We start from the raw sequence: 61560 nt of genomic DNA, 5'->3' as shown, positions 1-61560 counted from the left end.
CCTAAATACTCAGAGCCTGGACTAAGAATAAAACCTAGTCATGGCTGGGCGTGGTGGCTCACACCTGTATTCGTAGCACTTTGGGAGACCAAGGTAAGGGGTTCACTTGAGGCCAGGAGTTCAAGACCAGCCTAGGCAACATAGCGAAACCCTGTCTCTGCAAAAAACAAAAATTCAAAAATTAGCCTGGCATGGCAGTGCATAACTGAAGTCTCAGCTGTTTGGGAGGCTGAGGTGGGAGGATTTCTTGAGCCCAGGAGGTCAAGGTTGCAGTGAATCATAATAGCTCCACTGCACTCCAGCCTGGGCAACAGAGCGAGACCCTGTCTCTAAAAAAACAAAATAGTCCGGACGTGGTGGCTCATGCCTGTAATCCCAGCACTTTGGGAGCTCAAGGCAGGTGGATCACAAGGTCAGGAGTTCAAGACGAGCCTGGCCAACATAGTGAAATCCCGTCTCTACTAAAAATACAAAAATTAGCTGGGCATAGTGGTGGCATCTGTAATCCCAGCTACTCGAGAGGCTGAGGCAGGGGAATCGTTTGAACCCAGGAGGCGGAGGTTATAGAGGGCCCAGATCGCACCATTGTACTCCAGCCTGGGCAACAAAGTGAGACTCCGTCTCTAAAAAATAAATAAATAAATCTCAGTCATTCCAAAGAAAATATCTTTCCTCTATTTCCACATTCACAAATCCCTCCCAGCTGAGAAGAAGGAGCCACCCTGTCAGTCGTCTTCCCTCTCAGTCTCTCTTCCTTCCCTCAGCTGACCCCGTCCTCCCATTCTTCCTCCGTCCATCTCCCTATCTGGACCCCTTATTCCTCAGCTGCAATCAGCTCCCAAGTGTTCGGCCTCCACTTCCTGAGCATCCACCTGGCACTGTTAAGCTTTCAAACCCACAGCCTTTGGTCTGAGTTTCAGGTCAGGAGTGTCCCTTTCTCCTGCCCTTTGGGGGAGCTCGGATTTCTACACATTCACTTCTTTTAAAATATCTCTTCCCTCCACTCGGTTTGGGCATGAGAATAACATCTGGGGACAGATGTCTCTGAGTCATCCTGACTTGGGGCTCAGATTCCCCCTCTGTGCAGTGGAGAGTGGACTCTGCCCTCTCTCTAAGGATGACCCCCTCCCTCAGAACACCCTGTCCTGAGTATGAGCTTTTTCTAGGACGGCTGGTTATTTGCAGCTGTAGGCTTTCAGCCACACTCACTTTACTTCTTTCTGCTGCCGTGAAAGATTTTCCATGCCACTAGGGAGTATAAATGCTCCTCACATGCATTTTTGAAAGACCTTGGAAACCTCTGCATAAATCAGTAGAAGTTCATTTATGGTTTCAGAATATTCTGGCTAATTTATCTGCTGTCACAGATCTGGAGCCTGAGGCTTCACTTTCCAAGCTGGGCCTTGTAGGACTCCACTGCATTTCCCTTGCATGTTTGTTTTGGCTGACCCTGAAATTCGAGCTGGCCACAAGGAGACCTTTATCATTATTCCAAAGAGATCTTCCCCTTCCCAATGACACACTCTTTGGAGGTTTGACTCCGAGCCAGTGCTTCTTCCCCTTTTAAAAAACCAACAGCAAAGATAGAGTTCTTCCTTCCAAGCCGTCAGGTCGTGGCTCTCAGATTTCAGCCTTGCCCTGATGTCCTTCCTGTGAGTTTGAACTCCGCTGTGCCAGCATGGAGGCCCTCCTAATGCCCTCCTGCTGGCTTTATGCTGGCCAGGGCAGGCAGTGTACAGAAACAGGGATGCACTGATGACGATGCAATGAAAAAATGACCTGGCAGTCTGCAGGTTGCATGTTTGAGCTTTCTGGAGCTGTCTTACCAGAAATCACTGTAGAAACACGTGGCTGACATCGTTAGCAATTAGGCCAGTGTCCAGCCCCAGAGGTGTTTTTACATCCTTCCGGGCTATGGTTTGAGATTTCGTTGTTTGATGCTCCCTGCATTTTGCTCTTTCAGTATTTCCTCTACCCTGAATCATGTGGTCAAGCCTTAAACTCCTGTCCTTTGAGGACAATCAGAATGACACCGTTGGCGTTTGTGCCTTATTTTATTGCTTCACGATCTTGTGCCCTTTGGAGTTCAAAGGTCACATCAGGCAGCAGGCCGGGAGGTTTTTGATGTGACCTTTGAACCCGAGAAAACAAAAGAATGGAGGACCTCAGAGACCATCCATCTAAAAAACGATCCTATAAAGAATGCATCTCAATCAGCCCAGAGCATGCAAATCACATAACATTTTTATAAAGCACCCTGCTAAATCCAAACCTACAGCCAGAAGAAGGGACACAAACCCCATGATCCCAATACATAAATCAAAGTTTGAGAAAAGCAAACACCTGAGTTTACAGTGGGCTAAGAATAGAAGGATTTGCAAGATGTGATTTATACAATTGTTTCCTCCCCTCCTCCCCCACCCTCCGTCTACACACAAACACACGCTCACACACACGCTGGTCAATACCACAGCACCGTAGGGAAATCCAGCATTTTCCTTTACAAGGTTTGTCCTGTGCTAAGCCTACCATGGACAGACATGGGAGAGCAACTGAAAGCCAAGAGCTTTCTTTGTGGCCACCAGAACTATCCTCAGACAGGCAGAAAGTCCATAGGGCAGGCAGCAGGTAAGGAAGATGAGGACTTGCCATATAGGTAAAAGGCTGGCCCCACAAAGAAGGTCACATTCTGTAGAACAGATGTCACCCTCCCATGACACAGATTGTCCCTCAACAGTCCTTAATACCTGGCACACATGTCCCCAGGGCAAAGGTCAGACTAATTTCTGAATTGATGAGAAATGCTGTTCAAATAGTTAGAGAGCTGAGCAGGAGGGGCTCCTGTTTTTCATGGCTATTAAAGTTTTGGGTTTTTTAAAAAGAAATATTTAAGTCTGTTTCTAGATATCTAGATACCATGCTGGGCTGGAAGAGATCTTGAGAAATCTGCCAAGTGCATCTGTAGTAGCAAATGTTCAGAGACCAGAACCATGGAGAGTGAAAAAGAGATCCCCTTTTAAATGAAGATTGGGTTTGCAATTAAAATGTGTGTCTTCCAGTGTGGGGATTCCTCAAGGACCTAGAAATAGAAATTCCATTTGACCCAGCAATCCCATTACTGGGTATATATCCAAAGGATTATAAATCATTCTACTATAAGGACACATGCACACGAATGTTCATTGCAGCACTGTTTACAATAGCAAAGACCTGGAACCAACCCAAATGCCCATCGATGACAGACTGGACAGGGAAAATGTGGCACATATACCCCATGGAATATTATGCAGCCATCAAAAATGATGAGTTTGTGTCCTTTGTAGGGACATGGATGAACCTGGAAACCATCATTCTCAGCAAACTGACATAAGAACAGAAAATCAAACACCGCATGTTCTCACTCATAGGTGGGTGTTGAACAATGAGAACACATGGACTCAGGGAGGGGATTATCACACACTGGGGTCTGTCGGGGGGAAATAGGGGAGGGACAGCAGGGGGTGGGGAGATGGGGAGAGATAGCATGGGGGGAAATGCCAGATATAGGTGATGGGGAGGAAGGCAGCAAATCACACTGCCATGTGTGTACCTATGCAACAATCTTGCATGTCCTTCACATGTACCCCAACACCTAAAATGCAATAAAAATAATTATTTTTAAAAAAATTAAAAATAAAAATAAAAATGTGTGTCTTCTTTCTTTTCTTTTCCTTTTTTTTTTCGGAGACAGAGTCTTGCTCTGTTGCCCAGGCTGGAGTGCAGTGGTGCAATCTCAGCTCACTGCAACCTCCGCTTCCCAGGTTCAAGCAATTTTCCTGCCTCAGCCTCCTAAGTAGCTAGCACTACACGCACACACCACCACGCCTGGCTAATTTTTTATATTTTAGTAGAGACAGGATTTCACTGTGTTGCCCAGGCTGGTCTCAAACTCCTGAGCTCAGGCAATCCTCCTGCCTTGACCTCCCAAACTGCTAGGATTATAGTAAAGGCGTGACTCACCACGCCTGGCTTTTTTTTTAAGACAAGATGATCTAGCTGTGTAGCTCAGGCTGGAGTGTAGTGGGCACAATCACAGCTCACTACAGCCCCAACCTCCTGGGCTCAAGCGGTCCTCCTGCCTCAGCCTCCCAAGTAGCTGCGACCACAGGTGCATGCCACCACGTCCAGCCATTTTTAAAAAATTTTTTGTAGAAATGAGGTCTTACTTTGTTGCCCAGGCTGGTCTCGAACTCCTGGGCTGAAGTGACCCTCTTGCCTCAGCCTCCCAAAGTGCTGGGATTACAGGCGTGAGCCACTGTGCCCGGCCTTTGTGTCTTCTACAGTGAAACTGAAAACTTGTGTAGGTGCATCTAGATCTTCATCGTGGAGGTTACACCTGGAAGAATCTCTGCTCTATCTCATGCAGGCTGCTCCTTTCTTTTTAACTTTGCACTAGATTATAATGTCACTAGGAGCTGTGAATATATTTTTAACTCTGTCTGAACAGTAGCATGACTGTGTCTAATAAAAATGTGTCCTGAACAGTGGCACCCCAAAGCAATTTCAGATGAAATAAGAATCCTAGAAAGGACCCTGGAAAGAAAAAATCCTGGCCTTAGATTTGGAAGACCAACTCTGTGTAACTTTGGTCAAGTCACTTCACTTCTTTGAGCTTCCATTTCTGTAAGTTGAATGGTCCTGGTGCTTTCTGAGGGCCTGCTCTGTACAGGCCCTGCCCAGGTGCCGGGATAACCTCCATCCTGTCGGATTTAACACTGCGTGACTTCTCTGTTTCCAAGGGGTCTTATTTAGATACAAGAAAATGAACTAAACAGCTCCTTCTTTATCCCTGTTCCTTAACTCGGGGATTTCACAACCTGTTTCCTTCTCAGAAAGGCAAATGCAACCCAGTGGATGAAGCCCCATTTTCCAAATGATTCGTAAGCAGCAAGCATGATGCTGAAATGCTCTGCAAAATTCTCCATGCAATTTTGGAAGCCCAGTCTAAGGAATATACATGACTGCTGCTTAAGGTGCTCAAAAATAAGATTAACCAGGGTCTTAGAGTCTTTCTGACCCAAGACTATGGTGGCTGGAAAGGCTAGGAAATTATCCTGGCTAATCTCAATCTCTTTATGCATTCCCCATGTGCTCTGGATGGAGGCTGAGGGACACTCACCAGAGGTCACAGGGCTAGTTGGGCACAGTCAGGACCAAAGCCCAGCCTCCTCCAGCACCAGCCCACACTAATGGCTACTCCAGTGCATGGTCACTGGCTTTTTACCTGTCATCTTGGTTTATCTTTACAACAAAGCTGTGGGTAGATGTTACTATCACATGTCAGAGATGAGGCGCTAGAGTCCGGCAGGTTCAGTTACTTGCTCAAATCTCACAGCTGATACATGGGGGAACCGGGATTGGGCTTGGCTCTCTCAGATTCCAGGCCTGTACTTATAAGCACCCACCTCAGTCCTGAGACCCCATCTCTGTGCTCTAATCACAGCGTGGAGCCTCACACGTAGGAGACGCTGAGCCCACAGAACCTGAGCAGTGTGGGAACAGTCTCAGGGGAAGGCAAGGGGGCATGCAGTGAGTTTAATGGCGCTCTCCGAAGAGATCCTAACACATCCTAACCCCCACAACATCTGACTAAGACCTGTTTTAGAGAAGGCAACTTTGCAGATGTAATTAGTTTTAAGTATATCTTGAAGAGATCATCTGGATTATCCAGGTGAGCCCCAACCCAAATGACAAGCATCCTTACAAGAAACAGAAGAGGAGCCAGGCAGAGTGGCTCACACCTGTAATTCCAGCTACTCGGGAGGCTAGGGAGAGAAGAGCGCTTGAGCCCAGGAGTGCAAGGTTGCAGTGAGCTATGATTTAAAAAAAAAAAAAAGAATCAGAAGAGGAGAGGACACAGACACAGGAGAGAAGGCCAGGTGGAGATGGAGGCAGAGATGGAGCCACGCAGCCACTAGCCAAAGTATGCCTGGAGCCACAAGAATCTGGAAGACCCAAGGAAGGTTCTTCCTTAGCCCTGCTGACTCCTTGGCTTTAGGCTTTCTGGGCTCCAGCGTGGTGAGAGAAAAAATATCTCTTGTTCAAGCTTTGTAGGTCGGCATAAAATGAGAGTAGTCGAGTACTTAGGCTTCTGAAGCCAAGGCATTAGGTTCTGCGGAACTGAAATCTCCACGCTTTGGTAAGAATGGGTGCTGAATGGCCCCCTGGTAAGTCAGCCCCAGCCCCAGCTGTGCTCTTTACCATTGGAAGTCCTTTTGCCCAATGGAACCTAGTTCCTTACTCAGTAAGATTCGGCAATTGAGTCAAGACATATTCTAGCCTGAGTCAATATCTAGATTGATCAATTGGCCAAGTCAGGAGAGTGTTGGGAAAAGATTCTTTTGCCTCAGTGAAGGTTTCCTATAGATCCTAACCCTCCCAAATATAGGTTAAATGCAATTAGATTTTAAAAACTTCCATGATATGGTTAGGCTTTGGTCCCTATCCAAATCTCATCTTGACTTGTAATCCCCATAATCCCCACAGTCCCCATGTGTCAAAGGAGAGACCAGGTGGAGGTAATTGGATAATGAGGGCAGTTTCCCCCATACTGTCCTCATGATAGCCAATGAGTTCTCACGAGATCTGATGGTTTCAAAAGGGGCTCTTCCCCCTTCACTCGGCACTTCTCCTTCCTGCCATCTTGTGAAGAAGGTGCCTTGCTGCCCCTTCATCTTCTGTCATGATTGTAAGTTTCCCGAGATCTCCCCAACCATCCTGAACTGCGAGTCAATTAAACTTCTTTCCTTTGTAAATTACCCAGTTTCAAGCAGTTCTTTATAGCAGTATGAAAACAGACTAATGCATTCTATTTCCATGGACATTTTCAGAAACACATCTCTATGTAAAGCAAGTTCCATAGTACAGACTGCCTGCTTGTTCCCAATGGGTCCTTGGGTTATAAGACTACAAAGGCAGAGGTGGCTGGGCTTCCTTATTGAAACTTGCTGGCTCTGAGACAGAACATTCCAGCAGGCAGACAGGACAGGAGGATGCTTCATCACTCCAGCACTGATGGACTAAATACTTCTTCCCTGGATCATTGTATACTAGAATCCCGGTATGAGGATGTAAATAGCAATATCTACCCACAGCTTTGTTGTAAAGATGAATGGAAATTATGTGTAAAAAGCCAGTGCTCTGGACAGGCATGATCATGCATGAAAGTAGCCATTACTACAGGCTGGGAATGGAGGAATGTGGGCTTCAGTCTTGACTGTTCCTAACTAGCCACGTGTACCTACTTTTTTCATCTATAAACTGGAATGAGCATCTGCCCTAACTAAGGGGCAGATTTAAAAAAGAAGGAATGGCATGCTAGTCTAAGCAGAGATTAAAAAAAAAAAAAAGAATGGCACAGACTACTTCTCAGGCTGTGAACTGGGGGAATGAGTGTGTTTCATTGTCATCCTTGACACTTGACTCAGTGTTTTCAAGTGCTTGCCCGGTACAACAGGGGTCAGATCCTCCTTTGCTCATGCTGCTCTCAGGAGCCCAGACAGCAGCTGTTCTGGTGGTCGAGATGACCCTGCTTGGGAGCTCAGGCCACCTCAGGCCACACTGGCCACATTCCAGGCTGAAGAAACTGATAAGTTGCAAGCACACCGAGGAAGCTGCCCAAGCACGAGAGTCAGGCGCTCTGCCTTACATATGTCATGTTTTTTATCTGATCAATATTTAATAAACCCAATTTTTAAAAAAAGTTATTGAGTCTCAATCCTCAGAAGCAAATCTTGGAAATATAGAAATATTTGAAGATGCCTCGAAAGCAGATAAAAGGCAAATAGAGGTTTTAAAAAATAGTAGCTTATACTAAGATTTTTGATAAAATGAAATCCCCATAATATAAAATCCTCTGAGACACTGCTCCCGCTGATGAATCATGCCAAGAAATAATGACTTCTCCTTAGGTGTTGAAAAATCCTTGTGAATATATAATTTGGAAGAAATACAAAAGCCCTGCTTTCCTCTGATTTCAGAATAAATCCTTTTCCTCCATCCTCTGATGCCCCCAAACTTCAGGTGCGTGCTTGCGCGTACACACACACACACACACACACACACACACACACACACACACAATGAACCAAGAAAGGAAGGAAAAGAGATCAAGAATGAGAGAGCCCACTAATGGATTGGCTTAACTATAGAACAACATCGCATCACTGTTCTAGAAAATAATCAATCGAGCACTTAATTTTAAACATAAAAGTAAGCTGCCAGAAGACTGTTAATAGATAACAAAATAAATTAACAGTTGTAGGTGGGATTTGAAACCAGGTCAGATTTTCCACCAAGCTCCAGGCCCCATGCATACAAAGGGCCTCACTAGCTCAGGCACTTGATCTCACACCGTTTCAAAGTGGGAGATCTCCTTTTAGCCAAAACCCCTTCTCAGCGGGCTTGTCACTTCAGGGGTTTGTTCTTTGTGCGTCTTCCATACATTTTATAACACCACTACTTTAAAATATTGATGGGCAACTTGGCCTTGGCCCAGGCCCACAGTGGGTTAGCATGGACATGAAAATCTTCAGGAGGGTGGAAACAGGAAGAACACATTCCCTGCTGCCTTTTCCTAAGGGACAATTGTGTAAGTGTGGTGGTTACCTGAGCTGGAGGCCTGCCCAGCTTTGATGGACAGCTTTGCCCTCTGGGAGCCTGCTGAGAGCTGTCTGGGGACAAGAGGGCTCTCGGGACACACATAGGCAAAGCTGAGGTACCTGTAGGCCCAGAAAGGGTAAGTAAAATCCACACATAATCCCCAAATTTTTCTAACCTGACTCAACTTTCTTAACATTCAGACTCTTTGCAAAGTTATTAATAAGAATGGTACCCCAAAACCTAAAATGCAATAAAAAAAAAAAAAAGAATGAACAGCTTTGTCATCTGTCTCTTCTTCCTATGCCCATAACCCTATCAAGGCAAGTGACCAAAAGTAAATGGTAACAAGGAACAGAAAGAGCAGGACAGGCAGGGTGCGGTGGCTTACATTTGTAATCTGAGCACTTTGGGAAGCTGAGGTGAGAGAATCTCTTGAGCCCAGAAGTTTGAGTCCAGCCTGGGCAACACAGGGAGATGCCCTCTCTACACACACACACACACACACACACACACAGAATTAGCTGGCCATGGTGGTGTACGTGTAGTCTCAGTGATACGGTTTGGATCATGTTCCTACCCAAATCTCATGTGGAATTGGAGGAGGGGCCTGGTGGAAGATAATCGGATCATGAGGGCAGATTGAACCTTGCTGTTCTCATAATAGTGAGTCCTCATGAGATCTGATGGTTTAAAAGTGTGTGGCACTTCCCCCTCGTTCTCTCTCTCTCCTGCCATCATGTGAAGAAGGTCCTTGCTTCCCCTTTGCCTTCTGCCGTGATTGTAAGCTTCCTGAGGCCTCCCAGTCATGCTTTCTGTTAAGCCTGCAGAAACTACAAGTCAATTAAACCTCTTTTCTTCATAAATTAGCCAGTCTCAGGTAGTTCTTTATAGCAGTGTGAGAACAGACTAATACACCCAGTTATGTGGGAAGCTGAGGCAAGGAGGATCACTTGAGCCCAGAAGGTTAAGGCTGCAGTGAGCCAGGATTGTGCCGCTGCATTCCAGCCTGAGTGACAGTGAGACCCTGTCTCAAAAAAAAAAAAAAAAAAGATGAGAGAATTGATCCCCTAGATTCCTGCCACCACACTCTCTTCATAATAACCCCAGAAAAAAACAAAAACACTGTAACATTCCACCTCCTAGAATAAAGCCACCAGGAAGAACAATACTGCAATAGTGTGCTGACCAAATTAATACAAGTTAATCATCACTGCAATTTGTTGGGTCTTTAACACACATACACACACTCATGCACACACACATATCTCAGGCACTGCACTGTACTGAACACATTACATGGGTGATCTCATTTCATCCTTTAAAAAACATCTGCAAGAATATCCTTTGACTCAGACAATCCACTTCCAAGAACTTTTTCTATGGAAATGTCAAGGATATGTCCAAAGATTTTGTCTATAAGGATATTTGTCAAAATTATTGTTTAGTAATATGTCATGACAAATAAAACACATCCATGAGATATTAAGTGAACAATACAGCGCACAGAAGAGAAGGAACATGAGTACTTTTATAATTTTAAAGTATGAATAAAATATGTGGAGTTAGTTTCATCAAAGTGTTACAGGATCATGGGTAATTTCCCCCTTTTTATGTATATTTCTAAATTTTAAAATTTTTTGTAAGAAAAATATTTTTCAAAATTATGACCTAGGTACTATGTCCAAATATTCATAGATGTTAATGAATAATAGCCCATTACAGATACAAAGCCCTTTCTAGTCCACTCTGTAGTTTTACATGTTGTCTCAGGTGATTCTCACACCCTCTTTTCAGGTGGGGAGAGGAGATGTCTTATAATGCTAAAGATTTTCAAACATACAAAAAATAATTAAAAGGTTGGGTGCAGTGGCTCATACCTGTAATCCCAGCAGTTTGGGAGACAGAGACAGGAGGATCACTTGAGGCCAGGAGTTTGAGACCAGCCTGGGTAATATAGCAAGACCCCATCTCTACAAAAAAAAAAGAAAATTTAAAAATTAGCCTGGTGTGGTGGCAGGCAGCTGTAGTCCTAGCAACTCAGGAAACTGAAGCATTAGAAGCCCAAGTGTTAAAGGCTGCCGTGAGTTATGATGGCGCCACTGCACTCCAGCCTAGGCAGCAAAAAGAGACCCCATCTCTAAAGAGAGAAAGCAAGAAATACAATGAACCAAGAGCCTCTCCCTGTGACTCACAGGCAGGCACACTCAGGCTTCTCTGAAGAGAGACGGCCCTTGGCCGTGGTCCACAGGGTATCTGCTCCAGGCTCCCAATGTCCATTGTGGGGGTGCTCCAAGTGCCGTGAAAATAATCTGTCTTATTAACTCCTTTGGCTCCCCATGCCCCTTTAACTTCTTAAGTTCTGTTGGATTCCACTCGGTTCAGGAAAGGAAGCGAGCAGTGTGGGGGAACATTCCAGAATACATAGTGAGTGAGACCTCTGACAAGGAATAGAGTCAGCAGCATACAGGAGCTGGCTCCTGCTGACTCATGAAAGCCAATCTTTAACGATTCTTCCCAACTCCATGATCAGTAACGTCACGTTGGTAGCTTGGCGCCAGCAGCAGTGGTGGTATTTACACCATGGAAATCACAAATGCTACAAATCAGAGTCTTTTTTCTCCCAGAGAGCCTGTTGTTAAACATTTATCAGCACACCACTGGTTGCGGTCTCAGAAAGAAAAAATCTGTATATTCAAATAAAAGTCAACCCCTCCAGACCCCTGCTTTAATGAAGCAGGAATACAGCTGCACAGACTAAGCAGGCTGTGTTGTTTTAAAATAACATATTATTCAGAAAACTGTTTATGTATTTACAAAGCTTGCCAGTCTGCCCACTCTCCACTCCTCCTTGAGATCACTTAAGTGTGTTTCCTCTTGCTGTGACTTCTCTCTCTTTGACTTCTCCAGAGTCAAAGCCCACCTAGTACACTTCTTTTGTTTCTAAACTTGATGGACCCAAACAATGGTTGAAACAGACAACCCAGCTCTGAGCAGGCAGAGAAGAATGTCCTGCTCCCCACTGCAGTACCCACATCTGTGTCAGACAACCCAGTGTTGCCCAGAAGTCAGACTTCCCTGAGTTGAAGGGTTTAGTAACTTGTTTGCCCTCGTCCTCCGGCTTCCCAGTCGGTGGGCCACCTTCACTGGTGCTTCGTGAACAATCTCTATTCTGCACTTGAGGACGACTCAGCTGGGAGTGAAACACAATCAGGAGATAATTTGGCCCAGATGGCTCTAATGCAGACAGAAAACACCAGGCAGGAGCATTTGGCTGTGCGTATCCTTAGTCTGGGGAAACCCATTTAAATTTTTTTGAGAAGGGAATGTAACCAAGCAGCCGCATACCCTCAAAATGCTACCTCATGTTCTACAGCGGCAATGAAGTGCCTGATCATGCTCCTGGAGAGACATTCAGCTCTCAGGAAGGAAAAGCCAGGCTAGCCTTCGCTGTTGGATACCACCACGGCTCAGCTCGGTACTTGGCCTTTGGGAGATTCAGAAGGGATCAGGCATAAAACCTTGAAGATCGTCCTAGCTTCTGAGGATCAAGGGATTGCAGCAAAGGATAATACCACAACTGGAAACAGAAGAAAGCATCGCAGAAACACAGAGTGAAATAGGAGTTCAGAAGAGGGGCCCAGGGAGAGGTCTGGGGGACACCAAAAGGTGAAGTGGCTGCATAGAGTAGCTGTCTTTTTTTGTGTGTGTCAAGTTTTGAGGTGTACGAAGGGGTTCGAATTCACTATTTAACACAGTTTTTCATTTCTGTCATGCAATTGACAGGAGAAAGATACAAATAAAAGAAGCTGCTTGTCTGCAGAGTGTAGCTTCGGGAAAAGATTGCTTTGCTTCAGGAAAAATAGGACCCGTGCAACCCAAAGCTCTAGGGTATGATAGGGACACATTGGTGAGAGGCTCTCACCGGTGTTAGTGAAAAGGTAGGCTGCCTTCAGGATTCAGCTGGAGCGCTACAGCTCTGGACACAGGGTTCCATCTCATTACAGCGTAGTCACGGACACTGTAAAGTGTAGCCCTCCCAGAGGAACGGATGAGAAGAGACCACTTTGTTCCCCACTGCCTAACCTTGAGAATGAGCAATTCATGCTCCCCTGAAGTGGGTGCTTACCCACTGCTGCGTGTGGTCTTCCCCTGTGACAAGTTTCCAGGGCCAGATGAGATGAGAAGTAGAACAAAACATACTTTTTTTTTTTGAGGCGAAGTCTGTTGCCCAGGCTGGAGTGTAATTATGCAATCTCCACTTGCTGCAACCTCTGCCTACTGGGTTCAAGAGATTCTCTTGCCTCAGCCTCCCGAGTAGTTGGAATTACAGGTGCCCACCACCACGCCCAGCTAATTTTTGTACTTTTAGTAGAGACGGAGTTTCTCCATGTTGGTCAGGCTGGTCTCGAACTCCTGACCTCATGATCTGCCCGCCTCGGCCTCCCAAAGTGCTGGGATTACAGATATGAGTCACCACACCCGACCGAAATGTACTTTTCATTGGAAAGTTTTTGTCCCTTTTAGCCCTCTGGCTGGAACTGTTGATTGGGAATCACTTTCCATGGATTCTGTTAGTACTACAGCCCATGGGTTTTCGGTGGAGACAAATGGAAGCCTACTAAAAAGACTAATAATACCCCTAGTCACTGTGGGGTAGCTTTCACTCCAAATAGGCAGTGATTATAGAGAGAGCTGTCTCTCTATGTCATGAATGTGGAGAACAATAGAAGTATGCAATCCACAGGTATCATTTCCATCATCCCAGGAGAGTTCCCTTTTAGGCAGCAGTGTGCTGGTAAATGGTGACTAACCAGCAACCTGTAAAAACAATCTATGCATACGTGTATGTATGAGTATGTTTACTGATCTAAAAGATGTGGAACACACAATTTACAAATACAAAAATTACACAATACACTTTCCTATAAATTCCATATAGCCAATTCATTCTCAGAGAATGCTTTTGTTGATTTTTACCAAGCTCTTGTATCTGCAGCCAACCTATGGTTGCAATTAATCAAGTATAGTTCAGACATATTGACATTTTGTTTACATTAATGAGCAATGCAAATATGAAACAATTTCTTTGTGTGTCAATACTTCACTTGGATAAATTGAATAATAGTTTTCAAATACTGGAAGAGTATTTCCTGAAGTGTTTGTGCTATTCACGATGTGATGGCCACAGATACGACTTTTGTATTGTGTTATTAACGTTCTTCCCATCACTTTCTTAAGTCTAATCAACAGCAAAAAACACAGGGTGAAATAATTAGAAAGTGATGAATTTTGAATGTTACCTTTGTTTTTAATATAACAATTTGAAAGTTATGATTTTCATGATTGTTAACTTGAAATTTTAACAATTGGTTCACAAGCAAACCTGCCACGTGCCTGTGCAATCAATTCCATGCCATATATACACTTTTCTTTTAATGAGGAAGAGGTAAAAATACAGAATACTCCATGGATTCTGAAGGTTAAATCTATTCTCTCTTTACATGACAGGAAAGTAAAGCTTTGACCCACAGGGGAGACTGGAGCGGAGAAGCTGGCCTGTCTGTTCCCATTTCAGGAACAGGCTAAGAGTGTGTTTCTGGAAACAAAACTGTCAGAGTGAAGGCTCACAAGAAATCAGAAACAGGACCCAGATCTCTGCCCAAGGGCTTATAACAAAAGCTTAAAGCAGACTTTTTTCCAAAAATGTTTTTAATTCCAACATCCATCTTAATGGCCTACTGTAGCCTAATTTAGCCAATAGCTGTTATTCTAAAAATGGAAGCTAATGATTCCAGCTAAAAACAACTAAGCCGGTACTATCACAGTATATTGTAAGAAACTGATTATCATGGGGCGCATTTGTTTTTCACTTCCTTTTCCTTGAAGAAAGGCTTAATAAGAGTCCCACATCAAAAGCAAAAGCATTTCTTTCTCTCATGGGACCCTAGAATATTAGGAATGTGTTCTCTAGAGGCAACAACCTCCCAGAACTCCTCTTTGTCAAGATGCATCACATGCACGGAGCGATGGTCTGGCTGAAGGGCACCACTGCTATTGCTCATCATACTTGTGCCATTCAACAAATATTAGCAGCATCAATTTACTTCTCTGGAGCACCCGCAGATACCCACCACGTGGCTCAGTGCTCTATAGCTCTGCACACTTTATATTTTGTAAAATACATGCATATGGTAAAGAAGCACAACTTTTAAGGCAAAGGTCAGTTAATAGCCATATTGCACAAGTGTCTAGCTGGAGAAAATTGGCAAAAAAAAAAAAAAAAAGGTTTGTAAAATGATCAAAGTTTTAGATATGCAGGATAAATATGTTCTGGGCATGTAACACACAGCATGGTGAATATAGTTAATAATACTTTCAAGGGCTGTATACAGTTGTCCCTCGGGCTGTATACAGTTGTCCCTCTATATTGGTGGGGGATTGGTTCCAGGATCCCCCACAGATACCAAAATCTATGTATGCTCAAGTCTCCATTTTGCTATTAACAACTGAGAAGCTGAATAATCTCAATTTAGGGCATTGGTTTCCAGGTGAGCTCAGAATTTTCTTATTCCAGCTTGTGACATCTCAACAAATTTCCTATTTCCACCTAACGTCGGGAGCCATGTTCCTGGGCCACTTTCAGGATTCTGGCAGAAGGTGTTTCAGGTGAAGGAAGAAGGTTAGAGGTGAATCAGAGGCTCCTGGCTGATGCACCTGCGCCTTCACATGCCCCCGGGCACACACACAGACATTCGCTTTCTTACAGCTGCCAGCTTTAAATTCTGCCCTCCAACTGTCGCTATGCGAGGTGGTCCTTTGCCGCATCGAGAGGAGCTCACATAGCAAGCAGAGCCCCCAGGAATGCAAGTGCCTCGGTCATCTACACTCTGAGCACAGGCAGGTCTTGCTGCTCACTCCACTTGGGGTATGGCTGCAGCCTAATCTCTCACCCTTTGTGAGTAATAATATACCTTGGATAAACACAATGGCTTCAGATTGAGCAAAGGATCTCTTTCACATGCCTTAAGTTATGCTTTCTCGAATTAAGTACCCAATTTATAAGAAAGATTAGCTTACCTCTTGCATCAGCATGATCTGGATGTGGGACATGGAGTCAAAGGAGATTATTCTGGAGCTTTAAGATTTAATGAGTGCCCTGCTGGGTTTCAGACTTGCACAGGGGAGTGCAGTGGTGCATGGGACCTGTAGCCCCCGTGTTTTGGCCAATTTCTCCCATTTGGAATGAGAACATTTACCCAATGTCTGTATTCTCATTGTATCTTGGAAGTAACTAACTTGCTTTTAATTTTACAGGTTCACAGGCAGAAGGGATTTGCCTTGTCTCAGATGAGACTTCAGACTTGGACCTTTGGGTTAATGTGGAATGAGTTCAGACTTTGGGGGCCTTTTGGGTTAATGGTGGAATGAGTTCAGACTTTGGGGGCCTTTTGGGTTAACGGTGGAATGAGTTCAGACTTTGGGGGCCTTTTGGGTTAATGTGGAATGAGTTCAGACTTTGGGGGACTGTTGAGAAGGCGTGATTAGTTTTGAAATGTGACAAGGATGTGAGATTTGGGAGGGGCAGGGCTGGAATGATTTGTGATTGGTTCTGTGTCCCCACCCAAATCTCATCTCAAATTGTAATCCCCATAATCCCTACGTGTTGAAAGAGGGACCAGGTAGGAGGGGATTGGAACATGGAGACAGTTCCCCCTATGCTGTTCATGCAATAGTGAGTTCTCACAAGATCTGAAGTTTTATAAGGGGCTCTTCTCCACTTTGCTTGCTCTCACCCACTGCCATGTAAGACATGACTGCTTCCCCTTCTGCTATGATTGTAAATTTCCTGAGGCCTCCCCCGACATGCTGAACCGAATCAATTAAAGCTTTTTCCTTTATAAATGACCCAATCTCCAATATTTCTTTTTTCTTTTTACAGGCTGGAGTGCAGGGGTGCAAGCACACCTCACTGCAACCTCAAACTGCTGGGCTCAAGCAATCCTACCACCTCAGCCTCCCAAGTAGCTAGAACTACAGGCACATGCCACAACACCCAGCTAATTTTTACTTTGTTTTTGTAGAGTCAGGGTCTCTCTAAGTTACCCAGGCTGGTCTTGAACTCCTGGACTCAAGCAATCCTCCAACCTCAGCCACCCAAAGTATTGGGATTACACATGTAAGGCACTGCAAGCAGCCGCACATTTAAAGGGCTTTTAATAATGAGTTCAGGGCCAAGTGCAGAGGCTCATCCCTGTAATCCGCACACTTTAGGAGACTGAGGCAGGAGGATCCCTTGAGCCCAGGAGTTCAAGACCAGCCTGAACAACATGGCAAAACCCCATCTCTACAAAAAAATACAAAAAAGTAGCCAGGCATGATGATGCACTCCTGTAGTCCCAGCACTTGAGAGGCTGAGGTGGGAGAATCATTTAAGCCCAGGAGGTGCAGGTAGCAGTGAGCTGAGATTGCACCACTGCACTCCAGCCTGGGTGACATATCAAGATTCCATCCAAAAAACAACAACAAACCCAAACCACAATGAGTTCATTTCTCCTGATATGAGGCAAATTTTGAGTGCAAAAATTGATTCTGATTTTTTAAAAGTTAAGTAGTTTAAGAATGCATACTCTTTAGAAGAGCACTATACATGCAGAGGCCTGGGCCTTGTCATCACCCTGGCAAGCTAAACTGCCTCATCAACACCGTTCCTGCAGTTTCTGTAGAAGTTGATTCATCAATTAAAAGCCAGATCTGTGCATACACAGCATGAAGAAACTGCCAGCAGTTCATTGCTAATTACCAGGGCAAACATTTGTATATCAAAGTTGACCAACAGGATGACAATTCTCAAAGCTCTAAAAATATTTTGTCCTACTAAATGCTAGCCTAGCGTATTACCATTACCCATCCATGGTTACTAGCAATCAAAGGTAACACTGCTTAGAGCAACAAATGCCACAGGCAGCGGTCTCAATAAATCCCTCTTTGTCTGTCACTAGAAAAGCTGGTCTGGTCCCAATTCAGTATCAAGAATATTATTCCAGACAGCCCAGTATTATCAATTCAGAAGTTTCCTTAGCAAATAAGTGCTTCGGATATACTTGCAAGGGCTCCTGAATTGGAGTTTTCTTCATCATCTCCATAAAAACACTGTTTCGCCTTTAAAGTCATTGAAGAATTGAAGCAGACCCTTGGAAAGTTTCCTAAAGGAGTGAGAGTGGCTCCAAAAATAACCTGCCTTCTAGCACCAGACCACTAACCCAGAGAATTCACTTCATGGTGAGATAGTCACTCAAAGTCTGCTATGAACCTAACCCCCAAAAAGGTGATGGAAAAGGCTAGAGGAAAATCCTAAACAATTGCCTATGCCTTGTATCTTTCTCTAGAAACCCAATCAACTAACAGAAAAGCCAACTGGAAATTTTAAAATGTAGATGCTACTCATGAGGGCTGTCATCGACGTAGGAAAACTATTAACTCCAGTGGATGCCATGCTTCTTTCTCTGTATTAAAAAAGTTCCTCACATTTAATAATTTTGGTTAATTTAGATCAGTTTTGATAGACAGCATGAATCAAATTTAGTTAAAACCTTAATGTAATATTTATTAACATAGCCAATTCTCAATATAAAAGATTTCTGAATAGCCTAATACTTCTACTTTATAAACTTGCTTTACAAAAAAAAAATTAAAGAAATGCTCTTTTGAAGAACAAAGTTTCAGGGCTTAGAGGAAAGAGACAGTGATCATTACAAATTCTTCATAGAACCACCAGGAATCTTTTAATCCATTTAAATACAAATATAGAAGATCAGATTCTGATCTGACATTATTTCTGTATTTTTAGAAACACTTTTCACTCACAAATCCAAGGTTTCAATGGCATTAAAAATATCTACCGGAAAGGACTGGCATGAAATACAATATTATGATAATAGTTATTGCATTAAAGTGGTTACTTTTCTGTATTCTTTACATGTCCCACTGTATGGCTATATAATTTTTACAATAAAAAATCATAAATTAAGGAAGAATTCAAGGTTACAAAGCATTGTTGACTTTATAAAAGAATTCTTAAAACAAATGTGCAGAAAGAAGGCATTTGACTAAGATAGAGAAGCCGCCAGGTGGAAAGGCTTGCGAGGTCCCGGGAGGAGCTCCAGGGGGAAGCTCATCATTGGCCTTTCCAGCAGCGCTGTCCCTGGACACCGGAAGCAGTGGGAGCCCCTTCCCTGTGGCATCCTGGACTCCCACTAAGGCACGTATGACGGACACTGTACTTCTACACATTTATTAGCCTTGGGTATACGGGGACTCTCAGAGCACTTCTGAAATGCATACTTGATTCCTTTTTACATCGAGGAAAGTAAGATTCACACACAAACACCAAGATGACCAAGGAATGGTGGCCTCGCTGGCGAAAGCAGCCATAGCAGGTAACCACATTGCCCCCTTAGCTTTCTGTAAACCATGGGATTAGGGAAAGGTTAAGCAACATTTCTTTTTCAAATTCATTTCAAACACTCAACTATGTTCATCTAAAAAACAGCAACTATATGCACAAGACTGTAAACAGATCTCATTCACACTGACAGCCCACAAAGGGGGCTCTCTGTACCCTTTCAGGAGGGTTTGGGGCAATAAAGCCAAAATCTGTATTTAAAATAGGTGTGTCTCATAAGATAAATTTTTAACTTACTTATTAAAGGTCCTATTGGACATTCCAAACTAGTAACTTACACCTAGAGAGACAAAACACAAATGCTTACTGTATAGTTATATAAAAATAGAAATCTATCAATAGAGTCCAATCCTCAAGAAATCACACAGTTTGTGCCCAAAGGCTGTATATATATCGAGGAAGGGTGACTTCCTTCCTTGATCTCTAAACAACATCCTCTCCACGTCGGGGGTAGCCAGAGGTTGGGCATTTGCCTAATGCCACAGGGTCCACTGGCGGGGGTCACAGCTGCTGGTTGGTGAAGAAGGATTTAGTCTCCCTGCAGACAGGATTGATGCAGAGTGGACAGCTCAGCGTCAGCTGCTTGGAGCACAGCTCATTTGACTGGATGTGTGAATGCACCAAGTCGGCCAGGGCCTGGAAGACAGACAAGAGGCAAGGAGGCGTCAGAAGCACAGGGTCTGTTCATCTGCCATGCCCCCTCCTCCATCTGCCCAGGTCAGCGCTCTGGCTTGAGGTTTCTTTTCACCTGAGTGGTGAGCATTTTGGATCAAATTCTACAATATCTTCCTTTCCTGAGAATCCTCAGCTTAGAGAAAGTTAAAACAGAGATTTCAGGAAATGAAATCCTCTTACCCCACCCACTAGACCTTTTCTCTGGAAAGCAGGTTTGAAATTAGACATAGTTATAGGTGGGTAGAAATCAGAAAATTGGGGCTATCTGAAGGAAGACTGAGCAGATAAGGATAAAATTCGATTTTATTTTTCTAATTAATTGGAACTCCAAATGTTCTAATATGTGAGAAAAACCAATATTCCGCAAGAGTTTCTCAGAGGATTACTCTCTGGTATGTTCTACTAAAATGGTTGTAACACTGTAGATACCTTAGAGAACAATGGATTTCCATTAAGAGACTCTGCTCTTCTGATGTTTTCAACTCCACACTGAATCAAATGAGAAAAGGGAAGAAAAACACAGACATATTTTATTTTCCTTTTTTTTTTTTCAAAGAAACCGCTACAAAAAAAAAAATACACACAGACACACACACACCCAATTCAAAGTCTGACTTCAAGTGTTCTCAGACTTGCTCATGAATGAAAAACAGTCACAGGGCAGGGCTGCACGTTGATTCTGTCATCATAAATTATTCCTCAATTCCTATGTCCTTCCCCTTCCCGTTACCTTCCCACAGGTGATTTGTTTTCGAATCCTTTTTGTGGCTACACTTGATGAAATTCTCAATTGAAATCTGCTTACCATTCTTTTTTTATTCTATTTTCTAATGCATAATTTTACAGACTCTCCCTAAGTACAATGTTGCTTTAAATATAGTTTCATAATTGTTTTCATCCCAAGTGTGAAAATGAAGTAAATTAACTTACTGACTATAAAATGTATATTGGACCCAATTCAGAGTTGGGTTTTAAAATATATTACGTTTTTTTTTTTTTTTTTTGAGATGGAGTCTTGCTCTGTCGCCCAGGCTGGAGTGCAGTGGTGCTATCTCTGCTCACTGCAACCTCCACCTCATGGGTTCAAGGGATCCTCCTGCCTCAGCCTCCTGAGTAGCTGGGATTACAGGCACCCACCACCATGCCCAGCTAATTTTTGTATTTTTGGTAGAGGCAGGGTTTCACCATGTTGGCCAGGCTGGTCTTGAACTCCTGACCTCAAATGACCCACCCGCCTCAGCCTCCCAAAGTGCAGGGATTACAGGTGTGAGCTACCAAGTCTGGCCTAAAATATATTCTTACGGAGAAAAAGGTAAAGGAAAACATGGGAGGATTGTTTCAGTACCAACCCTATTCCCAGTTCTAAAAATATTCACTGCTTAATAACTGAAATTGGTCTAATAATGATTTACTCAGATAGTTACGATTCTTCTATTTCCCTTTTCTTCTGGTAGCTTTTCCATTAGTTGCTCATTTGTTTGCTTGTTTGTTTATTTATGTATTTATTTATTTATTGAGACAGAGTCTTGATCTGTTGCCCAGGCTGGAGTGCAACGGCACAATCTCAGCTCACCACAACCTTCACTTCCCAGATTCAAGTGATTCTCCTGCCTCAGCCTCCCAAGTAGCTGGGATTACAGGCATGCGCCACCATGCTCGGCTAAATTTTGTATTTTAGTACAGAGGGGGTTTTGCCACATTGGCCAGGCTGGTTTCAAGCTCCTGACCTCAGGTGATCCACCCACCTCGGCCTCCCGAAGTGCTGGGATTACAGGTGTGAGCCACCACGCTGGCCTCAGTTACTTGATCTTTTAGATTAGCATTTACATCAGGAGACTGGCATGAGAAAAACACCGAGATTCAGCAAACATGGATCTCAACTTAAGAGGCTGTATTCTCAAACTTCATATAAAAGTCAGTTACAACAGAATAACAATGTTGGCAAAGGGCATTCTCCAACAATGTTGGTGGGAGAGTCAGCGATACACTGACTAGAAAAATATGTAGCAACACTGAAATTCCATGTGCACCTGTAGTCCCAGCTACTCAGGTAGCTGAGGAGAGAGGATCGCCTGAGCCCAGGATTTTGAGGCTGCAGGGAGCTATGACTGTGCCACTGCACTCCAGCCTGGCTGACAGAGCCAGATTTCATCTCTAAACAAATTTATAAAATCACAAAAAAGTTAAAATAAAAAAATTGTTTTCCAAACATATTGGTATTAAACTATTTTCACTGAAGTTTTAGCAAGTTCACAATTAGCCAAGCTCATGGTGAGCTACAGAAGGCATCTTCAAATGAAATCCATAGACAATGCTGCAACCACTTCTTAGCCAATTACAGCTTGCCTGCAAATCCTTTATCACAACACTGACAAGAAACTTTGGTGCTCCCTAGCTTCACCCATGTCTGATTGATGTCCAGCATGGAAATTCAAAATCCATGGGGGCCGGGTATTGGCTCAAGTTCTGCCCCCACCCACTCTCTGCCCTGCCCTGCACCTGCTGCCCAGTCCCAGAGAGGGTGAAGTCTCCTGCAGGCCTCCGTCTATCACACACGGGGTGACCAGGGCCAGAAACTCTGGCAGAGAGAAAGGAAAGGGTTTCTTGGATACCAACATTTCCATACTCCCCATAAAAATAAAGCTATATATTGGACACAGGTTTTAGGCCGGCTCTCAGAAGCCAGGACATAGATGAACAAATAGTTTTTCTCCACCCTGAATGACAATTCACATCCATCTCATATTACTAGACACCAAAGATGGTTTGTTTTTTTTTTTTTTTTTTTTTTGAGATGGAGTCTTGCTCTGTTGCCAGGCTGGAGTGCAGTGGCACAATCTCAGCTCACTGCAACCTCAGCTTCCTGGGTTCAAGCGATTCTCCTGCCTCAGCCTCCCCCGAGTAGCTGGGATTACAGGCACGCACCACCACACCCAGCTAATTTTTGTATTTTTAGTAGAGACGGTGTTTCACCATGTTGACCAAGATGGTCTCTGTCTGTTGACCTCATGATCCACCTGCCTCGGCCTCCCAAAGTGCTGGGATAACAGGCGTGAGCCACCATGCCCGGCCAAAGATGGCATTTGTTATTTCAATAATCAAATTGATCACAACCTGGCAGCAAATAGCTAAATAAATGAGTGCATAAAGGAGGTCAAGGAAATCACAACACACATTGATTCCACATTCATTTCATGCTCTTCTCTTAAATTACAATGACTCCTGTATGCCTTGACACTCAACAAGAAGCCATGTAACAGCCCTGAGTAAAGGTTGCTATTAGGCAAAGAAAAGAAATTATAAAACAATAAAACATTTTCCTTTGGAATTAGTGAGAAGTACAATTCTTTTTTCTTAAAGAAGTATAGTTGTTATTACTTTCAAGGAGTCCAGTAACTCAAACTAAACAAAATGATGTCAGCCACAGTGATCCCTGGGTCACCTGGTTCAATGAACACACAGGTTTCCTCTCCCACTGCTGACGTGGAATTAACTCATTGTGTTGAGATTATTACTCAGATGACGTACTGTTCAGAAGAATGAGGACACCGTACATGCAAACAAATACAGTAAACAATATTTCTGAATGATACGTTAGTTGTAGAGAAAGTTTCCTTTTAAAACAAGTCATGATGGGATTAAGGCAGACAGGTGCATTTACCTCCTTGGCTAAAACTTGAGAGTACTCGATGTCCAGCTCATACAGCGTTTCAATGTGGTCACTGGTAAATGCTATTGGAACCAAGAGGATATTCTTCCTCCCCCTCTCACAGAGTCCTTTGATAGATTCATCTGTTTGAGGACCCAACCAGGGCATCGGACCAACCTATGCAAAAGGAAGATGAAAGCGTAAGGGGACCATTCCTCCTGATGGTCTGTAGGATCTCCGTTTGCCACTCTAGGCACACACACTGCCCACTGGAGGCAAGAGCCACTCTTTACACCTGCTTGAATAGGTTTGATATTTTCACATGGAAGCTTGAATCCTAGAAGTTGCCTCAATATAATAAGTAACAGTTTCTGTCATTGCAGCTATAACTAAAATATTAAACCAATGGAACTCCGCGAGCCACTTGATTTCCCCTTCTATCTTACGTGCTTGCAGAGTTCTTTCTGCCCATGGTGAGGAATCAGGTTATGGAACAGCCTGTCTATGTGGAAGAGCCAAACCTACCATTTCATAACTAACTCATAAAATAAACTTTACCAAAAGAGCTGGCTGCCCGCAGAAGTGTGGAAGCCACCCACCTTGGATTGCCACACGAGTCGGAAGGGGTTGCAGTACCCCAGCCTTTCCATGACTTTTTGGACAGTGGCGCTCACCTCCTGAGGATACGGGTCACCTCTGTTGACCACCTGCAACAGAGACACAATGGGTGTTCAGTCACCAACACTGGGAAGGCCCCGACTATGTGCTGACACGGTGTGAGCCCTGGAACAAAGTCCTCCCTTTCTGTCTCCTGCACCAATGATGATATGGTCTGAGTTCAATCACCAAACTTCCTTAGTTCCACTTCATCAGCCAAAGAAAAACCCTGCACTCAATCATCTCTAAAGTCCCTAAGAGGGTGTAGACTTCCATGTTCCATGTTATTCATGGGTCTAACTAAGGATGGTTCTCTCTATCTGAAATATGAAGATGACACAGAAAAGCTGGGCAGAATGGGAATTTCTACACTGGTGGTCATGTGAGTAGTGATTTCACAACAGGAACTGAAAGAGGGCTGCATGGACAATGTACAGAACTGCTGGATTTACGGTAAACCCCAGTGGAATTAGAGGAGGAAAGCAGCACCTGGGTGCAGGTTACAGGCACCTCCAAGAGTACAACCTGCACCTTCCACTTCCTCTCTCTCCACTCTTCCTGCAACAATGCACGACAGGCAAACGCTTTGTGCACAGCAAATGTTTCATACACATTCCCTTGTTAATACCTTTGAAATTTTTCAATGCAAATTTTAATGCTTTAAATATTTACTGTGTACTGACTCCCCAGCCCTCACCTGGCTTTATTTTCTTCTACAGCATCTATTACCTGCTAATCTACCATACTGTTTTCGTATGTATTACATTTGTTATCTTTTCTCCATACTCTCTGAAGACAAAGATTTTTGTCTGTTTTCTTCATTTCTATATCCTATGATATGGATAGAAACAGTACCTGGAATATAGCTGGTGCTCAGTAAATATTGGTGAAATTAAATATAATGACAAGTTGGGTGCGGTGGCTTGCCCCTGTAATCCCAGCACTTTGGGAGGCCAAGGTGGGTGGATCGCCTGAGGTCAGGAGTTCAAGACCAGCCTGGCCAACATGGTCAAACCCAGGCTCTACTAAAAATACAAAAATTAGCCAGGTGTGGTGGCGGCCCTTGTAATCCTAGCTACTCAGGAGGCTGAGGCAGGAGGATTACTTGAACCCGGGAGACAAAGGTTGCAGTGAGCCGAGATTGCACCATTGCACTCCAGCCTGGGTGACAGAGCAAGACTCCATCTCAAAACATATATATATACACACACACACGCGCGCGCGTGTATGTATATATGTATGTGTGTGTGTATATATATAGACTCCATCTCAAAACATATATGTGTGTACATATATATGTTTTGAGATGGAGTCTTGCTCTGTCAAGACTCACATGTATATATGTATATATGTACTGACATACGCTATACATATATACTATATATATGTCAGTATGTTATATACTGTATATATACTATATAGTATATATAGTATAGTACAGTATAGCGTGTGTATATATGTACTGACAAACTATTTTATGATTATTACTACTGGTTCATTTAAAAACCATGGGAGGCATAGATGGAGAAGGAGTGAAGGAAACACAAAGCCGCCATTGGAACAGCAATGCAGTAATGCCACAAACATGATCTACCTGTGGATGCTAAGATTAGAGCAAAGTCTGAGGAATAACAGAATCTCTGTATTGTCTCAAAGTATCTCCTCCAAGATATTTTAATTACAAAGTGAAAAATAGTAATTGTAGGATGGATCAACATGGCAGACACAACCTTAAACAAGGGACCAGGGATCACATCACCAGTAGAAAAGCACGTTGACATCACGGACCCCCGGGTGTGATGCACAGAGCAGGGCCCCGCGCCCCTGTGGGTTCCTGCCAATGATGCATAACCGCAATCTAATCATGAGAAAACTTCAGACAGATCCAGATGGAGGGACACGCCACAGAACAACTGACATTCCTAAAAATGGCTCCTCAAAAATATCAAGGTGCAGCAGGGCGTGGTGCCTCACACCTGTAATCTCAGCACTTTGGGAGGCTAAGGTGGGTGGATCACCTGGGCCCAGGAAGTCAAGACCAGCTTGGGCAAATGGCGAAGCCCTATCTCTTTAAAAAATACAAAAATTAGCCGGGTGTGGTGGTGCGCACCTGTAGTCCCAGCCACTCGAGAGGCTGAGGTGAGAGGATCACCCGGGTCTGGTAGGTCGAGGCTGCAGTGAGTTGTCACTGCATCACAGCACTCCAGCCCGAGTGACAGAGTGAGACCCCGTCTCAAAAAAAAAAAAAATCAAGGTGATGAAAGAAAAGCCAAGTATAAGGACTGTCACAGATTGGAGGGTGCTGAGGAAACCCCATACCCACACACAGTGTGGGACCCTGGACTGGGTCCTGGAAGAGAAAAAAGACAGCTTTGGAAACAGAGGTGACATCCACATGAAGCCTGGAGTGCAGGGAATAGTAGCGTGCCGGTGCTGGCTTCTTAGTGTTGATAACCGTAGAGTGGTTGTGTGAGATGTTAACATTCGGGGAAGCTCAGGAGAAGGTGTACGTACTCTTTTAACTCTTTACTCTTTTAACCAGCTTCCTGTACGTTTAAAAATTACTTCAAAATAAAAAGTTTAAAAAGTCGTTAGAAGTAAATGTAGGGTTTACTTTACAGCGGTTTACTTTTACAGTGTTCTCTCTCAGCTCTCCAACTGTCCTCCCCACACCAGACTTATCCTTATGACATTGTGGCACTTCCTGGTCCCACAAGAATACTTGAGCAGCAAAATAACCTGGAAGCAGCGTGCTCCACCTCCAGGTGAAAGACCAAGGAAGTGAGGCCAGGGTGAGGAGGGGCAAGGCAGCACCTGGAATCCCCACATATAAAAATGGGTTTTGCCTGGGCACAGTGGCTCTTGCCTGTGATCCCAGCACTTTGGGAGGCCAAAGCGGGTGAATCAGTTGATGCTGAGACCAGCCTGGGCAACATGGTGAAACCCTGTCTCTACTAAAAATACAAAAAATTAGCCAGGTGTGGTGGTGTGTGCCCGTGGTCCCAGGTCCTCAGGCGGCTGTGGCAGGAGAATCGCTTGAATCCAGGAGGTGGAGGCTGCAGTGAGCCATGATCGCACCATTGCACTCCAGCCTGAGCAACAGAGCAAGAGCCCATCAAAAAAAAAAAAAAAAAAAAGCAAATGTGTTTGCTCCAAGCTGGTTCAAGAGCTTCCCTCTGGCAACCCAGGCAAGGTCTCACCATACATAGGATGAGGAGGCAGGAGGATGGACATGTGCAAAGGACTGCCTGACACCAGAAAAGGAAATGCAAACCCATTAAAATAGGCAGGCTTCCACAACTGAGGTCCAGAGAGAGGAATTTATTTCCAGAGCCTCCTACCACCCACACGAGGCCCAGGAGAGATGAGGAGTGGAAAATCTACAAGGGCTTGTCCCTGATGGCCACCAGGGGGCGGTAAGGCCCAGTTACAAGCATGGCCCCAGACACAGGTAGGCTCCATTCCCGATGTTGTTAAAACTTCAATCACACCTATGAAGATATAATTCTCCCCTCTCCAGCTTGGAAAGCATTGTTTTTAGGACACAATCCTAGTTCTGAGCAGATGAAACTGGTTACTTATTCCAAGCACTTCTGTATTATCATATAGCACACTAGCTTGATCATTCTTGTTTCCAACAATGAGACAGCTATGGCACAGACTGTAGCATCTGGATGAGCAGCCTAGTGTAATATGATGAACTAAAGAGCAGCCAGATCCCAACTTGATCCTCTGTATTCACTTGCAAAAAATGTGGTCCTGGGTCTTAGCAAACTGCAGTGGCTGCCTGGAATCCAAAAGCCCCTACCAAACCTGAAGACAAAAGCATGGGATTGAGAGGCTTCATCTGAATGGAGACCCTCCCACTCAACACACAGCAACATCACGCTGAGCTCTGACAACAGGACAGGCAAAAGTAACCTTCTCTTAACTGTTCCACTTATTAGAAAGTCTTACATTTGAATATATCTTCACATTATCATTTTAAAGAAAAGAGGAGCCAGGCGTGGTGGCTCATACCTGTAATCCCAGCACCCTGGCAGGCCAAGGCTGTCGGATCACCTGAGGTCAGGAGTTTGAGACCACTCTGGCCAACATGGTGAAACCCGGTTTCTACTAAAAATGCAAAAAATTAGCTAGGCATGGTGGTGGGTGCCTATAATTCCAGCTACTTCAGAGGTTGAGGCAGGAGAATTGCTTGAACCCAGGAGGCAGAGGTTGCAGTGAGCTGAGATCATGACATTGTACTCCAGCCTGGGTGACAGAGCAAGACTCTGTCTCAAAAAAAAAGGAAAAGATCTATTTAAAACATTAAAATTTGAATTCATTTTTATGAGATTTGAAGAAATGAGGCTAGTTAAACTAGCAGCAAGTCAAGTATCAGGAAAAAAAAAAATTAGCAGCACGTCTGAGATTTGAGAATTCATTCCTGCACTGGGCTTAGGACATAATGGAAGCTAGATTCATTTTACACATTTAGAAAATGAAATCACCCAATCCTCTATCACCAGGTCATACAACAAAACGTTCTTACTCACGGACATTGGCAGTGAGTGAGCAGAAAACAGAATGACCACCTCGCTTCTCTTCTCAAGTGGAAAATGGTCCAGTTCCTTTAGAATGTGGTCTGCAAAGCACTGCGAGAATCACAAGAAAGGAGGATAAAGAGGAAGGGAAGAGAGAAATGGAAGGAAAAAGGAAATATTTTTTAAATGAAGGCTACACCAAAAATCTCAGAGCAACCCTCAAAAATCAGACCTCTCTTTTTTAAAAAATTGCAAACAGTCCAGTCTCTCAGCATTGGTTTATTATCAAAATGGATCATAACGGTTTCAGGGGCCTGGGGAATTTGCTGGGAAACTTCTAAAGCTCACTAATGGCTCACTGCAAATGTGCGCCATGGATGTGCTTCCCCTCGGGAAGGACAGGGCACACTTCCAGATGGAAAGGAAACACAGATGGGAAGGAGAAGTTGTTTTAAGACGTCTCATTTGCTCCGTTAGCAGGAAAACAGCTTACAGGGTCTTTCTAAAGCCTCCTTGGTTTGGCTTTCAGGCATACCACATTAAATACATTAGTCAGAAATAGTAGGGAAATAAGAAAATACTGTTCTATTTTTACAACGTTTTCTTCTGAGCCTTGTATCCCCATCAAGTCCATTTTTATAAAAACCTTCACAGTAACAGATGACAGGTGATACACACCCATTAAATTCACAGAGCGGGGAAAGATGTGGTAAACTCAGGGGCCCATTCAGTCCCATCTGGGGAACTTGGGAGAGAACATGGTTCCTGCCTCCCGCTCCAAACCTCTGTCCACCAGACCAGGGAGTTCCCTTCGTCTAGCTAGCACTTTCTGATTCACGTCGATAAGTGCTGAAATACCAGAGCTGAAGGGGCTTTCTTTCATCTTATACTTTAATCATTCTCTGTCATTTAGCTTATAAAAAATGCTACAAAGACAGAAATGGGTCAACTGACAAAATCAGAATATGAATGTAAATTAAGTAAAAGTTTATGTATTGATGTTAAATTTACTGAGTTTGAATGTTGTATTGTGGTTATGTAAGAGAATATTCCTGATTTTAGGAAACACACACCTAAGTGTTTAGGTGTAGATGATGGTGATATATGCATAACTTATTCCCAAATGGGTCAGAAAAAAAGGCATGTATATACAAACACAGAGACACACACATATACACACACACATAGAGTATGTAAATGATAAACCAAGTGGGATATACATGTTAATAACATGTCAATAGGCCAGACGCAGTGGCTCACACCAGTAATCCCAGCACTTTTTGGGAGCCAAGGTGAGAGGACTGCTTGAGCCCAGAAGTTCAAGACCAGCCTGGGCAACATGGAAAGACCTAATCTCCACAACATTTTTAAAAATTAGCAGGGCATGATGGCACATGCCTGTGGCATCTGAGGAGGCTGAGGCAGGAGGATCACTTGAGCCCAGGAGGTCAAGGCTGTAGTGAGCTATGAACATGCCACTGCACTCCAACCTGGACAACGGAGTGAAACCCTGTCTCGAAATAATAATAATACATGAATATAGGTAAAAGAGTAGATGAGAGTTCCTTATACTGTTTTTAATCTTGTAACTTTTCTGCATCTCTAAAATTATTTCCAAACTGTCCATTATAACTTTTTAAAAATTATAAAGGTCAATTTATCAGAAACATGTAAATCTGCACTTGTTGGTAGTTTGATATATCAGTGTCAGTGAAAACAATAGGATAAGCAAACTATTTCCTGATAAATATTAAGATATGATTAATCTTTCCAGAACTCTCAAAATTTGGTAAATAAATGTCCTAAGGCATAAAATGGAACCTAAAGGTAAGTTCCTTTTTCAGAATTTATAATGTAAATTCTCAGTAAATGTGACAGGATTAGACACAAACAAAACCAGTATTTTCTGGTCTTTGCAGTGTTTGGAAACTAAGGATGCTCAGAAAGGATTATTTTTGGACCTCAGCCTAGATAAGGAGGCCCACTGCAAGGTTTAGACAGGAGCCTAGAACATATATTTGCTCCAATTACTCCAACAGCTAGATAAATACCAATATTAGAGAAAACAGTAATAAAACGACTATTTGGAGTAATTACTACCTATGCCAAGTAGAAATGTGAATTCAAAATGGAATTTGTGGTTTTTAACTATATTTTTAGTTTTAGTTTAGGGTTTTGTTTTCTGGTTTCCAAAAATGTCACATCATATCCAAAGCTTAGTGTTTAGTTTCTTGGCTTGCAAAACTGCAAGTAAAAACACAAATCATATGGCTCGCAACAGCCTCTAAGCCATCCTCAAAACTGAGGCGCCATGGGCAAGGAGAAGTGCTATTTAAATCACCTAAAACCCATCTGCAGTATTTTCTACACGCAACCCCTCTGCAGAATGAAAGAGGCACCGAGCCTCTCAGAGCCTTCAATCACACCATCTAGAAGGGCAGATAAATGCCTCTAAAATTCCCTTTCATTTTATGAACAGAGACTTCCTCAGTTAAGAGACCTTTCCATCGTCCTGCTTCCCCCCTTTTCAAAGGGCTGAATTTTAATGCAAATCTAATTACTCACTCGTTCAGGGCAGGCAGATGCTGTGCAGATCCCTCCATTCCCTGCTACCACATGTCAGTGCTGACCTGAAACACCCCTCCTTTCCAATCACAGGCCTCCCAGAGCAAAACCCGGGCTGCTGGTGCTTCAGGCAGTACCGGCTGGACCCAGCAATACAGCCGTCAGTGGTGCACACAGAGACCACAACTACACCCACCCCTAAGGGTAAGCCTTCTTTTCACTTTTTACTTAAAATTAGATTTCAACCCAAGTGTTAACCCTTTATATGCCTATGGAACACTGCTCTGGGGCGAGCTGGCCTGATTTCAATGATATCTAGCACCATCTAGTGGTCACAGATTTCAGTGACACCAGACTTTAGAAGTTGTGAGTAGGGTTTTTTGCCAGGAGTCAGAAAACCTTCAAGGAGTGAAAAGTAAAATGGATAAAATCTAAATGACTTAATATTACCCCTACCTAAAATAACTCAAAAACAGAAACTTCTACTAGCAGAACAAAATTATATTTGCATAATTTAGGGCAATATTTTACCAATTGCCCTCTCATATTTGACAGGCAGAAAAGAATAATGGTAACATAAGTTCAAAGCTACTAATTTTAGAAATGTAATCTTGATTTATTCTCCTAAAATCAAGCATCTGTTAATAAAAATATTATAAATGTAAACTGTATAGAAGAAATATGAAATTTCTTTTAATATGTGAAACTTTCTCAATTGAAACATTTAATTCATTTTCATGTCTCAGAACATGTAGCTATGTTACTTTTACATTTTTTTAAATCTTTTGACATTTTAAAAGATTTAGAAAATAGAAAATTTAATTCGTTGGTTAGTCATTCAATCTCTAAATGTGAGTTAGCTGAAACACCATGCACAATCTTTAATGATCTTCTGGTCATGGGAAACTCAAAACTCAAAATATCATTTTGTGATGGTTTGGGACTAATAGCATTAATGTGAAGAAAGAAGAGTCTAATCATTTTAATCTTTAAATTCATTTTCTCTTTTCATAATAAATCAAGAGTGTAATACTTTTATTTAATCCTTAACACACAATTTAAGCAAGAGAACAGTAAGGCTCAGAAGGACGTCCATAAACCCAGAAGGGACAAGGAGCTGATTCACACTAGACAACAGGGTGACGGGCGGCTGGCAGTCACTGGCTTACCTGAATGAGAAGGCGATGTGTGGGCCACCTGTCAATAGTGCTCCACTTCATCATGGGCTTCCGTCCCACTTGATTATAGTATCTGTAAATGGCATTTAAGCTGCTGCCTGAAATATACAGAGGCCACTCAGTAGATGCATTTTGATTATGGTGAAAATAAAAAACAGACTCGTAAAGGTAGTATATATAAGTTCAAAGCAGTAACTGCTTCTATACTGAATCAGTCTAATTACAATTATTTCAATACTCTAAAATGCATATAGATTTAACTACCCTGAAAATGAAGATCACTAAAAAGCAATCAATTTCAATGGACTTTCAAAGATTATTGATGTCAGTTCTAGTGAAAAACAAGATGGCTGTAGAGTTATGAAATATAAGCAATCATATTTACAGGGACAAGTCTTACAATTGAAAGTATGTTGGCTGGGTGTGGTGGCTCATCCCTGTAATCCCAGCACTTTGGGAGGCCGAGGTGGGCCGATCACCTGAGGTCGGGAGTTTGAAACCAGCTTGACCAACATGGAGAAACCCCTGTCTGTCTCTACTAAAAAAATACACAATTAGCAGAGCATGGTGGTGTATGTCTGTAATTCCAGCTACTCTGGAGGCTGAGGCAGGAGAATCACTTAAACCCAGGAGGCGGAGATTGTAGTGAGCCAAGATTGCACCATTGCACTCCAGCCTGGGCAACAACAGCAAAACCCTGTCTCAAAAAAAAAAAAAAAGTAAGTATGTTTTTTTTTCACAGTTACAAAGATTATCAACCCCATCACAGAAAATCTATGGGATGGGGAAGAAAAGAAAAAAGAAACTGAGCATTTTCCCAGCAAGCTGATCACAGTCATTGTTTTACTCTAATAGAGTTCTTTTTTTCTTTATAGCTATTTTGTTTTACAAAGTTGTAATTTTTAATACATATGCAATTCTGCATGCTGAGTATTTTGAGCATTTTTACTAACTATTCTGAGATAAATATTTTCTATGTTACAATAAAAGCTTTATAAGTATTTTTTGTTAGGTTGGTTGGTTTTGAGATGAAGTTTTGCTCTTGTTGCCCAGGCTGGAGTGCAATGGCGTGATCTCAGCTCACCACAACCTCCACCTCTCCATGCTTTCCATCACCAATCCACTGGGCTCTCTAACTATAAGAACTATTAGTTAGGTTTCCAATTTAAAATGTTAGTCAGGAGAGAGCATATTTTAAATCAAATATACCCTCAGATTAAGACTCAACTTCCAAAAGTACAGACAGGTTCCATTTTGGTGAGTAGAATACAGTGAATCAGAAGAATTCAAATGGACTCCATTCAAGGTTCAGAAACAATCTCTCCAGAAATCAAAAAGTAGTCACCACCATGTTCACATTATAAACCACACTTCACAGGTGGATATCATTTTCATATGTGCAAGGGGGCATCTAGAAGCTACATTAGTGCTTTCAGGTTGCTTGGAAACATTCAATAAACAACCCAACTTTTTGTAGTAGCACATTTCAAAAATAAATAATAATTTAAGTGGAACGCCTGTAATCCCAGCACTTTAGGAGGCTGAGGAAGGTAGATCACTTGTGGCCAGGAGTTTGAGATGAACCTGGCCAACATGGTAAAACCCTATCTCTACCAAAAATACAAAAATTAGTCAAGCATGGTGACGCGTGCCTGTAATCCCAGCTACTCGGGAGGCTGAGGCAGGAGAATTGCTTGAAACTGGAAGACAGAGGTTGCAATGACAGAGTGAGACTCTGTCTCAGAAAAAAAAAAAAAAAGAAAGAAAAGATGATAATTCAAACTCTTGAGGGTATATGAGAACTCAGGCATTTAAACGGGTTCTCTGAACAAATATTTAAGGCACATAACAAGCTTTGACTTTTTCTTCCAATAGTCTTTTGATTCTCCTTATGGTTACAGAAAATGATAAACATTAATATCCAAAAGCAATTTGGGACTAAGAATGTGCTGACTTCAATCCTTGCAATGAATGCAAACAAATGTATCTGTGGGTGACAGTAGCAGCTTTGCCTACAATGAATGATACAGAGATTGCCAAACACAGATTATTCTTCAGCTCCAGTTAAATATACAGAAAACAACAAGCAGTAACATTTTCCAAAATCAGGAACACAGAGAATTTTGCAAAGGAAACCCCAAACTGGGCTTTAGTTTTACCAGCAACCAACCAATATATCAGCACAACAGCAACAACAAAATACCAGTATTTCCCATGTTGTGTGGGCCTCTTTGCTTTCAAAATGGGAACAGTTACAATCTTTGCTACATCAATAAGAAGATCTGTAGCCAGGTGCAGTGGCTCATGCCTATAAGCCCAGCACTTTGGGAGGCCAAGGTGGTTGGATTACCTGAGGTCGGGAGTTCAAGACCAGCCTGACCAACAAAGAGAAACCCCGTCTCTACTAAAAAATACAAAATTAGCCAGGCGTGGTGGCACATGCCTGTAATCCCAGCTACTCGAGAGGCTGAGGCGGAACTATCTCTTGAACTTGGGAGGCGGAGGCTGTAGTGAGGCGAGATTGTACCATTGCACTCCCGCCTGGGCAACAAGAGCGAAACTCTTTTTTTTTTTTGAGACAAAGAAAGAAAGAAAATCTGGGTAGCCATAAAAAGAAGGTTTATCACATGAACCTAGAAAGTGCCTTAAGATTCATTTACTGATCCATTACACAATAGCATTAAAGCACTGAGCACTTACCAGCCACTGCCTACCACCCACCATTTGTAATTCCCAGCCAAGTGGCCAATAATTCAAGGGACAGATGGACCATGAGATTTCAAATGGACTGACCTAAACTCTCATGCTTAAAGAAGACAGGCTGGATTTGCCATTCAAATTGCAAATGATTCATCCTTCTCCTTCAGTACTTAGACTCCTCGTTACTTTTGCCGGCACCGCATCTACCTGTCCTGTGAGAGAGAGATGCCTTACCTGTGGTGGAGCAGCTGTACTGTGGATACTGCGTGAAAGCAATAGCCCTTTCTAGGCCATCTCTCTCCATCTCTTCAATTGCTTCTTCTGTTAAAGGATGGACGTACCGAAATCCAATATAGTATTTGTGAGGGGCTATTAGGAGGCACATGTGGAAAGGAGAAAGTATTAATCTTTCTATAGATTCCTCAGAGTCACCAAACATAATGCAATGCCCAGAACAAAGAACAGCTAATGTAATTTCCTATGGCATTGACGGTGAAGGCAAGTTTAGCATATTCCTTGGATCTTATCCACTCTTCAGCTGGTATGTGGACTTTTAATCAGGATTTTCTGGGACCACCACCCCACCCACACACCTTTACAGCACAGTGGTTTTTAAAACTCAAACTTCTGTTCCTAATTCTCTGTTTTTGGCTGGCATGAGAGAGCCTCAAGAGAAAGGAGGAAAAAACAACACTTATTCTAAAATAGGACTTCCTCTTGCATACCAGACACCATGGTAGACACTGTGTGTTATTTTTTTAATCATTTAAACCTTGTTTTTCAGATAAGGAAACAGAGACTCTGAAGGTTAACTGAACTGCCCAAAGTCATACCTTGCAGGTGGTCAAGCTGGAATTAGAGCCTGGATCCCCCACTCTATGCTTCTCGCTCCTCCCAGGTCCCCCTACCCTGCTCCTATTACCCAGTTCCCCAAATCCCCAGGCCACCTTGTTTATACAAAAAAAAATGAAAGAGCTCTTGGATATGTAAAAAGAAATTCATTGATGACAAATGATTAAAATGATTCTCCTCATCACACATATAAAACAATGCTTAATTTGGAGGTACCACATGGGATTTAAAGCCGCTGTTCTTGATGTCTAAACGGCCCACACCTGCTACATATCCTCATGCTCTTTCCCTGTCCCTTCCCTGTCCTTTCACCAACATGCTCCTCTATATTCTTCTTCCTCCTGCATCTCCCTTTCCTGTATTTCAAAAACATTCACACCACCTAATTGCTTACGCATGTATAAAGTCATAAAACTACAAGTTTCCTAAACTTACTTAGTCTTGGTTCCTTGCCTTTTCATAGGATTACATATAACTTACACTCAGAGGTGACAGTGAGAATCAGTACATGAATGTCAGGTAGTACTAAAACCATGATAACGTTACCGTCCAAAGCATTGGAAGGGGCTGCAACTACGAATGCGACACAAATCGCCCCAAGAAACATCTAAGTTAAAGTGAAGGAAAAGATGGGAGTTTATCTAATTTATACATATATACATACAAGGATGACATTCCTCCTAACTTGACCCAGAGAACTACAAGCCAATGGAACACACTCCCAAGGAAGAAGCAGAATGCCGTTAGGTGAGAGAGGCATGTGTGTGTGGAAAAGCTGGTCAGACTCAGTATTCTCTGGTTGGGGACGGCAAAAAGGAGGAAGGAATTAAAACTGAATCATTTGTAGCTCTCTGTCTGTTTTCAGGCCACCAATTTCATGCTGTCTTGCATAAAATGGTCACTAGCAATTAACACATATCAGAGGTGTGATCCCATAAGCAAACTCCAAATGACTAATTGCTCAAAGATTATGGCTTCATGCTAAAAACTGCCAACTATTACCATACTGTCAAATCCACTGAAGCAACTCCTGGTGATCTGAACTCAGGTTTAGCAAGCAAGGGGAAACTGCTTTCAAGTCTGCTTTGAAACAATACAATGATCAGAATGCCATCCCCAGTGCTGCAGGTCAACCAGCTCCTCACGTTTTCTCTTCACCTGTCCAGTATCTGCAGGTTATAGTCTAAATGCCTGGGGTCTGGGAGTTCCTCAAATCGTGCATACTAAGAGGTAGACAGGCTGCTGTGGCAGATAAAGACAGGGCAGGCGGCCACATTTTAAAGTGAGACAGAGTAAAATACACTGGAAATAACTGATAACGTTTTCTAGATGTTTTCTAAAGACAGCTTGTGAGGAGAGATCCAAGATGGCTGAACACTAGCAGCTCGGGCACGTAGCTCCCAGTGAAAGCGCAGAGAACGAGAGGACGCCACACTTTCAGACAAATATTTGTAGTTCACAGACCAGGAGATTCCCAGCGGAGGAGCTCCACGGGTCGCCAGAGCGACTCTTGTGGCCAGCGCAGCGGTTTTGCTGGCGCCTTAAAGCAGCAGTTCTTGGTGCAGAGTCCAGAGATTCCTGGGCAGAAAGGCACCATCAACCTTAACACCGCTGTCTTGGCCGGCGCAGTGGATTGCTCAGATTTCGGCGCTGGGAATCAAAAAGTTGGACGTCCGCTCAGAGACCTAGTTAGAAAGTCGGTAATTACAAAGACGACAGATGGATAAAAATATAATCAAGGGAAGAAAGCAGCCTAAAAAGGCAGAGAATACTCAAAATCAGAATTCCTCTCCCTCTACAGGGGATCGCAATTCCTCATCAGTAACGGAACAAGGCTTAATGGAGAACGAGTGTGTTCCAATAACAGAAGCAGGTTTCAAAATATGGGTGATGAGAAATTTCTGTGAATTAAAAGAACTTGTTCTAACCCAATGCAAAGAAACTAAGAACCTTAAAAAAAGGTTTGACGAAATGCTAACGAGAATGGACAATTTAGAGAGGAATATAAGTGAATTGATGGAGCTGAAAAGCACAATACAAGAACTTCGCGAAGCATGCACAAGCTTAAACAGTCGAATTGATCAAGCAGAAGAAAGGATATCAGAAGTCGAGGACCAGCTCAGTGAAATGAAACGAGAAGACAAGATTGGAGAAAAAAGGATAAAAAGGAATGAGCAAAGTCTCCAGGAAATATGGGACTATGTGAAAAGACCTAATCTACGTTTGATAGGTGTACCTGAATATGATGAAGAGAATGAATCCAAGTTGGAAAATACTCTTCAGGATATCATTCAGGAAAACTTTCCCAACCTAGCAAGGCAAGGTAATATTCAACTCCAGGTAATACAGAGAACACCACAAAGATATTCTTCAAGAAGACCAACCCCAAGACGCATAATTGCCAGATTTATTAGGGTTGAAATGAAGGAGAAAATACTAAGCGCAGCCAGAGAGAAAGGTCAGGTTACCCACAAAGGGAAATCTATCAGACTTACAGCAGATCTCTCAGCAGAAACCCTACAAGCCAGAAAAGAGTGGGGACCAATATTTAACATCCTTAAAGAAAAGAACTTTCAACCCAGAATTTCCTATCCAGCCAAACTAAGCTTTATGAGCGAAGGAAAAATTAAATCTTTTGCGAACAAACAAGTACTTAGAGAGTTCACCACCACCAGGCCTGCTTTACAAGAGCTTCTGAAAGAAGCACTATACATATAAAGGAACAACCAATATCAGCCTTTCCAAAAACATATCAAAAAGCAAAGAACATTAATACAATGAAAAATTTACATCAACTAATGGGCAAAACAGCCAGCTAGCATCAAACGCCAGTATTAAACTTATATATATTGCAATTGGATAAAAAGCCAAAACCCATCGGTATGCTGCATCCAGACCCATCTTACATGCAACAATACACAAAGACTCAGAGAGAAGGAGGAAGATTTACCAACCAGAGAGTACAAATAAACAAATAAACAAAAAGCAGGAGATGCAATTCTCGCCTCTGATAAAGTAGACTTTAAAGCAACAAAGATCAAAAGAGGCAAAGAAGGACATTACATAATGGTAAAAGGATCAATGTAACAAGAATAGCTAACGATTCTATAGATCAACAAGATAGAAAATTAACAAGGATATTCAGGACTTGAACTCAGACCCAGAACAAGTAAACTTAATAAACATTTATAGAACTCTCCACTTCAAATACACAAAACATACATTACCACCTCACACCTATTCCAAAAGTGACTATATAATTGGAAGTAAATCACTCCTCAGTAATCGCATAGCATTTCATAGGTTTAAATGAAATATTGGTTGGCTGTTTGTTTGTTATCTTCTTCCCTTATTCCTTCCTGACTACATCATTAAGTATAATTATCAGTATACAAGAGGTTTTCAATACCCATTACTAAATTGCATTCTAGCCTGGGCAAGAAAGCAATACTCCCATTCTCTCTCCCTCTTTCTTTTCCTTTTTCCTCCTCCCCATTCTCTCTCTCTCTTTCTCTTCCTTTTTCCTCCTCCCTATTCTCTCTCTCTCTTTCTCTTTAAAAAAAAAAAAAAAAAAAAAAAAGACAGCTTGTAAACACATATTGTAAAAAAAAAAAAAAAGGCAATATCCCTAACTAGGTATATCCTGAGGAACCAACAAACAGTGTTCATGAAGGACCCCTGTCCATCAGGGTGGGTTTCACACGGTGCTGGCTGCTCCTGGCAGGATGCAGGCATGGGAAGGAGCCTCTCTGACATTAACCAGCACCACATCTCATGGGCACATCTGGCCAGAGTGAGCCCAAAACACATCATTCACTGGCCTAGCCTAGGTACCCTCAGAGCAGCCGTCCAATGAAGAGTCTTCCACAAAAACTATGAAAAGACAGAAAAACTAGATTTTTAAACAGCAAAACTTCATTAATTTAGCATGTACAACAGTTCAAATGTCCGATATGTACATGATTTTTTGAGAGAAAGCTTTGAAATACACAGCAAACGCTTCTTAATTTGTATCAAATCATGAACCTGTGCCAACAATGAAAAGGCTCACGTATATTGCATTTTTGCCATGTTAATGCCTTTCAGGATTATGTTATTTAATTTCCACAAGGATCTAGGAGTTGGATTCTATTATCATCCCCATTTTTGAGCTGAGGCTTAGTGAAATAAGTAAACTGCCTGAACCAGAGGGGGAAAGCCAACATCTTCAGAGAAAAGAGCCCACACTCCTACCACACTGCATCCGGTAAAGAAGAGAATTATTTCATGAGTAGCCCTTACTTACAGCTTCACCAAAGCAGTTACAAGCTAACCCGTTAAACTATAATTTGTAAAGCATGTTTGAGATTCAGCCTTTCCATCAGATAATTACACTTCTCATCTACTTCCGTTATCTATTCTCTACATTTCTGCAATGCAATGTAACTACCTGAAACCATTTCCTGACATAACTCACTGTCTTAGTTAACTGGTCAATTCTATGAAAACCAGTGCAAGTCTCCAAAGGTCCACACTGGCTACCAAACGACAACCACTTCCCTAAAAAATGACAGCATGAAACATGTTTATCTGCTGGCAATCATCACATTTTCTGGCCTAAAGAGAATTTTTCTTAATAGAAATAAATGAACAAACATAGTTTAAAAGGGAATTGTACAACTGTATAGAAAGAAAGGATCAGAAGGGAGGAGGAATGAGGAGATGGAGAGGCACCCCAGCAGCCTCGCCGCAGAGACAGGAGGTGGCGGGAAGGATGCCCTTCTGTCTGTTTTCCTTTTTCAAGTCTGACAACTCTGCTAGGGCTCTAACTCCTGGGCTCAAGCAATCCTTCTGCCTCAGCCTCCCAAAGAGCTGGGGTGCACTCCACCCCCATGCTCACTAGGGCTCTTTATAATGATGGGTACTACAGCAACACAAAAACAGGAAAAATGGGAACCTTTCTGCCTCTTCTTCCCGCTGAAGACAGCATAGCAATTGCAAATCTGGTTCACAATAAATCCTTTTTTTTTTTTTTGAGACAGGGTCTCACTCTGTTGCCCAGGCTGGAGTGCAGTGGCGTGATCATGGCTCACTGCAGCCTCAACCTCCCTCGCTCAAGCGATCCTCTCACCTCAGCCTCACAAACAGCTGGGCCTACAGGCATGTGTCACCATGCCTGACTAATTTTTGGTTTTTGTTTTGTTTTGTTTTGTTTGTATGTGTAGACAGAGTTTCACCATGCTGCTCAGGCTGGTCTCGCACTCCTGGGCTCAAGCAATCCACCAACCTTGGCCTCCCAAAGTGCTGGGATTACAGGTGTGAACCACTCAGCCAGGCCCACAAAAAGCTTTTGATCATGATAAACTGTTAATGACTGGTGTTTGTCCTCTATCGGGTAGGTGTGAGTGGAGGGCTGACATTTTAAAAGATGCGCTGCGGCACGTGCAGAGGAACCACGTCAGAAATGCCCTTGAGCCCTAGCTGAAAGCAGGAAGCAAGCCAGATGCGCAGAAGCACAATTGAACAAACTTCCAAGTGAGGTGATCTGCGAAGGGGCCAGTGCCCTTTGTTACTTTGTGCCGTGGGCACCAGTGGATTCTGAGAGCAGCTGGAGTGGACGCTTGCTCAGTGAGGTCAGAAAAGAGTAAAAGGCTCCTTTTGGTCCTGCCTAATGAAGCCGTTCTCCTTGAGAGTCCCCAGTGTCACACACCTATTCTGATCCCAAAGCTCTAAGATATATTTGCAACAAATGTAATTCATGTGTCCTGAGATGTACATTTTTTTCGGTTTTAACATTTCTCCTATCAGTCCAGTCGCTAATAGATGATGCCTTAAAATTAATTGGTAGTGCTTTTGTGTCTTAGTACTATACAAAAACAGTGTGTCCTACAATCAGCTGTGTGTCTTTGATGTGTTTAATATGGTATGTTTACTTCATCCATGCATATAGTGGTTCATTCTGCACACTATTATTCTGCATAGAGGTTCTCAGATGTGCACAATCCTCTTCTCAGTGCCACATCCAACAGGGACCTTCAATACCTTACGATGGTGGTATTCTGAGAGCTGAAAGCATCACTGCAAGTTGCTTAGTGTCTTGTGGCTTCCATGAGAGCTAGCTAATCCCACTCTCAATGTTCTAATTAGCTATCCAACCAGAAAGAAAAAGCAATAGCAGCAGCCTCAATCCATTTTCCAAAGATTTCTTTCCAGCGTAATGATATATGCATCTTTTATTCATGGTATGTTGCTTGTGCCTTATACTCTAGCTCAACTTAACAAACATCTCAAACTTCCTTTTGAAACTAATGTCCCAAATCCTTAGCTTTATTTATTTGTAATGTAAGACGTAATAGCAGAGGCTAAAGGTCAAGGGATAATGCCTGGAGACCTAAATTAATTGACCATGTATTATGTAGAAACATCACCAATCAAGTTGCCAGTACATATGAAGCATTTAGCATCTACTGCTGTTTTGAATGTCATAACTACTTTGAAAGAACTAATCTAGCTACATGTTAATGAAGAAACACCATACCTGTGTTGGGGGACAATTCATCCAGCAGCTTCACCATGCCCTCTCCCTGCTTGGAAGTCCACATCTTGATGGGGGATCCGCCTCCAATCCTGCGGTACTGCTCTTGAATCTTGGGGGTTCGGCGTTTGGCGATGAATGGTGCCAGCTTACTAAATCATTTAACATACAGGTAAGTGAATTTTATTCCACCTTAGCAACCTGAGAAATGTTTTCTACTCAATTTAAAAAGTAAGCAAAATTTTAGAGAGTCTAACAAGATTAAGCCTTTAAAACAGAAGCTTGAGGTCACTAACAATAGCCAGCTCTCTTAGTGCAGATTAAGGAGCAAAATCTAGACCCTCTCTGAGAATTAACCCAGCTCTGCTCCACAAGGTGTTTCAGTAGCACAGCCTGAAGATTCAGGACACACAACACCGATGCAGAGAGCCTGGATGTGTGCTAGCTACTAGCATAACACATTCTGATCCCACACCTAACGAGAACTAGGATATAAGACCAAGGAAGTAGACATTCCTCTTAATTAAAAAAAAAAAGGTCTATTAATCTTATAGATATACTTGCATATAAGAGCAAAGATGTATGCACAAGAATGTTCACTGTGACACTGCAAACAACCTATCTATCATGAAGCACAGATTAAACAAAGTTACAGCCATACGATGCAATTCTAAATAGCAATCAAAAAATGAGCCAGATCTATATATCAATATAATCTGTTATGAAACAAGATACAGCATTTTTTTTAAAAAAAGAAAAAGGAAAGTGTCAAATATAGTATATAAGTACATTCACATTTGTGTAACAAAGTGGAGGAGGGTGTGTGTGTGTATGCTTGGATATGTATGGACTATTTCTGGATGTGACAGCATTTACCTCCATGTGGGTAACTGGGAGTGCAAGGTGAAAGGGACATTTGCCTTTTATTGTAATTACTTTTATACTATTTGCACTTTTTATCACATGCATGTATTAATTTTTCATTACAAAAATCTATTTTAAAAGAAAAAAGAGGGAAGAAGGGAAAGAAGGATGAAAGGAAAAGGACAGCAACAATCCGTATTTATAGTAAAATGAATAATAATCATTGCTTCCCTGAGTGTTAATCAGCCATTAAGTGCCAAGTACAAATACATCTTTAAAAATCTTTAAAGGTACTTAGGCTATGTCAAGACAACTGCAATTTCCAGGGCTCTGGGGAGCAAAGGGCTCAAGGAGAGTCTTCACTAACTTACTCTCTCCCCTGCAATTTTCTGCTATCCAATAGAAAACAATGCTGCTGCTTTAACCATTACCAGATATGCATTAAAACTATTTCCTGTTTTGAAATTACAGAACTGAGAAATACATGTAAGGTACAATGTAGTGCCAAGGTTATCGCAACGTCGCGGTGTTTGTATGTATCTCACTTCTGAATAGGAAGCGTCATGAGATCTCGGTCCAAGAAGAGTCTCAGAAGGAAGTCGTGAACATCTCCGAGGGTTTCAGGGCCTCCCATGTTTAGCATTAATATTCCAGTTTTCGGCTTCCTATATAAAATAACATACAACGGTTAATTTGTCACACTTATTTTCTTTGAGGGTGGAATCTTGGTTCAGCCAGCAAACTTTTTTTTTCTTTTTTTTTTTTTTGAGGCAGAGTTTCGCTCTTGTTGCCCAGGCTAGAGTGCAATGGTGTGATCCTGGCTCACCGCAACCTCCACCACCCGGGTTTAAGCGATTCTCTTGCCTCAGTCTCCCGAGTAGCTGGGATTACAGGCATGTGCCATGCATGCCCAGCTAATTTCGTATTTTTAGTAGAGATGGGGTTTCTCCATGTTGGTTGGACTGGTCTCGAACTCCCGATATCAGGTGATCCGCCCGCCTCAGCCTACCAAAGTGCTGGGATTACAGGCGTGAGCCATCACGCCCGGCTCAGCCAGCAAACTCTTATCTAATCTGTTCCATACAAAGGTAAACACTACGGCTCTCTCCACTGCCATCACACAGATATCTATCTGGGGACGTCTGTGGCCTCCAGTTCCCCACGGTCCCGGCTTAGACTCCGACCTTTGTCTTTTGGCTTCATCCATGATATCGTCTTCACTCAGCTGGAAATGTTTCCCTTTTAAAGTCTCAGCCTGAACAGAGATCGAATCTTTAGGGACTGAGAGTTGAGGTAGAAATCTAAAGTTGTCCCGAGGCGAAGCACCTGTACATGTGAATGCTTTATAAATACGAAGGTTACCTGACCTCTCCCAACTTCAGGTTTCCTCATCTGGAAAACAGCATCCACCACCTGCCTCAAAATGCTGTTTTGAGAATTCAGTGGGTAACATCTTCAGTCACTTAGCACATGCTGGCACATGGTAAGTTCTACACAGAGCAGGGCTCCCCCATCATTTTAAACCCCCACAGTCTAATACCAGCCCATCCCCACTCTTGCATCTGCTCCCGTCTCATTAGTCAATTATTAAATTAAATGACTACTGACTGAAATTATTTTTTACATTTTATTTTTGAAATGGAGTCTCACTCTGTTACCCAGGCTGGAGTGCAGAGGTGCAATCTCGGCTCACTGCAATCTCCACCTCCCAGGTTTAAGCAATTCTCCTGCCTCAGCCTCCCAAATAGCTGGGATTACAGGCACCTGGGCTAATTTATTTATTTATTTTATTTTTTTTTTTAAGTAGAGATGGGGTTTCGCCATGTTGGCCCAGCACTTCGGGAGGCATGAGCCACTGCACCAGGCCTGACTGAAGTTATTACTTGCTCCTCTGCTATCTTCTCCAGGACCTCCCTCTATTCTTTCATCCATGGCTCCTGTTATGATAAACTTCACCTCTCCATCCTGCATGTAAATTCACTGCGTAGATAATTCCTACAAGAACTGGTGCTAACATTCTAATTACCCCAGGCTAAAGAATCAACCACTGAATGAGCAGGAAGAAGAAAAACGAAGCAGAGCTCTAGAACAAAAGTTTTCCACCAAGCAGCTTCTGGAAAACTAAAACAACAAAGTACTCTGCAAAAATGTAAACCTAAAATCCAGATCAAGCTCTGGAGTCTACACAGCCCAAAGTGAGCCAGGCCGGGAGTTCCCCACTCCTAAACCCCACCAGAGGGCAAGGCAAAGCTGGAACAGGACCAGGTACCGCTGGCACGCTGGCGGGAGCCACCAGAAAACCTTGTGTGTCCCCATGAACAGGTAGCCATGGGATGGCAGTGACTGGGAAACTAAAGAACAAGGAGCATGTCTTCCATTCTTTCATCTTTTTTTTTTTCATTTTAAAAAATTGAGCATAAACTCACAAACCATAAAATTCACCATAATCTGAACAATTCAGAGGTTTCTAATACATCCGGAAGGGCAGAAAACTATCACAACTATCTAACTCAAGGACATCTTCGCCCACAAAGAATCTTTGTATCCATTAAAACTACTCTCCATTCCCTCCCCTCTCACCTGTGGCAACAACGAATCTACTTTCTGGGTCTATAGATTTGCCTATTCAGGGCATTTCATAGAAATGGAATCACATGATTGTGTCTGGTTTTACTCAGCATAAAATGTTCATGATTGTGTCTGGTTTTACTCAGCATAAAATGTTCATGCTACGTGTCATAGCATGAATCAGTGTACTTCACTCCTCTTTATTGCTAAATAATATTTCATTATATGGTTATACCCTCTTTTCACTCTCAATAAAGCAGCTGAAAAATAACCAGCCTGAATTTTATCTAAACACTGTTATTGTGAATACTGAGGGGTCCACGCTCTGAATTTCCCACACCAGACCACCTGACTACTGCAGTGACTAAACCAACGCTGCAGAGACAGAGCCTGTGTAGAAGACCATTCCTTTTTATTTATTTATTTGTTTCTGAGATGAAGTCTTGCTCTGTCACCCAGGCTGGAGTGCAGTGGCACGATCTCGGCTCACTGCAACCTCTGCCCCCCGGGTTCAAGCAAATTCTCCTGCCTCAGTCTCCTGAGTAGGTGGGATGACAGGTGTGCACTACCATGCCTAGCTAATTTTTGTATTTTTAGTAGAGACAGGGTTTCACCATGTTGGCCAGGCTGGTCTTGACCTCCTGACCTCATAATTAGCTTACCTTGGCCTCCCAAAGTGCTGGGATTACAGGTGTGAACCACTTCACCCAGCTAGAAGACCATTCTTAATGTGCTTGAAAACTAATAATACTATGATGGCATCTTTTTCATTTGTTTTTGTGTTTTTTTGAGACATGGTCTCACTCTGTTGCCCTGGCTGGAGTGCAGTGGCACAAACAAGGCTCACTGCATCCTCAACCTCCCTGACTCAAGCGACCCTCCCGCCTCAGTCTCCTGAGTAGCTGGGACCACAGGCACATGCCTCCATGCCTGGCTACTTTTTAAATTTTTTATAGACAGTCTTGCCACGTTTCCCAGACTGGTCTCAAACTCCCAGCTCAGGCTCCCAATCAGGCTCCCAAAGTGCTGAGATCACAGGTGTGAGCCACTGCCCTGGGCTTATGATGACACCTTAATGGGCAATTTTAAACGATTATTAACATCTGGCAATAATATAAGGTAGCAAGGAATGTCAAATGTAAACAGGTGGAAACTGTTTTCTTGATCAAACCTATTGTAAGTGAATGAGGTAATAACCTGAATTCTCAACCTACAAATCAATTCCTGGGGAAGGGAAAATGTTGCATTACAATGAGGACAGGGATGTTCTCACTTAGACCCCATTATAAAAATTAACTAAGGTCCCTTTTCACATCATTGCCTTAGACCAGGGTTTCTCAACCTCAGCACTACTGACGTTTGGGGCTGGAGAGTCCTTTGTTCCCATGTAATGCGGGAGGTTTAGCAGCATACCTGGCCTCTACCTACAAACCACAACAGCACACACCCCACCCCAGTGTGACAACCAAAAATCTCTCCAGACATTGCCAAATTTGAGGCAAAAATGTCCTCTTCCCCCTATTGAGAATCACTGTCTTAGAGGAAGAGGGCTTAATCCCCTTTTTACAAAACCAAGCGACTGCACTGAAGATGTTGTTCTATCACTTTTCCATGCTCGACTCCTACGACTGCATTAACAGGGGTGTTGAGGTTTCTTTCCTGGATATTTGAAAATTCCAGATGCATTCTTTTGTGAAGCGAATATTCCTTTAATCTTTCTACTTAGACCACCAGTCTTCTCCTGGGATCCTATCTTTCACCCTCAAAATCTGTGACTCACAATAAATTAAGTGCATTTTCCCATGGATTGCTGCCAGTTAACAGATTACTGATTTAAAAAAGAAAAAAAAAACCTCAGGCTAAAAGACTTACCTAAGCCACAGAGGGTATCAATGTGCAAACGGGATTTAGAGCTGTTTTTCATCTATAACACCTGAGCTCAGAACAAGAGTGGCTTTAAAGGGGATGCTACTCTGCCCTGCTCATGGTTTTGCAAACCCGTGTTGATCTTACACATGAAAGAGATGCACATGACTTGAAAATACCTAAATACACACGCACTTAATTCAAAACTGTGTTGTGCATGATGAACGGCGCATTAGGAAGCCCTAGTCTGACACCCCTCTATTCCAGAATGTGAAGTAAAAGCTTTAGTCAAGGGTCTCTGTCTCCTCTCCCTCCAGACAGAACACACCTGAGACCAAGGTCTGAATGTTCTCGTTCCGTTTGTTTGAACATAAAAGTGTATACAGCAAAACATATTTAGAACTTCTCACTTGGAAAGGTTTCAACATTTTGCCATTTTTATATCCTGGGACTCTCAAAATACAAGGTTTTTCTTTGAAATAGTAAAGGCACATAACAAAAACTTAAGCTTGTCAATAAATGATAATTCTATTCTACTGTATATGATCAGCCTCAAGAAAAAGTAATAAGATACCAGCTCTTCATTAAACCTGTAAGACATGCTTGGCCTGTGGGTCTACAATGCCTCTAGAAAAGAGTTTGGCAAACTATAGCCCATGCACTAAATCTGTGTACACACATACACCCCTACTGCCTGGTTTTGTAAATAAAGTTTTACTTGAACACAGTTCCCCTCATTGTTTATGTAATATCTATGGCTACTCTCACATGACAACAGCAGAGTTGAATAGCAGCGAAAGAGAGGGTTTGGCCTACAAAGCCTGAGAAATTTACTACCTAACCCTTTACAGAACAAATCTGTCCACCCCTAACCTAGTGTAGTGTCGAGTCTAGTATTGTAGTCTAGTCCAGTCCAAGGATTAAGCAGCACAGTGTCTTCATAATGTCTGCTATCAGAATAATCCACAAAGACACTCATTGCTTCACCATTTCTAATATTAAAAAGCTAGAAATCAGGGCTGAGCTCAGGGGCTCACGCCTGTAATCCCAACACTTTGGGAGGCCAAGTCAGGTGGAGCACGAGGTCAGGAGATCCAGACCACCCTGGCTAACAGTGAACCTGTCTCTACTAAAAATCAAAAAAATTAGCTGGGCATGGTGGCAGGTGCCTGTAATCCCAGCTACTCAGGAGGCTGAGGTTGCAGTGAGCTGAGATAGCGCTGCTGCACTCCAGTCTGGGTGACGGAGTTAAAAAAAAAAAAAAAACTAGAAATCACCTATATGTCCCATAATGTGGGAGAGGGTAGTTTATGATTTAATAAAATATTCTTCAGTTACTAATATAGACATACATTTATATGATGATAAAGTAAATAAAAAGAGGGTGTTATAAATATATGATATACAGTACTGTCACACCTTGCTAAACTTTCATACTGAGTGAATATTAATAGTCATACAGACAAAATTGGCCTGGCTGGTGGCTCACACCTGTAATCCCAAGCACTCTGGGAGGTTGAGGCAGGAGGGTTGTTTGAGTCCAGGAGTTCAAGACAAGCCTGAGCAACACAGTGAGACCTCAACTCTATTTTATTTTGTTTTTTAAGAAGAGAGAGGCAGACAAAATATTGGGTGGTAAGATTATTCATAATGGTTAGAGCATTTTTTTCTTTTTGCTTATCATCTAAAATGAACCCATTTCTTTTATATAAATATGCTCTAAAGTTACTTAGTAGAATTTGAAGATTTCCATTTAATTTTAATAATATTAAGGCTACTTATAGTAATGACTTGCCACTAGAATAACAAACAAATGAAATAACTTTTCTTCCAGGGTTCCACATTGAACCACTTCTTCAGTTTATTATCAAATCCCAACCCTCAGTGCTTAAGGCTGGGGTGGGGAGAGGGGCTGGGAGTGGCAAGGAGGGAAGGAATGAGGCCCTGCTGGGCATGCTGCCAGATGAAGAGGCTATCTAAGGCCCATCCCCAACTAACCTCAGTTTACACAGCACTCAGTCATCATACCCATGATTATACAGCAAAAAATAAGAAACACAAAAGAAGACAATTTTGGTTTTGGCCAGGCATGTTGGCTCACACCTGTAATACCAGAACTTTGGGAGGCCAAGGCAGAGAACTGCTGGAAGCCAAGAGTTCAAAACCAGCCTAGGCAGCAAAATAAGACCCCATCTTTACAAGAAAAAAAAAAATGTTTTTAATTAGCTGGGTGTGGTGGTGTGCACCTGTAGTCCTAGCTACTTGGGAGGCTGAGGCAGGAAGATCGCTTAAGCCCGGAAGTTCAAGGATGCAGTGAGCCATGATCACACCATTGCACTTCAGCCTGGGTGACAGTGCAACACTCCTCAAAATAAAAACAGTGGCTCACGTCTGTAATCCCAGCACTTTGGGAGGCCAAAGGAGGTGGATCAATTGAGATCAGGAGGTCGGGACCAGTCAGGCCAACATGGTGAAACCCTGTCTCTACTAAAATTAGAAAATTAGTCAGGCATGGTGGCATGTACCTATAATCTCAGTTACTCGAGAGGCTGAGGCAGGAGAATCACTTGAATCTGGGAGGTGTAGGTTGCAGTGAGCCAAGATTGTGCCACTGCACTCCAGCCTGAGAGAAAGAGCAAGACTCCCTCTCAAAAAAAAAAAAAAAAAAAAAAAAAAAATGGCTGGGTGTGGTGGCTTATGCCTATAATCCCAGCACTTTGGAAGGCCAAGGCGGGCGAATCACTTGAGGTCAGGAGTTCGAGACCAGCCTGGCCAACCTAGTGAAACCCCATCTCTATTAAAAATACAAAAATTAGCCAGGTGTGGTGGCATGTGGCCTGTATTCCCAGCTATTTGGGAGGCTGAGACATCAGAATCACTTGAACCTGGAGGTGGAGGTTGCAGTGAGCCAAGATCTTGCCACCACAGTCCAGCCTGGGTGACAGACTGAGGCTTTGTCTCAAAAATAAATATATACATATATATATACACACACACATATATATTTATTTATTTTCATACTTGTACAATTTTCATCAAACAATGTGTGATCTAGCAGAAAGGTCATGGAGTTAAATAGGTCACAGCAACTTTCTTTCTCTCTGCCTGATGTTCAAGTGTGCTGTTTCTATTTACTCATCTCGATAACTTTATGGAGTCCTCTGTTGCTTCTGTACAGAGGAGGACTTGGGAGCAGTTGTGACTTCTGTTACTAAACAAGACACTTGCAACAATGCCATGCCTGCTGCCAGCCACCAGCAACAGAAGAGCTGAGGTATGAAATGTGTATTTCACTTCTTTAATAAATGATAAATCATATTACATCCTTTATAATTACATTCACTGTGATAATGAATGAAAAACAATACTCTAGTTTCCTATAGAATTTCTTGGTTGATCAGTTATTCATTATCCTGTACAAAATATACATTTCACAGGCATAATTACGTTAGGTTCAAAAATACATTTCCAGCATATATAATTTGTGTTATGTGACATATTCCAGAACCGAATTCTTAACACAATTTGCAGACCATTTGGACTCAGCTCTGTGTCTTTTAACAATAGCCCTGTTGTGGGGAAGGATCCAGTGGGGAAGGAGGGTGTAAAACCTGTGGTTTCACAGCTGTTGAAAGGAAGCCAAGACAACAGTACATGGCTCCTTCCATACTGGCTTTTCCCAGCACCTTTCCTCTGAGGTAGCTTGTATGTACAGATGTCTGTATCAAGAAAGAGAAATCCTTATTTGTACCTGATGTTAGACTCATACCTCTTCTCCAGCTGAACTTGAGGCTTTGCACCCAGGGCATGCTGGGCTGCGGCTGCACCCGACTTCCACCTCCATGGCTGACAGGCCCTCCAGCTGCTGGACGCCACTGTGACAAAATTAAAGTGCGCGCATGAAATCTAGCTGGAAAGTAATTTCTTCTGAAGAGGTCCTGAGAGCATAATTCCTGGCTTTAAAATTTAAAGAGATGTGATAGCAGAAATGATTTTCCTAGCATTTCTCTGCAGGCAGGTAAAGGCACTTAAAGCCTCTCCAAGGGGATGGGGTGGAGGATCGCTCCCCTGGGATGGCTGATGAGAGCCTGCAGGGAAGCATTTTAGAAGCTACACACACCTCCTCTCCCCACCGTGGCTGCAGATTTTGATATGATCCCTCACAAGAAGCCCTGCACGTGACCAACATGACTGACAGTAGCATGTTGCTCCAGTGGAAGGAGAAGGGACTGCAGAAAAGGTGAAAAGCTGCCAATTTAGGGAGGGGCAAGTGGGCCAGTTTTCAACTAGTTGCATTTCTCTTTCTGTCCCCAAGCCTCCTTCAGTGAGCAATGGTGCTGAGAGCCCAGTACTGCCCTTGGACCTTGACAAGAGGCCTCTGCTTCCCAGGGTCGGTTCTGGCCCTCCTCCCTCTGCACCCCACCCCTCGGTGTATGCAGCCTCTACCACCAAGGAGACATGCCCCCACCCTGGGAGTCCACATCCCACGTGCCAGACCAGGCTCCCAGCACCCCAGGATTCCTGTCCCCCAAGCTCCACACCAACTCCCAGGGTCTGTGCAGGCCTGTTTTCTGGATCCATCCTCCTGAAGGAGGTTGTGCCATTAGTGTAGCAAGTCTTGACCTGAATGGTGGCCAAGGGATAGCTGTTTGTAGGGGCAAGACTGGAACTGGGTGGGCATGCAGACCAGAGAATCCATCCAGGCTGTGTGCCAGACTCCTCGCCAGGCCAGAAAGAGCCGGTGGTAGGAAGAGAAGCAGGAAAGTGTGTGAGTCAGAGGCAGCTCTCCCAAGGCCAACTCTGCAGGAGCTCAGAGAGTTCAAGAGCTCACCCTTCCAGATAGTGATGAAGGTCTATTTGTCAACATAGGAGGACAGAACCTATTTCCTAGGTTGTTAGCTTGCTGTATCCCACACACCATATATGTGCCTTCAAGCATACCCTTGTCCTGGGCCCCACAGGAGGTGGCAGTGGGCCTGAAGAACCCACCTGAATTGAGGAGTCCATGTGCCATACTCAGCTGGCATATGAAGAGTACGGGTCCTTAAGCATCCAGCGAAATGAAACTGAAGCCATATAGGATGTACTGAAGATGGCCACATAAGAAAGTGGTTATTATGGCGCCTGGTGCTATGCACATGACCTCTCTCCCATTCTCAAACCAGCCAGTTAGAAACCAGCTTGCGATCAGTCTCCTTCTGCCCTCCTCCTCCTAAGAGGCAAAGGTGCCCTGAGGAGGAATTCAGGCTGTGGTTAAGCAGCTCTGACTCTGAATCCAGCTCTGCCACTTACTAGCAGAGTGATCTGGGGCCAGGTCTTCCTGAGCCTGAGTTTCCCCAGCTGTCAAATGACACCTTGCTACAGGGATTCTTGTGAGGAGTAGAGCAGAGGAGTGTAGCGCTCTGCAGCGTCCACCACGTGATTAGTGCTGGCATTAGTTTCAATTGTCAGTTTCTAGAGGACAGGAACTATACCTGCTCTAATTTTTTTTTAATCACCTAGCACATCTGTAAAATGTAAGTGAATATCTCCAGGCCATTAGATCTCCAACCATCCAGATTGTGCACATTCCCAGCAGAGCCAATTATGTGAGCTTACGCTGAATCATCTTTACCAACTCAAAGTGGAAGTGCAAATATTCCACTTCCATAAAGAACTTAAATTTCCAACTGGATTTCCATAAAGAAGTTCAATTACATCTGGTTTGAGCTGATGTTTAAAAAAAAAAAAGAAAGAAAGAAGGCCAGGCACCATGGCTCATGCCTGTAATCCCAGCACTTTGGAAGGCGGAGGGAGGTGGATTACCTGAGGTCACGAGTTCAAGACCGGCCTGGTCAACATGGTAAAACCTTGTCTCTACTAAAAACACAAAAATTAGCTGGGTGTGGTGGCGGGCGCCTATAATCTCAGCTTCTCAGGAGGCTGAGGGAGGAGAATCACTTGAGTCCAGGAGGCGGAGACTGCAGTGAGCCAAGATCACACCATTGCACTCCAGCCTTGGCAACAGAGCGCGACTCAAAAAAAAAAAGAAGTTCAATTCCAAGTCTCAAACCAACTCACATCTCTTACATAAGTCTAATTCTGAACTTCATGATGGGATTTAACCAGGTTCCTAATCATGCTGCAATGTCCCTAATTCCTTATATGAATGAGATTGTATCAGATTCCATGGGGCATGAGAATAAAACCTTGGCATTCCACAATTTTACTGCTGGTACAAGTTTAGCATCCCAAATGTGAAAATCCAAAATCCAAAATGCTCCAAAACCTGAAACCTTTTGAGCACGGACATGACACTCAAAGGAAATGCTCATCGGAGCATTCTGAATCTTAGATTTTCACATTTGGAATGCTCAATCTGTAAGTATATTCCAAAACCCGAAAAAAAATCTGAAACCCAAAACACCCCTGGTCCCAAGCATTCAGGATAAGGGGTACTCAACCTGTAATAAAATAACATTTCCTCCATTGAACCTAAAAAGAGGAGGGGGTGCTAGATGTGGTGTCTCACACCTGTAATCCCAGCACTTTGGGAGGCTGAGATGGGAGGATCATTTTAGCCCAGCCATTTGGGAACAGCCTGGGCAAAATAGCAAGACTCCCATTTCTACATAAAATTTAAGGAGTTAAAAAAAAAAAAAGAAAAGAAAGAAAGCGATGTGGGGGGACTAGATTTTCCAGCTAGCAGATGAGGATTTCCTAGTAAAATTTGGGAGCTGGTAACTTTTCAAGCTGCTTAACTATTACCATGTCCTACTTACAAAACTATTTTCTTCATGGTTCACCAGATTCTTAGAGAGGAGAATGATGTTGCTACCAAGGGACCCTTTCCACTCAGGACTTAATACACTCACCCTTCAAGGAGACATCTCAAACACTCCTCTCCCATAATGATCTGAAGGTCTTAGAGAAATGAAGAGTGTCTCCTACCAAATGATTAGCATGTGTCCAGGTTAAAGGAGTTTAAAGTAAACATTCAAAGGGCCAACTGAGACTCTGGAAAAGACTCAGCTCACAGCTAAAGAGAATCTGATAGCACAGGCAGCACTGTGTGGTATAGAGAGTATGTGTTTGGAAACCAGAGAGATCTGAGCAGAAATCTCACACAGGACCAAGAGGCTGTTGGCTGGGCCTGGCCAACTCACTGAGATGCTGCAAGTCTCACTTTTCTCATCTGTAAAATAGTGATAAGACTACTTCCGCGGGGCTGCTGTGAAGATAAGGGGGGTGGAGGGAATATGTCCAGCCCCAAGAACAATGCCTGCCACACTGCATGTGGTTAAGCAAAGAAGTGAAGAATATCCAATAGTATAGACTTGCCCACTTATGAACTAAGACCAAGTAATTCTGTCCCTCCTCCGTACATGGATAACTGGTCTACCTTTAGAAGGCCTACAAACAGGCTGGGCATGGAGGTTCACACCTGTAATCCCAGCACTTTGGGAGGCCGAGGCAGGAGGACTGCTTGAGCCCAGGAGTTCAAGAATAGCTTGGGCCACATGGCGAGACCCTATCTCTATTTTTTTTAATTAAAAAGAAAAAAGGCCTACAAACAATAAAATTATCAAACTGAGAGATAAGCAGCAAAACACAAGATGACATAAGAAAACAAAACTTCCTAACTCCTGTGATGGTGGACACCTGTAGTCCCAGCTACTTGGAAGGCTGAGGCAGGAGGCTCACTTGAGCTCAGGAGTTCGAGACCAGCCTAAACAACATAATGAGACTTGGTCTCAAAACAAAAAAAAAACTTCTCTCAACAAACAAACAAACTTCATAACTCCTGGACAAACCCAACAGGTGATCATTCAAAAGTATACCTATGACTTAAGAAGTTCATAAGTTATGACTTCATTTTGTTGCAAAAAGAAATAAAGAAAAAGAGAAAAAAGAAAAAAAAAGTTGGGCCAAATATGGTGGTTCACGAGGCAGGCAGATCGTGAGGTCAGGAGTTCAAGACTAGCCTGGCCAATATGGTGAAATCCCATCTCTACTAAAAATACAAAAATTAGCCGGGCATGGTGGTACATGCCTGTAGTCCCAGCTACTTGGGAGGCTGAGGCAGAAGAATCACTTGAACCTGGGAGGTGGAAGTTGCAGTGGGCCGAGATCACACCACTTGCGCTCTAGCCTAAGCGACAGAGAGAGACTCCATTAAAAAAAAAAAAAAAAAAAAAAGTTCATAAGTATCAATTGGTTCTTCAAAACCAAATTAATATTTTGGATGCTTGGGGGTGAGGCAGAAGAGGGTAGAAGGCGAGGTACGCAAGTACTTAAATCTATAATGGCTCTTTTCTATCACATAAGAGATGAGGATTACTTCAAAAGTATTTATAAAACATGTACCATTTTTTAAATTAACAATAGAAATAAGGTTCTATATTGTAACTATTAATAAACATTGGGTAGTTGCTGAAATGGAGCCAACATACTCTAATGTCTTTTATGTAAACACTAAAACTCTTCTATGATCCTAGAATTCTTTTTCTAATTACAAAAGACAATATATGCTCAGTGTAAAAAACAGTTTAGAGGGCCAGGCACACTGGCTCATGCTTGTAATCCCAGCTACCAGAGAGGCTGAGGCGGGAGGATCACTTGATCCCAGGAGTTCAAGGCTGCAGTAAACTATGATGGCACCACTGTACTCCAGCCTGGGCAATAGAGCAACACTCCATCTCTTAAAAAACAAACAAAAAAAAAAACATTTAAAGTTTGGAAAGAAAAAGGCACCAAGAAAAAAATATAATTCATATAGATAGCTAAACAGACAGACAGGTAATATATGGCTTACCCCAGGAAGCTTCTTATTAACTCTGTAATATGCTAAATACATGAAGTATAAAACTTTGCTTTTCCACTTTTACTTTCTGAACTCATTTTCAGAAATACTCCTCAATGTTTTCTCACACAGATGTCACTCCTTTCCTATCAACGACAATGATGAACGTATTATCATTACACCTTCAACCATTTGTCTGTAACACAAATGGACTCCAAATCTACTTCTGCTAGAGTTTCTGAATCTTCCCACTTTTAACCCAGACTACAAATAATTTAAAGTTTCGCATATTGTTCCATGACCTCAAATCTAGGACCTGTCAAACGTTATTTGCCACAGGAAAGGTCGATAAAAGAAAAGATTAGTTCAATACTTCTTTCAGTCCCACAATTCACACTGTGTTGCCTCTTCTTAAAAGACAATGCCCTTTGTCCCCCAGTATCCTTAGTGAGCTAGCCTCGTCGTACACTGGATCCTTATTATTTTCCTAACAAAGTCACCTCTAATGAGATATGGAGGTTCAGAGGGGATTCTCGCCACTCCAAGTAGCTGTCAGGCTGATGAACTTCTTAGAAAAATATGTCAGGTCTGTGTCCAGTCACCGATAAACATCTTACTTGTGGCAGCATTCTACCTGAATGGCTAGACATTTTGAGGATTCCTGTGTACCTACTGTGTGCCAAGCAAGATGCTCATGTTCAAGGCAAGCCTTTAGATAGATAGATAGATAGATAGATAGATAGATAGATAGATAGATAGACACATAGATGATTTCAAAGTACATTTACCAAGCTTAGGCGAGGTTAGGTGCCTTGTCCAAGGTGTCACAGTTAGAAATGCTGTCCCAACCAGGTGTGTGAGACCCATAGTCTCACCAGCTTATCCTGTGGTCGCAACCTATTCACGGTTTGCATCAAAAACGTGGGAGGTTGTTTCTGGGTCTTACATGTTCTCCAACTATCTCTAGAAAACACTACCCCCAAGCTGCTCCACGGTGGGTCCTGCTGCCAAGGAGAAGTGGGCACTGAGGGACCAAGGGCCATGGGCTTTCCTCAGCAGGGAGGGAACTGCGGGGCAGATGTCAATGCCACTGGTGAGGTTGACGATGCCTTCCTTACTGTCCTCTATGGCAGTCCCATAACATACCTTCCTTTGCATAATCCTCACCACAATCTGGTTATTACAGATGACAATAACCAAAGCTCTGGGGAATTCCAGCCACTGCTCCCAGCCACCCAACCGACCGATGGGACTTAAACCTGCGCCTCCTGGATCCGGGCGCCCTCCCCAAGGCCTCCCAAGCCGGGAGTGTTGCCGTCACCCCTCCCAGGGCAGAGCCCGTCACCTCCCTTCTCCGAGACGCCCCTCTCCCGGTTGCTCGCAGCTCCCCACGGCCGCTCCCGGAATGCCCCGGGCGCGAGCGCCCCGGCGCCAGCTGCCCGCTCTGCCCACGCTGTTGCAGGAACCCCGGCCCAGGTGGCCGCCGCGACAGACCCACTTACGCGGATCGCGGAGCAGGGCGCCCGCGGCGCGCAGGGCCGCAGCCATGTTTGGGCCGAGTGAAAGCATTGCCGGGACAGCCCCGGCTCCTCCCGCCGCGGCGCGCCCAGGTGTCCGCCCAGCAGCGGCCGAGTTGGGCCGCGCTCCCCACGCGCATCCCCAGCCCCCTGACCCCGCGCGGCCACCCGCGCCCTCCGGCGCGCCCGCTCATTCGCTGCGTGGCAGGGGCGGGGCCTCGGGGGCGAGGCCAGGCAGAGACACGCCCCTCACGGAGAGCCTGCCCCGGCAGGGCGCCGCTCTCTGCAGGAGAAAGGGCCCGGGGCTGCGCTGCAAGCCCGTTCCCCATAACCATCGCAGGTCACTGCAAAACCTGCTGGACTCCTAGTTGGGCTGGACGGGTGCCCTGGTTGCCTCTGCCTAATTAGCCAAGGCAAGAGCCTCAGCCATGACTCAGCAAAGAATTTTTTGACGTTTCCATCCCTACTATTTAGATATAAGGATGCTTTTGCCTCAGTTCTCCAGTTTGCCTGCCTCGTCACAGCACAAGTGTGCAGGTCCTGTTTTGTTTTGCTTTATCTTTAGAATAGAAAAAGGAATTATTTTATATTAGATGCTCGTGTCATTCAGTTTCTCTGCAGCCTCTCCGTGTAGCAAAGTTTGACAGGTAAGACTCGCAGAAGAGCATTAGGAAAAGTGAAGGCCAGCCTGGCAAGTGCATATCTTGAAGGGACGATATGGTGAAGTTTGTCTGTTTCATATCCGCGCACCTTTCCAGGTAGCCGCCTGCCCCGCCCCCAAGGTCGCACACTGAGACCACAGGGAGGAACAGGCACGCACCCCTCACTTTGTTCCTACACCTCCGCCAGCCCACCCTGCCTATATATGTTCAATGCATTGTGGACTAGGAAACCAGCCCTTGGTACAGAAAGGTCTTGGGCATCGGTATTCATTGAACAAATATTGAGCATCTACCATGTGCATTGGATAACAGTAGTGAAAAGAGCAGACTTGGGCTTATATGGAGTTAGCACAGACACAGAAAATAATCACAATATGTAATATTTTGAGTGGTGACGAGCATTAGAAGAATGAGCCCTTCCACGCCCTCCCCTCTTCTTTTTCCCTCTCAGGACAAAAGGAGAATGAAGCAAGGTAAAAGAGATGAGGTAGGGTCGCAGAAGGGACCAATGCAATCTGAAGCAGGTGGGTCAGAGAAGTCTTCACACATTCAAGCAAAGGCCTCTTACACATTTGAGCAAAGGGAGCAAGCTATATGGAACATTCAGGAAAGATGGAGTCTAGATTCAGCTGAAACTCAGTTTTCTGTAGCTTAAACGTGTGCTACTGATGGAATTAGTTTATTTCCTATTAAAGTTAGTCCTCCTGATGGTTATAAGCCTAATGCAAAATGTCAAATTAAATGGGTAGCCTTTCATATGACCTACATGATCTTCACATCCAAGCAGACGTCCTGAGAAAAGCACAGTAAAACCTGCTCCAGGTATCAACCCACCTTCCTATATGTGTGGCTAATTCTCTCTCTACCTGCAAAACCAAAATTATAGTGGTTTTAAGTTGCTAAGAGGTGATCTTCATGGATAATAGACTTCTCTACCTACAGTCTGAACCCTTTGTCATTATTGTCGTTGTTGTCTTTGTTTTTCTAGTAGAGACGGAGTTTTGCCATGTTGGCCAGTCTGGTCTCAAACTGCTGACCTCAAATGACCCACCCACCTTGGCCTCCCGAAGTGCTGGGATTACAGGCGTGAGTCACCGTGCGCAGCCGGAACCCATTTCTTCTAAAGAAACTAAATTAAAATACTGCACATCTTGCAATGCTGTGCTGGCAGATATGTAGACAAGGCCAGAGAATAAAACGGGCAGGGGTGTCAGACGTCTGAGCTATGTAGGCTCTTGTCTCCTGTAGGAGGGCCTGGATAAGTCGCCCCCTCCATCCAGGGTGCTGGGCCCCCTTCGTGCTGGGTACAGATAAGGGGACTTCTAGTCCCTCCCAGGCAAATGCTGATGATTAGTGACAAGGCATAAAGGTACCAAGACTCACCAGAACGAAATCAACAGTTGGCGTGGGTTAACTTTGTTCCAGTCCAGAAAGGATTAAGGAACTAGCAAAACATACTTTATTAAATATATCAACAGAATTTTTCAATGAATCAGCATCATTTCATTTCCTTTATTCACATCTTGTACTTTCATTATTACTGACTTCTCTATTTTATTTTATTTTTATTTTTTTAATTACTTAATTTCGAGAGGGAGTACCACTCTGTTGCCCAGGCTGGAGTGCAATGGCGCAATCTCAGCTCACTGCAACCTCCGCCTACCAGGTTCAAGCAATTCTCCTGCCTCAGCCTCCTGAGTAGCTGGGATTACAGGTGCCTTTGTTGACTTTTAAAAACTCATTTAGAAGTTTTTCAGAATTCAGAATTCCCCATATAAAACCTCCTGGTGCACATATTAAGAACTCATAGGTTAATACTGAAAACAGAACTTCATTCTTTATCCCCAACAGAGAGTACCATGAAAATTGTTATTTCTAATCTATGGCTTATTTCATACAAACATTAAATATAACAGCTTTCCAATGAGTAAATTTTTATGTTCTTATGAAATGAAGGCAGATAAAATGTGCTTTATGTTGGTCCTTTTCAAAACTGGTAGAAAACTGTGTATTCTCTAAATACTGGCTTACAGAAAAGCCATCGAAAGGCCCAAGAAATTTGCAGAATCATATGATATACATAATATGAATTTTTTTCTGACCAAACGTATTTTTAACAAAATTACACACCAATTCCATTATCAAACAGAAGGCTACAAAGCCACAGTGTCTGGGCTAACGGAGATAAGTAGCACCCTGACTAGGAGGGAGAGGGTTTGTCTGGGGCCTGGTGGCTTCATTAATGAATAAAGCATTCACCTGTCACAGACACCAGTCTGAGTGCAGCCTGTGAACCTAAATAAAATGAATTTGTTGGTTTCAGCTCAGTGCTTCAGGGAAAGGGGTGGGAAATCTCTTCGTTCATTATTTGCCATGATTGGCACCTCTGAGCTACACAAAATAAATTTAGATTATTCAACTCTGATTCCTTAATCAGAAAAAGAACAGAGGAAGGGGGGTGTCAGGAGGGATTCAGAGCAAGAAAAACAGTGGCCATGTGTGACAAACGGTAAGCTATAATGATTACTCAGAGATATCTGATCGATAATCCCTAGAATCATTTTACAACAAAGAGTCCACCAAATCCAGGCCACCATGCCATGCATTTTGACTTGCCCCTCTTCACCACGCAGAGCCTTCAGCCCTACGGTGGTGACGGGTTTATTAATCCATCTGCCCATATTTCCTGACCATCTACCATGAGCAAAGCATTATATCAGGTCATGTGGAGGATAAAGAGTGAAAAAGAAAACAAATGACATTCTCAAACCACACATTTGCTTATGAAACGAACGTGTAGGAGACTCCACTCTGTGTCAGGCACATGGCAGGCACTGGGTGTGCAGCAATGAACTGGACGGTCTACTCTCATAGAAGGTAACT

The 61560-nt window shown here is 43.2% G+C and overlaps 1 protein-coding gene across 2 annotated transcripts; it reads right to left on the bottom strand.

Annotated features, from left to right (window-relative positions):
• Positions 1–18396: 18396 nt before the first annotated feature.
• Positions 18397–58067, bottom strand: FECH (ferrochelatase). Of its 2 annotated transcripts, none has more exons than XM_064379104.1 (11): positions 58001–58067; positions 51468–51591; positions 43828–43947; positions 42422–42570; positions 35287–35421; positions 32344–32450; positions 28622–28720; positions 24026–24133; positions 23439–23603; positions 20207–20266; positions 18397–19738 (listed from the first exon to the last, which is right to left on the bottom strand). In XM_064379104.1, the coding sequence occupies exons 1-11, from the start codon at positions 58065–58067 to the stop codon at positions 19604–19606; spliced, it is 1269 nt and encodes a 422-aa protein (XP_064235174.1). In that variant the 3' UTR covers positions 18397–19603. The 2 variants fall into 2 exon arrangements, with proteins under 2 accessions (XP_064235174.1, XP_064235175.1); XM_064379105.1 differs by having other exon boundaries at positions 51486–51591.
• Positions 58068–61560: the final 3493 nt, after the last annotated feature.

The sequence above is a fragment of the Aotus nancymaae genome, unplaced genomic scaffold (assembly GCF_030222135.1).
Source record: "Aotus nancymaae isolate 86718 unplaced genomic scaffold, 86718_ANA_hifiasm-v0.15.2.pri h1tg000020l, whole genome shotgun sequence".
Classification (NCBI taxonomy): domain Eukaryota; kingdom Metazoa; phylum Chordata; class Mammalia; order Primates; family Aotidae; genus Aotus; species Aotus nancymaae.
The sequence above is the reverse complement of the archived record's forward strand: the minus strand, read 5'-3'. Positions and strand labels throughout refer to the sequence as shown.

Excerpts from the sequence above, each read along its gene's own strand:
- FECH (XM_064379104.1), bottom strand. The coding sequence starts at position 58,067 with ATGCTTTCACTCGGCCCAAACATGGCTGCGGCCCTGCGCGCCGCGGGC. Across the intron at positions 51,592-58,000 it reads CGCCCTGCTCCGCGATCCGC|TGGCGTCCAGCAGCTGGAGG; the intron begins GTAAGTGGGTCT and ends ATTTTGTCACAG. Across the intron at positions 35,422-42,421 it reads TGAATTGTCCCCCAACACAG|CCCCTCACAAATACTATATT; the intron begins GTATGGTGTTTC and ends GCCTCCTAATAG.